This window comes from Diospyros lotus, chromosome 11 (assembly GCF_014633365.1).
Source record: "Diospyros lotus cultivar Yz01 chromosome 11, ASM1463336v1, whole genome shotgun sequence".
In the NCBI taxonomy this organism is placed as follows: domain Eukaryota; kingdom Viridiplantae; phylum Streptophyta; class Magnoliopsida; order Ericales; family Ebenaceae; genus Diospyros; species Diospyros lotus.
In genome coordinates, this window is record NC_068348.1 from 23,451,059 (window position 1) to 23,523,147 (window position 72,089).

Consider the following 72,089-nt stretch of genomic DNA (forward strand, 5'->3'; position numbering starts at 1 on the left):
AATTAATTGGAGCTGTTATCTTGTTATTTTAGGTAAAATATTTTACTTCACAGTGGGAGCGTAGGAAATGCTAGAAACGACCGTTTAAAGGCAAGCTCCTAACCCTCTCCTCATATTCTTTATTTCCTGTGAAAGTCTCCGTAGTTTCTCATATGTTATTCCCTCCCTCACCGTGACTCAGTTCCACGCATTAATAATAATAATCCACGTAGTAATCACCCTATGACTTATATTTTATTAATGGGTTTATTGTTAACGGAATGAGCTAAGCAATGATGTCTTGGTGTCTTTCATTTTGACCATCACGGAACTTCATATCACTCCGCTTTCCTTGGGAATGATGCCGAACCCGTTGGGGCTAGGTTCTTAGAAAGTGGCTATGGTCAAGATTATGGGGTTATGTTAATAATTTGTTATGAATGTGGAGATGGTTTCCTGGGTATGGGAAGAGATGAGAATGTGAATGACATAATGATGTCTATGTTGTCATGAATAAAGTATGCGAAATGATAAATATAAAGTATAAAAGTTTAGTGTTGTTTGTATGTGTGTCTAAGGATATGGGGTACAAGTCACTGATTGTCGATCGTGGGTCGTGGCAGTTGATGGCTAAATATATGGGCACTAGTCATTGGCTATAATGATAAGCGCTAGACGGGCTAGAAGAGCTGGTACTGCCAGATTCTCGCCTTGATTGTGTGCATATCATGATATGTATAATGCATGGGGTTAGGTTGCATTCACTAGTAGGACATGCTTTGTGTGTGATGGGATGTATAAGCATTTGCATGACCCGGTTGGTCTAAGAGCTAACTTGGGAATTCTAGGTAAGCTGGTGCATTTAGAGCATATCGCATGTGTGAATTCCTATGTGGGCATAGCATGGCCTGATGCTTGGTTTATGGGGGCCTTGTCATCATGTTGATGCTGCAAAAGCCATTGCATTTCCTATTTGTTGCATTGTATGGTGAGAATGTGCGGTTTTAAGTAATGAGTATGGGTGATGGGTGGCACCCACCACGGAATGTAGGCCATGGAAGTAGCCCACAGAAAGACCTTGGAGTGAGACCTACTGCAACAGTAAGACCCTAGGGTGAAACCTACGACAATAGATAATGTTGTGAGTGACAGGAAGGGACGTGTAAGGGAAATGGTATGGTAGCCTATAAAAGGCTGCTAACAAGTTTGTATGTTGGACTTGGGTGCCAGTGTGTGTTTTATGTGGGCTCCAAGGACCGTTTATGTGGAGTTCATTATATGTTTATGCATTTAGAAATAAGGCAGGTATTGGGGCATGGCATGACATGACGTTGCATTGGCATGAATTGCATAAGGTGTTATGGGAAGAGTTTTGCCTTTAACCTACAGCCTTTCTTTCTAGAGCTTGTTGAGTCTCGTGACTCATGTTTGCTTTCCATCATTCCATGTAGAGAAGAAACCTGCACTGGCAAGTACGTTCAACGAGGTTGGGTCTAGAGGTTGAGTCATGGTAGTAGGTGCAGAGTTCTCCCGAAATTAGATCTTGGGTGTCGTGTGCTTGGTAAGAGTAATACTCTCATGTTCATGAGTTAAGTGTATGTTGTGTAAGCCCAGGTGGGCTCATGTTGGGAATGCTCATGTAAGAATGATCAAGAAATGCTATATGATAAAAAGATTATGATTTCAATAAGGGTTGTGAGTGTGTTTTGGCTTGTGTTATTATTCGGTATCATTTAAGTAATGACCCTCTCATGGATCCTCTATCCGTTGTTGGGGCTCCGGGAGGCGGGCTGTTACACCTTAGTGTTTAGTCTTGCATAATTTATTGTGGCATACGATATGAATGAATGCATAGCTCCTGAATCTAGCAAGGTATGGATAGGTACATCCTGAACATGAAATGTACCTTCTATCACCTTTGGATTAGCCGTAACATTGATCCTGGTCAAATTAAATACTCTTCCTATGGCCACCGATGCTCCTCCTTCTATCAGCCTTGCCAATCCAATTCTTCCATGTTATGGGCACTGAGAAGAAATGTATCTTGGTGTATTGCAAGTGAAACACACCACCGGTCTCTTTTGGGTTCCAATGGCTGATGGAGCTTGCTTGTTAGTAGGTAGTTTCTTCCACTTTGGGAAATTTCTAATAAAATGTCTAATCTCGCCGTAATGGTGGCATCCCTTTGCTGCCTTAGCAGCCTTACAAGAATTTTTTTTCCTATGAGGTTTATGGGTAGTACGAGCATGGCTTATGCTCATTCTTGAATCAATCGTGATCCTATTCTAACTATCACCAGATGGTTCTTTCTCGTGGGTGATTTCTCCATAATTCATTAATTTCTTCTCAATATTCACTACTTTAGCAACTGCATCCTTAAAAGCAATTGTCTCTACATAGCTCATCCCTCGACGAACCTCGGGGCATAATCCTTGAATTAACCTCTCCATCTTGTCTGCATTCGTCAACATATAGATCGGAATATACTTCAATAATTTCACAAATTTATCCTCATACTGAGACACTGTTAGATGAGAAAATTGTCTCAATTCCATAAACTCTCGTTTTTTTCTGAAGCTGCCAATCATGAGGATAATATTTTTCGTTGAATGCTTTCTTAAATTGGTTTTAGCCGATTGGAAGTGATTGCTTCCTAGGCCTCGCTAATTGAGTATTCCATTCTTTCAGCATCTCGATTGTAGATCTCTACCAGAGCCTGGCCTATTTAGTTAGCATAAATGTGGCATACCTTACCCACTGATTCTCGAGGCAATTCGTATATTCTAATAGTTGGTGAATGTCTTCCAACTAGTATTATGCCACATTAGGGTTAGTCTCAAGCTGTCCCTTGAATGTTGGGGGTCGCATATCCATGAAAGCTTTAAGCCAAATGGCTGCCTTAGTATCCACATGTCGCTAACAACGTATCTCTTCCCCCACATAACGACTTTGTTCCTCTAGGGAGTGTCCCAACGTTTCCGTCGTATGCCTTTGGTTAATATTTCTGGCACTAGAAGTACTTGGTGTATGGGCATTTCGTCAAGTAACCGGTGCTATCTACACAATATCTATTGCTCCTTTCAACCTCATATCACAAAATTGTCGTAACAAATATCCATTAACTACTCAAGTTAATGCACAACCAAGGAAATTAACATTATATTTCATATAATTATTTAAGTAACAGCTTACTACCACATTGCTTAGCTAGAGTCGTATGTACATACATTATTGGTGGTACCGAAGACTTCTCTCTTCCATTAAGTTTGAACTAAGTTTTCACTATTCACTATGATTAGTAACTATATACTGGAATAGTATCTGTATGTGAATAGTACACTTGGTAAGTTCTTAGGAAAAAGATGTGGGTCACAAATGGACACTCTTAAATACCAAGTCTTTCCTTAGCCAAAACCTTTCCTAGACATGCACTTCCACACACCACACTTAAATCCAGTAACTGGATGAGTGAATAGTACCCTTTACCTAAAAAAGAGATAAATAGTTTAACTTATTTTCTAATGTAGAGAATCTACTTATATAGTGGCACTCATTCAACACACTATTTAATAGTCATAACTCTTGACACCTAAATCTCCCCTTGCAATCTCATCATCAGCTATGTCCTAGTATCCTCAACCATATTCTGCAACCAAACTTTGATAACAACCAAACTCTGATACTAATTGTGGCACCCCCGGTCCCACTTCCGGGATGCCATTGTAACCTACGGTTACAACCATGGCCACCTGTCGGATTTTTAAAGGTTGGCTATACCCCTATAGGTTAGGGCGCCCTAAGCAGGATCCAGGTTTTGCTGCCTTCGCTCACCGAGAACTCGACCCCTAAAGAAAAGTAGCAACAGAAGACACTCAAATCTTGGTTGGGCTACACACTTGATATTCTCAAAGCTGTTACAGAGACATGATGAGATCATGAGAGCAAATTTATATCAAATCCATAATTTATCAATAAATAATAAAAATTATAATTTCACCATAGGATCCATTTGCTCTACACACATAAAATACAAAACATGATAATTAGCTAAATAAACCCATAAATATCAAAAATCCTCTCATGACTCATCAATTGCATCTACCGACGATGCATCCACCATTATCGCTTTCCCTTTTCTAGAACCCGATCCATTTGTATAGTTAGTGATAAGGGGTGAATCCTAAGATTTAGTAAAGGTAATATATAAAATAGCAAATCATAAATTTATAATAAACATAAAAAAATATGGAATGAATCATGCATGCAAGTCCGTCCACCTCATTCATCTCAAACTCTTAGTGACCTCAAATAATTTTCCCCAGACCCTAACACGAGCTTTGTTAGTCCCAAATCATAGCCTCATGACTAGATACTCCCCTATTATCATATGCAAGTCATGACAAAATAATTTGCCCATAAAAAATATAAACCCTTACTAAAATAGTGTTTATTGCCTTCCTTAAAAGATTTCTTTAGTCTGTTAAAAATCATCGATGCACACCTCAAAATCCTCTAACAAAAATTAAATATAATAAGATAAAAGAATATATTACTAAAAGTTAACTTCTATCTAATTTCAGATATTTTATACTTACATGATTGCTTAACTCACATTATCTCTTTCTCTTATGGTGGTGCTGCCTATTTCAATCTCTCTTTTTCTCTCTCACACTCAATTTCTAAAACAATTTCTCAAATCTCCAATTTTGTTGCTATCTTCCAATCTCTTTCTCAAATAATCTCTCAAATCTCCAATTTTGTTGCTATCTCCCAATCTCTCTCTTAAACAATTTCTCCAATCTCCAATCCCTCTTATTTATAGGAAATTTATTTAAGATTATTTTATCTCTTTTATTAATTATTTTTATTCTTTTATTATTTATTCAGCACACTAACCTCTTTCATCAGCCCAAACTCACATAGCAAACAAACCATCCCACTAAATTGCCGTGTGGTAACGTGTGTGGGCCCGCATGGCCTTGCACTTTTAATTAATTATTTTATCTCTTTTATTAATTATTCAGCACACTAGCCTCTTTCTTCTGCCCAAACTCACATGGCAAACAAACTAGCCCACTAAATTGCCACATGGTAGCATGTGTGGGCTCGCATAGCCCTGCACCCTCCAAAAATATTTTCCAGTGGCCTCCCAAGTCTCAAACCCAAGAGCCCTCATTCTTTCACGCACGCATGATCACTCCGTCTGCAAGCCTTCTTAACATTTATTTAACATTTCATTACTCACATTCTAGGCAAAAATTATATGCCACTACATATATATAACCCTTAAAACAATAATCTAAAACCAGGCTTAGATACAATTAAGTAGCCACCTAATTAAAGTATCTGGTTGAACATGATATGATACTTAAACTTGAAACACCCTGTTACCTTTCGGATCTAACTGAGTATCCTGCCACTTTTGGCACGCTTTGTTCAAGATGTGCAAATGTCCACTTTAGCCGACAAGTTACTTTCAGTGAAATGCAGCAGCTTAAATAAGCAGCTTGTACGAGTCTAAGGGGATCGTTTGATTTGATGCTTGGCTAGAAGCCGTCAAAAGGTGGCATTCATTTGGATTTTGTAGCCATTTCATAGAACAAGTGATGAATGACAAAATAGGGAAGACAAATCAATGAGAGATGCAAATGTCTCTATCTACATGATGCTAACAATAACAGCGATTGCTCTGTGACTGTAATTAATGGTGTTTACAATTTAATCAGATCATGCGAGAGCTTGCAGCTTGCTGCTTTCAACAATTGACAATATATATCATTAAAATGATTGAGGAGTCCCATTTTGGAGTGTTAAATTACTTATTTACAACTTTGAATAGTGTTATAGCATTTCTAAGAAATAAATCTACTTCAATGAAAGATGTCAAAATAGGGGTATCATTTAATATTTTAATATTTTTTATCAAATTTTAAATTCAAATAATTAATATTTTATAATAAAAATTAAAATAGAGCAGTTGGAGTTTGCATTTCTTCCTTTTTCTCTCTCCAGTGGTTGCAAAAATGGCACCCCAAAGGATTGTTACCATTTTGCAACCCCATATGCCACCCCCATTGAAGTGGTTGATTTTTAATTTAAGGTATCATTTTGGCAGGTTATAGAAATGGCACGCCACTCCCTATTGGAGATGTTATAATTAATTATATACCCATTATGTATTATTATGCTTTGACCCAGACTCTATATACATACATATATATGATCAGTGAGATCCAGTTGTTGTGCCCACTTCGGCTCTTTCTTCAGTCATTCAAAAAGCTTGACCTTCTCATGCGAACATTACAAAAGAAGTTGCAGAATATGGAAAAGAAGGAAACAAATCTCTATATTCAATATATCATCAAAACTGTTAATTTTTTATTACCTCGTAAGTCAATTTGTAGACTGAAACCTAATTACTAAAAATAATTGAGTTAACTACAATTATCTTAACAAAATAAAAAAAAAATGACAAAATCTAAAATTAAAAAAAATCTAAATAACTAAATATCCTAATATCAAACATTAAAATTTAAAAATCATAATTGCTCATTACTCTCCTTATTTAGAAACAAAAAACTCATCTTCCAATTTTATATAGAATTGCGTTGTTAGTGGTTGACTGTTATTGTCGATACCAACTTGCTCAGAATGAGAGGAACTCACTATTACTATGACTAGATTCTGCTAGTTCTTATATAATTCCAGTAGGATAATTCTCTTTTTTAACATAATTCTTATTATGAAGTTTGGCAAGCTATTTATGTGGATTAGTTTTTAGTTTGTTATTTGCTTTATATAGTTCAACATGCTCAATGAGTTTCATTCGATGGTGGAGCAAAGTAGGAAGAATCATTCATGAGATAGAATCTATAAGAAAATTAGGCAAAAGGGAAAGGTGGTTTGGGAATTTCTCAAGAAAAATGTCATGAAATTCTTGAATTACCAGTCAGTTTTCTATCAGAGCATCCCACGGAACTTCCCAATTATAGCTAATAACAGTTTCTCCCAATACCTCATGCTCAAGCTCTTTTCGGTTAATGAGCTGATATTTCTTTTCTTCTATTACTTAATTTTGTGATCACATTCTTCCTCTAATAAGTCACTGAATTCATCAATGTTGTGTTTATGGTTTTGTTCTTCAGTGTCTTCTTTCTCATTTACTCTTTTATTGCTTCCCATAATGAAAGTTAATAGTGAACAGTTAGCAATCAAGTGACCAAAACAGAAAAACCCTACAGTTAGGAACATTATGGTTGTGACTTGGCATTTGAGGGTGGCATAATAGGCAAAAGATCGAGGACCTAGTATCAGTGGCTAGTAAGCGCATTGCAAATGAGTGTATGTTTTGTTCCATTGTATGTTAATCAGTACAACTTTTTATGTTTTCATCAACCAGCCATCATTTTGTCCCATTTTTTGTTTTCGTTTCATTGTATTTTAAAAAATGTATATTTTTTAAAATTAAAAAAAGGGCCAAAACAGCCGAGCCTGTTGTGCATCTCTACTGAAGACCTTGCAGTATCGGGGCTAATAGCCAGGGCACAAAAGCTAACGTGGTCCATTGCTTTGGTAGCTATATATACTTGACCTCATCAGGAGCTGGATGCTGTTAACTGCTAACATGGAAGGTCAAGTATAAAATAATACAATATATGAATGGCAGGGATAATGGCATGGCTTAATAGGTGCGGACTGTGGGTGATAATGGGTGAATACGGTTAATGAAATTGGAAACGTAAGGGGAGAGATGAACTTGGTTTGGGCCTTGGCTGAAGGTTGTTGTGGTTATGGACTTGGGCCCAATTGCAATTGGACACAAAGGCAGTGTGTTAGGAATTAAAATGGGTCAGAGTAATCTGGGTATTGAGGTTTGAGGTAGACAAAATTGGGTATATATGGGTCTTGGGTTTTGGTAAGGGATTGGGGGTCGACAAAAATTGGATAACAAAAAAGGCGTACGCAAGTTTGAGTTAATGTTTCTCTCAATGAAGGGAGAAGCTTACTGGACTAGCAACAAGTGATCGGTAGTAGGGCACTTCCCAACTTTGGGGAAGGTGTCAATGACAACGTTGGCAAGGTTCAGGGATTAAGGGGAAGGATGTGATCTAGCAAGGAGACTCAATCGAGGGTAATCTTGGATTATTCTTTTAAATAAATAAGTTACATCATCTTTCAAATTATTGATTTGTGGTCCATCAACAATTGGACTAGAGATAGTTAAGATTCCACCATGGTAGCTGATAATTTTAGATTTGACCAATTCTTATTTTACTTTTATTTTTGTGTATGGCCAAATCTAAAGTTGTTGGTTTACGTGTCAAAATTTTAAGTATCTAATATGAGTAGGACCAACACTAAGTGTATTTAAATATTTTCTTAATCAAAAGAGATAAGTTAATGTTGACTATAAAGCTCCTTAAGGTGGCCCAAATATTTTATTATTATTGTGGTTGTGGGTTGTAAAGGAATTCTTTAAATTTCTTTGGCCCATATTATGCTCTCATGATTATGTTTTCTTATTGATTAAATGTGGTAATGGGTGCACATTCTTGATGGAAGAACCTGGTATAAATCCATGATTTTGGTCCTTAAGCTCATCATCCCTTCTCTTTATCATACACCATCACTTAGGGTGTTTGAGAGATTGAAAGAACTAAACTAACAGAGACATCAAAACGGCAATGGCTAGAGGTAACTTTCGATTTTTTCGCATTGATCTAATTGCTATTTTGGTATTTGTAGCATGTTAGATCATCTATATATATCTAACATTGACATCGTGACACCAATTTCTTAATGACTACTCAAGTTGGGAGCTGATACCCCTGCATCAGAACTTGAAATGTTAGATTAAATTATTGTGTTCGACAATTATTTGGATGGTTACCTTATGATCCACTAGCTTAAAGACGAGAAGTTGAAGAAGCTACCTTAGAAGATTCTTAGTAAGGCTTTTCCTAATGTCATAAATGACTAGTATGCTAACCCTTGCCATGTTATAAAGCAATATATTTGTCCTTCGTCACCCAAATTTACCTTTCTATGATGTCTTTCTGTGCACAGAGGCATATGAAGAGGAGGAGGAAACAACGTAAATACATTGCAACCAAAAACCAAGAATAAGAACAAAATCATGAGCTTAATATTCCTTCCAAGGACTATCAAATTGATTTAAATATATGTATATATGTAATGCAACTCTAATTGGCTACTAATTTTATTCACAACATTAGAAGAAAGCAAATGTTTTAGCAGAACAGTGAATTTTGCAGCCTGCTATCATACCACCTTACCTGTTCTGACATTGCTGCATTCTGAGCTTAAACTTGCTCCTGGAACTAGATACAATGTCGGCAGCTAGTACATAACCAACATCTCCAAACCAATCTTGACATCTGCATCGATAAAGAGGACCTATTACCATGCCAATATACATCAGATTTTCAAACGTGAAGCTTCACGCAAAAGAGGGTGTTGGGTTGTACCTCTCATACTTAAAAGCCCCAAACTTGTTTTAGTCCAAAATCCTATTTAAGTCCATTTCCTGTTTACGGTGCTAAGGTTTTACCCCAAAACCCATATAAATAGAAATGTTGCCATCTCTCAAAAAGGGAGTATCAAGAGACCAGGGTTTTGAGGACATTGCAGTTTTCTCTCCTCTTCTTGTACAGAAACTTACTATTGATAGTGAATTTTGCTCCTCTCTTTACTATGAATGTAGACTTATGTCGAACCATGGAAATCCTTATGCACAGTTCTTTGAATCATTGTGTTTGCTTCTTCTTCCTTTTCATATATATATACATACACATATACTTGCAAACGGGAACAACAAATTGTATTAGAGCCACCAATGTTGCCATCATTGTCGACTATACTCTTTTTTATATTTTTGTCGGCGTAGGTTAGCGCCATTGTTATTGTTGTTGTTTTTTTTTAGTCGTTGTTTATCGTTTTTGCTTTAGTTGACAATTTTTCAACTTCTTTTGATAACCTTTTACTTCTGTCCATCGAATTTTTTCTCTGTCCACAATTTTACAGTTTTTGCTTCTGTCGACCGCTTCATCCTTCTTTTACGGTATATGTCTTATCTGTTTCTCAAGCAATTGTCGTCCTCCACTTTTCCTTGACTACCATCCTATTTTTTCATTACTTACAATTTATTAAAATGTTTACAACAAGGTTTGATATAAAAAAAAAAATTTATGGCTACACTAGTTTTGCCTTATGGAGAGTTAAGATGCAAGCTACTTTGGAAATGGCCTGCATAAGGCACTGGAGAGGAAACACAAGCTGCTTGACTCTATGACTACGGATGAGAAGGAAACCTTAGATGACAAATGTATGACTGCAATTCAACTCTGCTTGGTGAATAAAGTTCTCAAGGAAGTCACCAAGGAAAATTTTGTTACAGCATTTTGGGTAAAATTGGAGTCTCTATACAGGACCAAAACCTTGTCTGATAAACTTCATCACAAGCTATGGTTCTACAATTTCCAAATGAAGAAGGTACAGCGATTAAAACTTATATTGATGAATACATCTCTATTTTGTTAGATTTAGAAAATCTTAACATTGGGATTGATGAGGAGGATGCCGCCTTGAAATCGTTGTGTTCATTACAATCATCCTATAAACATTTTCAAGATGTAATGCTTTATGGCAAGGAAACCTTATTCCTTAAGGCTGTTAAAACAACGTTGCTTACTAAAGATTTGATTGACAATGAGATAATTGCTAAACATGATAATCAGGCTGAAGGTTTGATTGCCAGAGGTAAACCAAAAGAGAAGAAGCAAGAAGATAACAAGAAGAAGGGGTGGTCCAAGTCTAAACACAAGAACTTGACATGTCATTGCTGTAAGAACAAGGGCACATTATGAAAGAATGCAGGAAACTAAAAAGGAAAGAAAAGCAAAAGAAGAAAAACCCAAACACTGTCAAAATGGTGTTGTAGATGAGAATTTTGATGTTGATGTTCTTATTGCCACTAACATTGAAGGAAAGATAAAGGATGAGTGGATAATGGATGCTGGTTGTTCATACCACATATGCCCAAATAGGGATTGGTTTTCATCTTATGAATTAGTCGATGGTGGGTTGTGTTGATGGGTAACAATGCAACATGTAAGGTTATCTAGTTGGGTGCAGTTAGAATTCAGATGCATGATGGGATAGTGAGGACATTGATAGATGTTTGGGATGTTCCAAACTTGAAGAAGAATCTTATCTCTTTAGACACTCTTAATAGCAATGGGCGCAAGTAAACAATTAAAGGTGGAGTTTTGCGAGTTTCCAAAGGTGCTCTAGTGGTAATGAATGCCAAGAGATCTAGAAATTTGTATATACTACAATGATCTATTGTAATAGGTTTAGCTGTAGTTTCATCATCTATGCCAAATTTGAATGTTACCAAATTATGGCACATGAGCCTGGGTCACATGAGTGAGAAGGGCTAGACAATACTTAACAAGTGAGATCTCCTTGGAGGACAGAAAACAAGAAAGTTGGAATTCTATAAGCATTGTGTTTTTGGAAAGCTAAAGTTGATTGGTTTTAGCACAACTACTCATAGGACTAGGAGTACTCTTGACTACATTCATTCTAACTTTTGGGGTCCAACTAAAGTCAAGTCTAAGGGTGGTGCTAGATATCTTCTAATTTTCATTGATGATTTTTCTAAGAAAGTTTGGATCTATTTCCTAAAGCACAAGGATGAGGTGTTCAAGACCTTTAAGAAATGAAAGATCTTGATTGAAAAGCAAATAGGGAAACAAATTAAAAGTTTCAGAACAAATAACGAACTTGAGTTCTATGCTAGAGAGTTTAATGAGTTCTATAAAATTGAGGCGATTGTGAGACATGGATAAGTAAAGAAGATCCCCAACAAAATGGTGTGGCAGAGGGAATGAACAAGACCTTTTTAGAAAAGGCAAGGTGTATGCTCTCAAAAGTAGGATTAGCTAAAGATTTTTGGATAAAAGTTGTTTCCACTGCTTGTCACTTGGTGAATTGATCTCCTTCAATAGCCATTGACAAGACTTTTGAGGAGGTATGGCCTAGTATTCTTGCTAATTATTCTGATTTAAATTTTTTTTAAATGCCCTGCATATATGCATGTGAATGATGGAAAATTAGAGCCTAGACCTAAAAAGTGTATATCTTTGGGTTATGCTTTGGCAGTTAAGGGTTATAAATTATGGTTTCTTGATCCTAAGTCCCCAAAACGCTTAGTTAGTAGAGATGTCATTTATGATGAAATTTCTATGCTTCACCTAAGAAAGGAGTTTGGTGTTTTTGATACAGACACAAACAATTGACTGAAAATCTTGAATTTGAAGTCAATGCTTCATAACAGATCATTCATTCTACACCACATTCCACTTCACAAGCTGAATCTTCATTAAACCATAACTATACTCTAATGCAAGAGAAAAAGATGAGGGTGACAAAGAAACCAAACATATATGCTACTTATTTTGAATTGGTTACCTATGCCTTAGCGGCTGCTGAGGATATTGAGAGTACCTGCATGTGAGCCTTCCACTTATTTACAGGCTATTTCAGATGAAAATTCAAGGAAATGGTTGGTTGCTATTAAAGAAGAGATAGAATCTCTACATGAGAGTGACACTTGGAAGTTAATACCGTAGCCTAAAGGGAAAATGATAGTTGACTGCAAAAGGGTCTTCAAGAAGGAACTCTAGGACTTAAAAATACTAGATATAAGGCAAGGTTTGTTGGTAAGGGATACAGTAAGGTACAAAGTGTTAATTTCAATGATGTATTTTCTCTTGTTGTGAAACATTATTCCATTCAAGTTTTGTTATCTTTAGTTGTCTGCATGATTTCAAGTTAGAATAACTTGACGTTAAAATAGCATTCTGACATGGTGAACTAGAGGAGTAGATTTATATGCAGCAGTCTAAGGGGTTTATTGCTAAAGGTAAGGAAGATCATGTTTGCTTGTTAAAGAAGTCACTTTATGGTCCCAAACCTCCAAGGTAATGGTATAAGAGATTTGATGCTTTCATGATTAATCATAATTTTTCGAAGAACAATTATGACAATTGTGTTGATTTCAAGAAGCTGGCAAATGGACTTTTATATATTAGTTGCTATATGTGGATGATATATGCTAATTGTTGCTAGAGATATATATGAAGTTCGGAAGCTAAAAGCATAGTTCAGTCCTGAGTTTGAAATGAAAGACTTGGAAGTAACTAAGAAAATCCTTGGGATGGAGATTCAATGAGATAAAAAGTAGGTAAATTTTTTTCATCATAGAAGAAATATGTTGAGAAAGTCCTAGACTGATTTGGCATGAGAGATGCAAAACTTGTTAGTACACACCTTGCTGCTCATTTTTGGCTTTCAACAACTCTATCGCCATAGACTGACGAAGAAAGGAATTACCTGGTTCATATTCCATACTCAAATGTTGTTGGTAGTCTCATGTATGCCATGGTATATTCTTGCCCTAACATTTCACATGAAATCAGTCATATTAGTAGGTACATGGAAAACCCTTGGAGAATTCATTGGTAAGTAGTGAAATAGGTTTTGAGATATTTGAAAGGGATTGTTGACACTTGTTTGGAGTTTGGAAACGGTGATAGTAATTTGGTTGGTTAGGTTGATTTAGACTTTGCAAGTGATTTTGACAAAAAAAAGGTCATTCATAGATTATGTATTTTGTTTAGGTACTGGTGTTGTTAGTTGGAAGTCTACTTTGAAATCTACAATTGCACTTTGTATTATAGAAGCAAAATATATGGCAATAATGGAGTATGTCAAGAGGTTATTTGGCTTAGAGGTTTGTGTTGTGTGCATAGTTGGGATCAATAAGTGACTATTGTCTTTAGAGTCCTATTCACCTGACCAAGGATCAAATGTTCCATGGGAAGACAAAACACATCGAGGTTTGGTATCACTTTGTAAGAGATGTGGTTCCTCAAGGAAATATCATTGTGAAGAAAGTTGGTATTGAAGACAACCCAATTGATATGTTGACCAAGCCTCTTATGAGCAGCAAGTTCAAGCTTTGGTTGGACTTGATTGGTGTCTTTAGCACTTGAGTTTTCCCTCTGAGGGCATTTTGATGGAGGTGGAGTTATGAGTTCTCTATGTTCAATGATTCCTTATAGGGAATTCAAGGCAACGTGGAGATTTATTGGGTTGTGTCACTCATACTTGAGCCCAAAACTTATTTCAGTCCAAAATCCTATTTAAGCCCATTTCCTATTTGCAGTGCAAGGGTTTTACCCCAAATCCATATAAATAGGAAATGTTATCATCTTTGAAAAGGGGGTATTAAAAGAGTAGGGTTTTATAGCCATTGCAATTTGCTCTCCTCTTCTTGTGTAGAAACATATTGTTGATAATGGATTTTGCTCTCCTTATAGTAGACGTAGGCTTACGCCAAACTACGTAAATCCTAGTATGCAGTTCTTTGAATCATTGTGTTTGATTTTTCTTCCTTTTCATATATATACATACACATATACTTGGACACAAGAACAACAAAGAGCAGTCATCCAAAACATCTTGACAGAGGATGATGCTTGGAGATAAAAATAGCTTGCAAATGTCTAGGACCTTTAATATCTCCATCTAGGGCTTGAAATGGGGGCAAAAGCCTATAGGTAATACTGGAAATGTAGTGCCAAGAAAAAGAAGGTAGAGGTTGAAGATTGAGACTTGTAAATACTTTTTCTTTTTCATTACATGTGAATACTAGGAAATAACATTGCAAATAAACCGAACAACTTAGATTAAACAGAGCTTAAAATTTGAGGTCAATTTAACTTTTATAATTTAAAATTCGTCCAACCTAGTCTATTGGGTTCAAAAATTTATGGGTGAGTTCCCTATAAGCTCCATTGTTGACAGGTCGGGGCTTTCATTGAAATCCCATCTATTGGTTTCATTAAAAATCCCCACTGAGAAAGAGAGAGATTTATCAACACATTTTCATCCTCTCTTATTAGTGTCTCCACCATCTTTAACAAAATTTGCAAAGAACTATTCTTTACAAATAGATGGAAGTCAAACTAAAGGGGTTCAATTTTTTGCAACAAATCGATGCAATAGGGTTTGATTTACAAAGTAGTGAGAGGTGGTTCGATTTCTCTCTACAAATTAAACCCATCTATGTTTGTTATGGGTAAAAAGTCTATGAAACCAATTTGACAGAGTGATTATAGAGCTTGATGAACTCGTCACCAATTTGACACCATTAATTTTCTTTCAAACTAATCTTTGTTTCTATTTTATTGTTAATCATTAATAATTTATGTTCTAAGATCCTATTCATACTGATCTATAATCTCTTCTTATTTGTTGAAGACAGTTAATTCTTCTTTACCAATAGATTACAACATTCTTGACTACCTTCAAATTTGAGATTTTACCTTTTTTATTATTAGAAGTTAGCATCTCTTTAAAAACTCATTTTTTGACCATACCAATTATATGTTTTTGGGATTGATGCTCTACACTAGAAGCTCTTGCACTCTCTCAGGTTAATAATGACATTACTTGTATTCAAATTTGAAATCTCTCAAATGCTAAGGACTCCAATGGTAAGAGGCATCAGATGAAGTATAAAAGGAAAAGTTGGATCTTTATTAAACTAATTGATCAACTCTTAGATTTGGGCATTCAAAGAATAAAATGTCTAAGACATTTAAGCATTCATTTTAGTTGTACCATTGTTTTTCCAATTTTCATCTTTGATTTCTTGAGGATTGTTAGTCATTTGTTATTGTTATTTTTAACTTACCCATGCGTGATATCTCACATTGTTCGGAGGGATTTGACTTGCTATAAGAGTATTCTTGTTAGCATTGGTACTATATCGAGATTCTAACTCTTGAACAAAAGCTAAAGATTGTGTTGAGCTTCTAGCTCCTAGACAAAAACTACGGTTGTAGTTATTATTTCCTAATGAAACCTTCAAGTTTTAGCTTGAAAAGAGAGGGCATAGACTCTTAAAATCAAACTTCAATAAAACTATATATGTGGTGGTGTTTGATTGTGCTTTACTCATCCATCTACATCCATTAGCAAAACACACTTTAAATCAAACTCACTATATCAAAGATTTGATAGAAAAATCCATAAAGTTTTATAAAATTCAATTCACTCCCAATTTTAGGTTATTTCTTTGAACAACGCATTCTACTTGGGGCTCATACCCAATTGCCTCCAAAAGTAACTCAGAGTTTCCAACAATTGCAACAAAGCAAGTTCTTTTATTTCATCCTCATGAACACAAAGCATAAACCTAAAACATGGTTATCGAGACTCATTTAATGCCTTACGTAAGCAAAAGCCTGGTGAACACATTTAGTGTCTCACAAAAAAAAAAAAAAAAATCCTAGTGAGCACCCTTGTCCATCAAGGGACAAACACACATCATGGCTAATAATCTCGATCATCAATATGCATAGAACACCATGATTCTTGAGAATTAAAGATCCAAAGCCTTGGAAAATGGAGCTATAACTTCAAACAGACAAAGAAGGACTCAAATAGCACCAATGTCGCCTCGAAGAAAAGTCTGCCCTTACGAGAAAGAAACTCTAGGTTCAATAAAATGTTCTCAAATATAAAGTTGAGCTACACCCCAATCATTGAGGAGCTAACCCTAAATCCCCTTCTTATGGTTTGAAGTTCAATTATGAAATGCTTTACACCTCTAGATATCAAGAAAGAATGTGCAAAACATCCTTGGTTGCTTTTTAATTGGTTAACTATCGGACCCACATGAGAGCACCATTAAGGGGATATTACACATCAAAATTTGGTCCCAACACTAACAAAACCTAGTCTTAACGTTGGCTAAGTCCGATCCTTGTATTGGTAAAATTTGACTCTAACACATCAAAGTTCGGTCCTAATGCCAACAAAACCTAGTATCAAACTTGACCGGGTCCAACCCTGACAAGATTTGAATCTAACACATCAAAGCTAGTCCCAACACCAACAAAAACTAGTCTCAACCCTGGTCAGCCTTAATCCCTATACTAACAAAATAAAGCCCTAACACAACCAAAACCTAGTTTTGACTAATGGATTCTAGCCTCAACATTAGCCTAATATGATCTTAATATTAACAAAACCTAGTCCCAACACCAATAAAATCTTGTGTTCAAATTGCCATACCACCATCCCTAATATTCTAAGTGTGAAATCTCCCAGAGCAAAAAGGCTCAAAGACTAGAAATGGCAAAAAGAGGGGACAATATCATAACCAACAGTTTATCTTATTAAATTAAAACTTTTCTTAGCATCTGAACTTAGCACCCCATGTCTCTCTCCAACCTAGACTATTTCCTAAGTGAAAATAATTTCGTCAAGACTAAAGTCAAAGGTTAAAGTAACAACCAAAAGGTTTTGTGAATTAAAACAACAGGGAAGTAGGTTAACCAAAAAATACTTGCCCCTAAGGATCACCAAGTCTAGCACTTAACTTTTTAAAGGTAATACCCAGATATTCCACTTTTATCATTTGAGAGAAATTGTCTACATTTGAGAATTGTGAAAGAACAACCAAAGATCTAGTGACATGCACAAGAAATGAGAAGGGAGAAAAGAGTATGTTGTATTGATAGAAATTGTTCATAATAAAGAAGATTACAAGGTACAAAAGGAGTTAAAAAAAATTACAAAGTGTCTAAAATAAAGAAAAGAAGGAGTCCTTGGGAACAAACTTAAGGGAGTCCACATTTAAATTTGAATATTTCGCCTTCACAAGCTTGAACATGTACTCTGCCCATCATGAAACACTTTCTCGCACTCATTTGTATACTCCATGGACTATCGATACTGATCTCAAGTATTGAACTAGGATTCAGAAGACTCTATGGCTTAGTGACAAGCATTCTTTGTTGCTTTCACCTCATCCACCTTCATGGGGCACTAAGTATCCTAATTTTCAAGCTCAAACTTAAACTAATTGAATTTTATTTGGAGACGATTAAAAACTCGACCAAGGACAATGTTTACCTAGTTGGCCTTAAGCATGCCATCTTAGACTAAGGCCAATTCACTTTGGGTCTTCACCTTCTCATCACAATTTAAGTCTCCTCTTGAGCTTATGCCAAACACATCTCTAAAATGACTAACTTATACATCAAGTCCCTAATAATCTTCAATGAAGCGGCAAGGTCCTTGGAGAGTTTCGTCCCGTGTTCCCAAAGTTGGAAAGATGATGTTGCTTGAGTTTCTAGACTTTGAAGACGTTACTAAAGCTCAATTCTCTCAAAATTTGCCAAGCCAACCTTGATCTCCAATTATACTTCCCAAAGCGCCATCTTGTCCTTGTACGCATTCATGTTCTACCAACAAACACAAAATCAATCTCAAGAAAGGGTACAACTTTCAAAAGAAAAAGAAACAATAAAAAAAAGGAAAATATCTCTTAGTTAAAGATAGTTCACAGGATAGTCTTTCTTTGAGGCCTCTTTTAGAGCTATAACTAGGAGCCCTAGTAACTTCCTTGAGGTTAGGGACTTATCTTCCTCTACCATTTTTTTCATGAAAGGGAAGTGGTTCCTTTTTATCTCACCTTGAACCTCTTCTTCAACCTCAACGCAAGGGACAAGGGCAATTCCCACAATAAACTCCTAGTCGTTAAGGCAAATCAAGTTCATCAGAACAACAAGGACCAATTCTCTTCCTATTGGACCAATTACAGAAGGTCTCAAAACATTGATTCAATATGCCATTGTATAGAGGCAAATCCCATAAGGTAAGCCCTCAACATGAGGTATTCTCTATATTTTAGGAGTAGATAAACCCAAGCCTAACATGAAGAAACACATTATAGGAATCCCAAGTCTTCTTGGGGCCACTTTTCATAACATCCATAGGTTCAAAATAAGATAAGTCACCCTTATATAATAATCATTATACAAATCATTCTTGGACTCATCATGAAACAAGGATATTTGAACTAATCCTTTACGATATAGGTAATGTCGACTAATTCTCATTGGGATCCTCATCATACAGCTTAACCCAAAAGGCATAAAAAAAAAAACACCTTCAGGAGGGTGAATCAAAGATAAGAAATTCTACATTACTTTCACTAGTCCACAAGTTATCTTTAAATTTTTGTGTTGACTTAAACATTTGAGTGGATCTTTCTAGTCTAACCTAGAGACAATCATTCTTGTTTTACATGTGTAGGAATCTCAAAATCAGGTCAATTTGGTACATAATTCAAATCCTACAAAAAAATTTTACGAATTCAATTGGTGATCGATTTCGACGTTATTAGCTTTTTTTTCTCTTTGGAAAGAATGTTGCAACAATAATAATAATAATTTCTTTGGAATCTATAAATTCCCTACTTCAAGTTAATTATCAAGTGTCATGAGATTACTTGAAAAAAAAAATGTATGGTCAAAGTTGAGCGACAATAATCACCAGTTGCTCATTTAAAGCAAAGAATCCATTATTTGGATTTAAAGGCGTTGTAAAAAAACACTTATTATGATAAATTGATCATTAAAATATTTGGAAGTTAGATATCTGTAATTGTCTAAAATAGTTCAAAATAATATTAATATTAGTTTGCAATTTGTAATGATCACTCTATGACACATCAATTTGATGATTGTTACAATTTTTTTTTGCATTATTATTACAAATTGAATGAATTTCAATGATTAAAAATTTTAATTTGATTTTTCTCTAAAAATTTTAAAATATTGCACTCAATTTTATATCTTCTTAATTATTTAACTCTTTTAGATATAATTATAAATAGAAGTGATTAATATACAAAAAACTATATACGTCAACTCACCCAATTGTAATGAATGATTACGAGAAATGTTCATTCTCAAATACGTGTAAATCCATTTAAAAAGGACGAATCTTTTATAACTTGCATTAGGAGAGAGTACTAGGAACTCGTGGTGAGCCAAGCCAACCAAACTGCTCCATTCTAGCTTTTGATTCTTTATTTTTATTTTTAATTTTTAATATTTTTAGCTTAGGAAAAAATTTAAAAGTTTTACAATACTGTTGTTTTGAAAATCGAATTGACGTATCGAATAAAAAAAGAGAGAGGTTCATTGTTCAATGGTCAAATCTTTTTCATTTTTTCAATGGTAAAATAAAATAAATATATATTGATCAAAATTATGACATAAAAATTTTAAAAATAAAATTTATCACTGGACTTGATAGGTTTAAAAGTGAATTAAGTGACGTTAATTATCAATTAATTTTTTTTATAACAATATTAATCCAAATCTTTATATATATAAAAGTAGAATAGTCTTGAAAAAATAGATTTTCCCTCTAAAACTTGTATTAATAATTTTCATTTAGTAGTTATTGTATTAATAATTTATATTTAGTAATTTGCATTAATAATTTAAAATTTTCAATTGTTTTGAAATAATAAGTATTAATTACTATAAAAGTAATAATAGATTTTAAATATATGAGTTTTTCAATGCTAATTATGGATTTTTTAATACATTATTATGTGAATATTAAATATTTAATTAATCCATTAATCAATAAAAAAGAAATATTATTTATGAGGAATATGAATAGACACTTAAAGTATTAATTAAGTCACAAAAAATTGTCCATTAAATAAAATATTATCTTTGTATAATATAATAATATATAATATCTTTATATATATAAAAGTATGATAGTCTGAAAAAAAAAAAATTCCCCCAAAACTTGCATTAATAATTTGCATTTAGTAATTTGCATTAATAATTTAAATTTTCAAATTGTTTTGAAATAATAAGTACTAATTACTATAAAATTAATAATGAATTTTAAATACATGAGTTTTTTAATACTAATCATGAGTTTTTCAATACATTATTATGTGAATATTAAATATTTAATTAATTCGTTAATCAATAAAAAATAAATATTATTTATGAGGAATATGAATTGACACTTAAACTATTAATTAAATCACAAAAAATTATTCATTAAATAAAATCTTATTTTTATATAATATAATAATATATAATATCTTTATATATATAAAAATATGATAGTCTCAAAAAAAAAAATTCTCAAGACTTGTATTAATAATTTACATTTAGTACTTATTACATTAAAAATTTAAAATTTTCAATTACTTTGAAATAATAAGTATTAATTACTGTAAAATTAATAATAAATTTTCAATACATGAGTTTTTCAATACATTATTATGTGAATATTAAATATTTAATTAATCCGTTAATCAATAAAAAATAAATATTATTTATGAGGAATATGAATAGACACTTAAACTATTAATTAAATCACAGAAAATTATTCATTAAATAAAATCTTATTTTTATATAATACAATAATATATAATATCTTTATATATATAAAAGTACGATAGTTTGAAAAAAAAAAATTCCCAAAACTTGTATTAATAATTTACATTTAGTACTTATTACATTAAAAATTTATAATTTTCAATTACTTTGAAATAATAAGTATTAATTACTGTAAAATTAATAATAAATTTTCAATACATGAGTTTTTCAATACATTATTATGTGAATATTAAATATTTAATTAATTCGTCAATCAATCAAAAATAAATACTATTTATGAAGAATGTGAATAGACACTTAAAAGTATTAATTAAGTCATACAAAATTTTCTATTAAATAAAATCTTATCTTTATATAATATAATAATATATAATATCTTTATATATATAAAAGTAAGATAGTCATTGTTAATAGTTGACTTACACAGTTTCTCGCGTAAATTGTGTTAATTTATTTATTTTTCTCTAGCTATTACTGTACCTACATTCAATTTATTGAGTACAACACCAAAAAGTGAATTATTCAATTTATTGAATACAACAGGTTCTAATGCACCAAAAAATAAATTATTCGATTTAATTAATACAACAGTTCCAATGTATCAAAAAATAAATTATTCAATTTATTGAATACAACAGATAAATATTTAGAAATTAAAAAATAAAAAAATATATCTTAGATACATTAAACAGTGATGAAAAGCTTTTGAAATTTATTCAGCTTGATAAGTATGGTTAATAATGGTTTTCAACGTTAATTCTTCAAGCAGATAAATATTACCGCATGTACCCAAAAAAATGAATTATTCAATAATGATTTATTCAATTTATTGAATATTGAATACAACAGGTTTCAATACACCAAAAAATGAATTATTCAATAATGATTTATTCAATTTATTGAATATAACAGGTTGCAATGCACAAAAAAATGAATTATTCAATAATGATTTATTCAATTTATTGAATATAATAGGTTCCAAAACACCAAAAAATGAATTATTCAATTTATTGAATACAATAGTTCCAATGCATCAAAAAATAAATTATTTAATTTATTGAATACAATAGATAAATATTTAGGAATTAAAAAATAAAAATATATATATTAAACACATTAAACAATAGATAAATATGGTTAATGATGATTTCAACGTTAATTCTTAAAGTAGATAAATATTACTGAATGTGCTTACATTTAATTTATTGGATACAACAGGTTATAATGCAACAAAAAATGAATTATTCAATAATGATTGATTCAATTTATTGAATAAGCTGGTTCCAATGCATAAAAAAATGAATTATTCAATTTATTGAATACAACAATTCTAATGTATCAAAAAAATAAATTATTCAATTTATTGAATACAACATACAAATATTTAGGAATAAAAAAATATATCTTAGACACATTAAACAACAAATAAATATGGTTAATAATGGTTTAAACTTTAATTCTTCAAGTAGATAAATATGTAATTGTACGTTGCAATATCAAGAGTCACAAGATGCAGTGGGTTGAAGATGCTAGTATGTGATAAAGATGGTAAACAAACAACTTCGACCACAAATGTTGTATACAAAAAAGTTTTTCAAAATTTACTTTAATCACAATGAAATAAAATTGTTGTTTCTTCACTAATTCATATAGTATATTAAATTTGCTAATATACATTTCATATTTTGAACTATTATTTTATACATATTTTTGTTAGATATTGTATCTCGTGCATCGCACGAGTCGAGAACTAGTTTTTAAATATTTAACTTATAAATCAGAAGCTAAACAAAAAATTATTCATATATTATCATACTGATAGTAATATTCAATATCTTAAATTATTATTATATTTTTAATATTTAAAATAAAAGAAAAAAATATTTTTTTTAAAAAAATCTTAACTAAAGAAGAAGAGGAATAAGCGGCAAAGGGAATGGGAGAAAAATAAGAGAGAGAAATAGGGTTTCTTGAAAAATGATACCAACTTAAATGATAAATGATATAATATTTGATATGTATGTATATGTATGTATAGATTGTTGAAAAAAAAAGTAATAAGATGATATGTATGTATATATGTTAAATAATATCATTTACTTATTTTATTTTTAATTATTAAATTCATTTTGTTTATTGTCACAACATCGACACCAATATGTGTTCGCTCTTAGTTTACTTTCAAATTAATTACAACAATAATATCATTAAATCGTGTTTCTCATTTTTTTTTTATAAAAAAAAGATATTAACTATTAATTATTATGGAACTTATATCTATTGTTTATGTTTGAATTATTTTTTTAATAATTTTTATATTAAAAATTATATTTACAAAAAAACTCCTATGATGAACAAGATCTTCGATAGGGCATCACGTTTCCGTTTCGTACTTTTAAGAAAATATATCATTTTTCTATTTTTATTTTATATTGAAAATATTTTGTGTATTCGTTTATGTGCAACCTAAGTCAACCACCACTAGCAATCTTTTATTTTATTTTTTTGTTATTTATGCATAAAAGAGAGAAAAAAATAGAATGAGGATTTTGATGCTTTGGATATTTTTAAACATTAATAGAACATGATCAATAATCTCAAGGGAGATTCATATTATTTCTGAAATATGACAAAAATGTGTTGTTTTGTCTAAATTCAAGGTGTTTGGTGTAATTTATCTATTACGGGGTGTTTGTTAACTAAGATAAGAGAGAAAAAAATGTCAAATATGATAAATATTTCGGATGTTTGGTCTCTAACGTGTTTGTTAAACTTATTTGACCATTTCTGAAAAAACTCTCATGTAATCTTTTATCTTTTTTTTTTCAAAATAAATTTATTTGATCTCTCCAATTAGATAAATTTATCTTACATTTTTCAAATAAATCTCAATTACCTATATGCCCCTTGTAAGATAATTAATGTCATTTAATACATTTTTAAAATTTAAATTTATTAAAATAACTTATTCATTTAAGTCTTATAATTAATATTATTTAATACTTTTTTAAATTGTCATATGTTTTGTAAATTTTTAAAATTTAAATTTCTCTCTCTATATATTTTATTAACTAATACAATTCCTTTCACCAATTTTTAAATTATTTTATTTAATTTTATATTTTATTATCTATTATGAAAATATAATTTGGCCATTTTTAATTATTTAGGTGGAATTATTGTAATTCTAATAATAATTATTTTTACTTTTTAACTCTTTTTAAATTAATTTTTGAACATAAATTTAGAAAATAAAACATTTTTTTTAATTTTTTGATAATTCATATTAATAAAAATAATATTATTTTAATCATAGAGATATTTTGATAAAAAAAACTCTTTTCTTGATACTTATCATATGTATTAATAAACACATAGAGAAAAAAATATAATTATCAGTGAATTTTGAAAAATTTAAAAAATAATTTTGATAGAAATCTTGAAATACTTTCTAATTTTATCTTGATATAAAAAATATTTTAAATTTATTTTGATACCTTTTATTTTACTCATCTTAATAAGATAAGTAAATAATATTTTAAAAATTTAAAACAAAATAAAGTATACAGGTGGGAAAACCAGAGATGGGGTGAGAGAGGCTCGAACTCTCGACCTCAGGATAACTCAGAGCTATGAGACCTACGCGCTAGCCAACTGCGCCACCACCCCAATGGTGAGACTACGTTGCAAACTTTCTAATTTTAAAGGTGGTTCAAGGACCGACAGCTCGGGCTCCAGCGGTTCGTTGGAATTTGGAAACACGAACGACGCGCTCTCGCTTCCATTGCCCCCAAATTTTTCTGCCGCATGCCTCTCCTTCTACTTTCCCCCTGAATCTCATCTCCTTGTTCCCCTCTTTTAGGGTTTCCCTTCTCTCTTTCATCTCGTGCGAAGATCAATTACGCAAACGCATCTTCCCTCTAACGGTCGCACGTTTTTAATGCGAAGAAAGGTACTCTTTTCTTGTAAATCATTCTTAACGTAGTAGATTTTATTGTTTTACAAACATCATCTACTTCACGTATGTTTCTGGTTCAATTTGATGCGATTCTTTTCCCTTTTCGTGTATCTGCTTGTCTTCGATCAATTTCGTTTGTTAGGCATTGTCTATATGGAATTGTAATAATTGCTGGAATAAGTAGGTTACGACTATAAATCTAAACGCCGACTGTTGATTCTTGGTACTTAAAATGGATTTGGTTGCCATTATCCATCTAAATGTGATTTAACATGGCGTTCAATGTTTCAAGTATTGTGTGATTTGGGGCGTCTATGTAAAATGTGGCGATTAATTTTCTTTTCTTTTCTTTTTTCTCGTTGATTACTCACTAAAACCAGCGGGTTGGTTTGAGGTTCTGAAAATTTTTTGAGGTGTAAAAACCTTAATATATATTTAACGGCTTTAAACTCCTTCAGATGTCTTTATCTTTGATAGTTCTTGCTGGATTAATTGTATGGGATGATAAAGGTGAATAATTTTTGCATGTAGAAAATAGTCAGAACGTTCTCATCAAATTCCCACGAATTTTATTCCATCAAAAAGAAAAAGTAACAAAGAAGACAAGGAACAAGAACATATCAAGCATATGCTTTCTCTATGTACTGATAAATTGCTTGTGGACTCAACGAGGAACAATAGCCATTACCCTTCCACTCATCCCCACCCCCAAATTAGAGATTTTTATCTTGTCCCCTGTACATTGTTCTTGCTTCTGGGCATGAATGTTGGTTTAGTTGTGTTGCTTTACTTGGGGCCTTATTATGTTTTTAGTGAGAAGTTGTGATATCTTTACTTATCATATCAATTAAAATGTTTTTATCTACCTCTTGTTCGAATTTGACTCCCCTACGCCTCCTTAAATTTATGGATTACTTGTTTCTTTTTCATGCTTTAGCTAAGATAATCGAAATGATCGACTTTATGCATTTAAGGGCTTGTTTTTTTACTGATTTTTTCCCATATCAAGAATGAGTTAAGTTAAATTTCACGTGTCTTATCTGCATCTTTCTTATTTCAAATTTCGGAGTTTATATCTCGATTAATATCCCTAGTTGTTCTTATAAGTACAAGGCCTTGCTCAGTTACTCTCTCCCAAAGTTTTATAATGTAGCTCATTAATTTGATTCCTTTATAATTTTCACAGCTTTAAAAATCATCTTTTTCATTTTTTTTTTTGGATAGGATCATCTTTATTCTTATTAATTAGCACAAAAGTGCTCTTTATCCACTCATCCAACATCTTTTTTAATTTTAGATTCACTTTAAATATTTTTTGTTAACCAAAAAATATCATTTTCTCTAGAGATGGCAAAATGACCTGCCCTCGTCGAGATGCGCCCTAATTGGGGAGGGATCAACAAGCATTGACCGAGTCCAAGAGAGGATTTGGGATTTCTCAATTAAATTATAATCTAGGATGGGGTAGGAATGGTATTTAGCTGTCCTGCCTCACTCTGATCCAATTGCATCACGATGTATATAAAATATATATGCATTATACTTAATTAAATATATATTTAAATAAAGTTGTTTGTTTTTAACTATTAATCTTAGCCAATTAAGTCCACAACTAACCCATGTAAGCTACCCAATCAGAAAAATCAGGGGGTTTCTTTTCAAGTCTTCAACTGTTCATCGTTCATTCGTAACCATCATCATTGGCTGTGACCGTCATCCTCATCAGTTTGCTGGGCCACCATAGCTGTCAACTATTTAAGGTAAATCAAAAGTTTTACCCTTTATTTTTCTGTCAATCTGCTACTTCCTGTATCTGGCTGAGCCGCTCGACATTTCTTATGGTCCTCTCTTCTTTTTATCGATGCATTTCTTCTTCATCTTCAAGCATATCCACAAATATAACCTTATGATTTCTGAGTTTTCCTCATTAGGGTTTCTTCTTTTCATATTTATGGGTATATGTATCTGGGATTTCCTCATTAGGGCTTTCCTCAAGTTTTCCCATTTATTCGCATATGTATTTATCTGCAGTGGCTCAAATAGCATACTGTTTAGAAGATCCTTCATGATCTGCTGTGCCTTCCTTTTAAATTGAGTTCTCGTGCTCATTTTTGCATTTCGTTCATATTTTCATATGAGATGGCTTTGGGTTTAACCTTGTGGTCATGTTCCCTGATGGGGTAGAATTTGGGAGGAATATTTGTGCCTCACTGAGGATCAGTGCTGTGGCCCCATTGCCATCCCTAATTTTCTCCCAAGTATTTCCATGTTTCTATCAGGATATAATCTGACCCAACTGCTTACTAGTTTTTATCTTTTTCAATGCTTGCTTTATTTTTTTTGAACATATATGTATATAAAACATGTAATTCTTATCCTTCTCAAAAGTTATTATTTATTAAGATGTTTCAATATAACACTTGTTTATCTCCATGTTTAGTGAATAACTTTGAGAAATACTCCTTTCATCTCTCTTTGATTGCCCTCATAGTAATTTTAAATCACACCCTACAATGATCTACTTTTCTTTAGGCATTTCTTATACCAAGCACACTAAATCTTTCCAAATTTTTTCCTTTATCTTCTCTCCTAACCCAACTTGCATTGCATATGTACTAATAATATTCATAATTTCATCTCCTAGAACTACTTTAGCTACAATAATCTCAACTCCTATTCTCTTCACATCTAATATCCCTTCCTTGAAAAGTCTTATCCATAATAACTCCCGCTTCATTCTTTTCCTGATCATTCTTCAAATACCACAGATTATATCTAGATTCTATTAACATTTTAGCCTCCTCTCCAACCCATCTCGTCTATTGGAAGGAAAATAATACTAATTTTTCTCCTAACCATCACAACCACCACTTCCATAGATTCTCCTATCAAAGTCCCAATATTTCTTGATCCATTCTGAATCTATGATCTTGGACTAATTTCTTTATCTCATGGATTCATGAAAATGCTAGGACCCTTACATATTTAACAATACATCCAGGTGTCAATGCAGTAGCTCTATCTCATTTTTCACTCTACATGAGCAGAGCAGTGCCTGTATGAAGGTTACACCCAAACAATTTGTCATTTGTCTAGAATTCATATTGTTTGATCCAATGAATTTTATGCTGATTGTGGCTTCCTAACACAACCCTTCTTCCAATCCTGGCTGTAAATAGGAATTCACATGCAGTGTTTACCAACCCCTACACCTCTAAATCTTCCCAAATTTGTCTTTATCTCTTCTCATAATCCAAATTGTGGTGCATATGAAATAATAGTATTCATAGTCTCTTGTCCTAGAACACGTTTAGCTACAATAATCCTATCTCCTATCCTTGTCATATCCACTCTCTCATCCTTTAAAGTCCTAGAACAAGTTTAGCTACAATAATCCTATCTCCTATCCTTGTCATATCTTCACTACATTCCTTGCGTTATCCTTCCCTAAATACCAAAGTTGCAATCTAGAGTTCATCAACACTTTAGCCTTCTCTCAGACCTATCTAATCTCTTGGAGGCACATAATATATTTCGGTGCTGTTGGGATGTTAGATACAATCTTCATCCTTTCAGCTAAAGCAAAAGGAGGGGAGGGAGGGCTAAAATTACCTACTGCAATATTTTTGTTTCTCATAAATAACTATTCCAATTGAATCCAATGGAGGGAAAAAAAACCAAAAAGTGAGGAATTATTTTTTATCCTAGTGCCTTTGATCACCTTAGAATACTTGCTGAAAAGGGCCATGCTCCGAAGGATACTGGCCAGCATATAAATCATCGACTGCAAGTTGCTTATGGTGGAAGAGTTTTTATTCTGCCCATCTGTATAGCTGTATGTCATGGACCTTCTATAAGCTTTTGATAATTTGCTTGTTTATACATGGATAGATGTGTATATTTACACATTGAAATGGTATAATATGTATGTTAAATTCTTAACCACTATCTCATCTAAAAGCTTAAGCTAGTAGATATATAGAGGGTTAATTTATTTTTTATATCATTTTTACTCTCAACATACCCTTTCACATGTGGCCAGATTTCACTAAATAACTGATTCAAACACATGCAACTATTTAAATGCTGGGTAAGTGGTGAGATTTGAACCCAAGACCTTTGTCTGCTTTGATACCATGCTAAATTGTTAACCACCTTATCATCTAAAAGCTTAAGATGGTAGATATATAGAGGGTTGACTTATTTTTTTCTATTATATTTACTCTCAACAATATATAAGTAATCTACCAATCAATTATAAGAATCAATGCATTATATGATTTGTGTTGCAGCTGATACCTATAGATGTCATCATAAGTACTCTATTAATCCTAATAATCATACTAGCAACAAATCATGTTGATGCATATAGTTATACCTTTTTAAGTTTGAGGAAGGCATATTGCATTTCCATTTAGCACATTTCATTGTAACAAATGTAACCTTCAGAATACTTGCTATCAAGAAAATTTAAGTGGCCTCACCGTTGACTCCTCATGCATTGGATGACCATATTCTAGGGGGTGATGAAAGTAGTTGCTAAGGACGTTTCTTGCTTACTGTCTAAACTAGGTAAGCTCATTCGTGCTATGTCCTTTTAAGGGTTATTGTTCGTAGGTTTTTGTCATAGTTTGACCTTGAGTTCTTCGGTTTCTAGTCTCTTGCATTATAAGAAGCTTCAATTCTATTAAAATTCTCCACTGACTGATATAAGAATATACTACTCCACTCTGTCATTGATGTTCTCTAAGTCCACTTCTTTGTTGTTACCCTCAGTTAGACCATCTGCAATTTTGACCTCTTTAGATTTCATCCAGCATCATCAATCATATTACAAGGGTCTTCTTTGTTGCCTATTGTTACCTATGATACATGGACATGCTTATGGGTATCTAATGGGGTATCTGTCAGAATTGTCAATTTCATGACTTTTAGGATATGGGGATATATATCTGAATATAGGACACAGGTACAGGCATATGGCATGGAGAACAATAAATCTTACTACTGTACCCCTACCCTTACAAATCTTTGATTTTTAGTTCTATAACTAAAAATTAAGATTGTGGACTAATTAGAATCCATAATTGGTATATATATATATAATTGATAACTATATGTGTATATGTGTGTGTGTGTGTGTGTAAATTTAAAAATGAATTCATTTTATATTTGAAATTTAAATTGTATTGAATTTATATTTTTCTAAAAATTTATAAAAGTTACATGTTTTCTCATCTAATCAATAGAAAGGATATATATTCTATTTGGCCTATCTGCCTTTGAGAGCCCAAAATAAAAACCCATTCTGTCAGCAAATAAGGCGGCCTACCCTCCCACTTATTTCTCCCTTATTCCCGTGAGTTCATGACATTAGAGATTACTTCAGTTAGGTTTTTGAGAAACAGAGTAAAGGCAGCGGCGGTCAGAAGCTCGCTGAGAAGGCCTCGCAAGCCCAAAGTAGTCTCTAAGAAGCATTGACAGATGCGTTTGTCTAGAGTGAAGATCTTGTTGGGAGCAGGACAGTTGTGATTTGAGTCAACCAGGTAACTATGGTTCGGCAAAAGCTAGATAGCATTTTTTCTTTGAGATAAGATGGACTGAGCCATGTCGGATGGGAGATATGCTCTCCAACCGGTATTCTGTACTAGTACCGGTGTCATGTCGTGTTGACACTAGTACAATGCATAAAAATGCTGAGTCCATTTGACATAGGTTGTTTTATTAAAGGCTAGCATCTTCTGCAACTTCACCCCCTTGGATTGGATCCAACAACACAAAAGAATTCATCACCAGAAAGTATCCTGAAATCATCTATGAATCTACAATATGACCCTGGTTTAAGAAGGGAAAATAGTTACTGTATTAATAGAAAATTTCCTTTGTTTTTATTTTTTTTCCATGCTATGAAAGTTCATTATCTTATTCTATATATTAGGGTTGTGTGTAATGTGAGTTGCACAATTTGCGCCTAATCTTGATTGGAAACTCATCTTCTGACTGTGTTGCTTATCATCCCTTATAGATTAGCAATTTAGCATTTGGATAATCATGATTGTGTTTCAGGGTGGGCTTATAAGAAACAGATGTAGTTTTTTGGGCTAACTTATGAAGTGGCATTGCTTTCACCCAAATTTGTGGTTTAGCCATTGTATATGATGTAGTTGATTCTAACAGTTTTGTAAGAAGCATTATGTTTTTCCTACCGTAGAAACATAATTCTGTTGAAATTGTCAATTATAGCCCATTTTCTCTTGAAAATTTTTCATGCAGGTGCTGCAGCCCTTATTTGGATAGGATAATGGGTGTAATGTGAAAGTCTCTTGGAAGGAAAAATAGTTTTACAATGGAGCCTTCTGATCAGAGAGAGCAAATGAAAAGCAATAGTGATCTTATGACCCGCCGTTTAAAGAACCGAGAACGCCAACGTAGATACAGGGCCCGGAAGCGTCTTGAAGCCGACATGAAGAAGGGAAGTACTTTAACCAACGCAAGTCCACTGCAGGTAGAGATGCAAGGAAGCGGGGTTGTTGGGAATCATGTTAGCACTGTTCATTGCAAAAGAAATTGGAAGAAAGATGCCAGAAGTGCCCATGCAGCCATGTCTCGTGTTTCGACCTCGACCAATGAATGTCTAGGTGAAGCGGAAGCAAAGCCACTGGTACAAAGTGAAATTCCATCGGTCAACTTCATCGTCCAAAATGGCAGTGAGAGAAGTGTTACGCCTGGCCGAAGACATTGGAAAGCCGAGGCAAGAAATAAGAAAAGTTGAAAGTGAAAGTGTTTAAGAGTTCTTTCCCTTGTTATGATAAATGTTTATGGATGTTTTACAAATGGGAACTACACAACTAATTTCGGAGGAAATGTCCAAAATAGTAATCACCTTGTAAGATATCATGTATTGTTAACTCTCTGGTGCCCTCTGTAAGAGTGCCTTGGTTTTCCCTCACTTTGTGGATGCTTGAATATGAGCCCATATACTTGCAGATCCCTAAGGTCACATCTTAACCGAATCTAAGGTTTCAAGTTTAAGTGTAGTGTTCAACGATTATTTGATTGCGTTGTCTGTCAACAGTTTAGAGTCTACAGGTCTAAGGGTTGGGGTCTTTAATAGTTGGAGAGTTGATGATGTAACTTGATGTGTGTCATCAATCTGCATTGGGTTAGAAGCCAACATATTATATCCTTAATTGCTTATATTTTTCCGTCTTACCAAACAATATAGAGAAAATCAAAGGTGGTAAATGGGTAATCTTTATTTCGTGCATTCATCCATCGCACATCATAAGAGACATCGTATGTATTTGCCTCGAAGAAGTAAGAATAGTAATACTATTAATATTGTCATTTATAGACATTGGGCATGAGATATGAGGACTTAATAATAAATAATATTATCATTAATAAAGATGATTGAAAATTTTGAATTCATCTAACAAACAAATTCGCACTTTACTGGATGCTTGTTTAAAAATATAAACATTTGGGAAAGCTTTTGGAGGAGGAGTTGGAGGGAAGATGAGATGAAGGGGTAGTATTTGGCTAAACTAAATGCACACGTAAAACGTGGGTTGCCACTCACCACCCTATCATCCATCATTGTCCGTTATGATGTCCATTTCCACTCAACCTTTCTTTTCTGCGACATCGTTTTGCCCAGATTTAAAGCATAAATGTACAAGAATAATACCTACCATATTGGGAGAAGCTGGTCTCAATTCTTTTATGGTATTTCCACCACCAACTACCGAAAACAACACATCCGACAATATCTAGGAACGAATTTTGCTCACCAGTCGCTTTAAAGCGGCAATTAGTGAATGTTTAGTACCTATTTATTTGTGAAAAATTAATATAATTTTTTAAAAAATATATCTACAGAAATAAAAAATAAAATTATACATTATGCTCAAAAAGTTTTTTTTTTTTTCCTAAATTGGATAATAGAAAATAAATTTATTATTTTTTTAAATTATACTAAATTTTAGAAAATATCTTAAACATGTTCTCTACTCTTTTTCTTTATAAACTTTTCATTGTTTTTAATTTATTTATTAGAAAAAACACGCTTTTCTAATTTGGCCCCCACTTCAAATTCTGTCGACAACAATATTTTCTTTCTGTTTCCTTTTCTTTTTTTTTTTTTCCCAAATTCACAACCATCATCTTCTTTGCACATTCATGATCACCGTGACTATCAAAACATTGGAACCTTATCTGTAACATGTCCTCTCCTTTGAAGTTGATCAGTAAAACCTCATTGCTTTGTGTCTGATCTGTCCTCTCCTTTGAAGTTGATAGTTAGAATTTCATCGTTGTCGTTCGAAATTCTTCTCTTCTCTTATCTGAAAAGACGGTGGTTGTGATTCTCAAATAAAAAATAACGCGATTTTAAACATATTCTCTCATCTTTTGAATTCTAAAACTAGTTTAATATTTGACAGAATTTTTTATTTTTCTTTAATTTTCTATAAAAATAAAACATGAAAACGGAGATGAAAAATAGAAAATATTCTCTATAAGTAAACAGACTAAATTTTCCTATTTTTCTAATTGAAGAAAAAGAGTTTGATCTACAAAACAGAAGATGGTTTATGGGCATTTTAGTTCCCTAAAACGAGGATCGTTGTTGTACATAGTTTTATTATTTGCAAATGAATAACTGTGACAAAAAGACATACGAAACCAAACCAAACCTTTTTGGCTGCTTTTAGGTTTGATGACAATCTTCCACCCTAAAACCAGTTCTGAGACTTGAAAAGAAGAGAAATGGATCAAACACCCGGGACTATTTTCAAGATGGTGCCTTTGACATGCAGATTTCGCAGATAGTTCCATGCATGTGTACAAGAAGAAAGAAGATGGCACTTCCATTGATGTTTACCCTCTTTCTTAGCCAACCATGTTTGTGCATCTCCCTCCAGCTTCAAAATTCAGAATCAAAAGGGTTAGCTAGATTTCCCCAAATCATCAATGAAACACATAATAAAAGCCAAAGTCCAAGCAGATCATACAAATTAACTGATAAGAGCAAGAATCCTAGAATTCAGTGGCTTAAAGTTTATATACATTGTAAGTAGACAATAGATAGAAAACAAAACTAGGAAAAAAACTGAACTCATTCAGCTTTTTTCATATTGAGAGATATCCTCAAGGTTTTCAACCCTTGCTAGAAAAATAAGTATGTTACAGAGAGCTCACAATTGAAAACAGGGCATCTCACAGATTCAAGTCTTATCAGGTATCGGCAAGATGGGACAACAAGACCAGCCGGAGCTGTTCCTGCGTGTAGAACCGACTCCCCATCCTCACAGTCGCCTGTTGGATCATCAAATCATTCATTACTGAAACGCTAGCATGCTGCACATCAAGATCCAGCTCCTTGAGCGTCGCCATTAACCTCGCAGCCGGGTGGTTCTTCTTGCTGCACTGCATTCGGATCATCACTTCCCACCCAATTATCTTCACATCAATTTCCGCATCTATCAAACTGTCTTGATGGTGGCTTGGATGCTTCGGGTCCGGATCGAGCCGAGGCGGTGGGCATGGATTTCTTGACTCTTTGGCAGCCATTTCTTTCTTCAGACGCTCAATCTGGCTGCTCATCTCCTCTTTATCGGACTCTGCCGCTTGAACCTTGGATTTCAGCTCGTTGATGTAGGAAATGGCGTCTCCAAGGAGGGAAGCTTTGTCCATTTTGGAGACGTTTGGGACCACTGCTCTGAGAGCATAGAATCTCTGGTTAAGCTTCTCTCTTCTCTGCCTCTCAGCCTCCACATGATTCAATGGCTCTTCTCTTCCATTCGCCGGCTTTCTGCCCCGCTTTCGCTGCCTTTTCTCAGGGTCAACCACTCTCCTGCAGTCGGCGTCCCGAGCCGCCGACCCCATAAGGTCGGCCTGATTCGACTCTTCCCCGGTGGCCGTCGAACACGGCAATACCACGCCGGAACTAAACGAAAGTATTCCCTCTTCAATTGTGCTCTGCGAAGTCGACGCCCTCTTCTTCTTCTTCTCCTCCGCAATTCCAAAATGGGATTGATTCGAACTCCTCTTGCTTTCCCCAAAATTCAATATCTCACCGGACTCGGGCTTGCACAGGCGTGAATTCCCGTTGCCGGTGCTACTTCCCTCGTTAACGAATTCAGCGAAATTCAACTCTCTGGTGTATGTGCTCTGGGAATGCCCTTGGCTCTCTTGGTGAATAACAGGCGGATTTTCAAATGTGATTTGCTTTGCAGTGTTCACTGAGTCCCGGATTTCGGCCGAGGAAGGGTCGGTTATGTAGAGCGCCGACGGGTCGTTCTCGCTGTGGTCGGTCTGCATCGACCACGAAGCCGATTCGATGCCGTTGAAATTGAAGAGAACTCGGACCTTATTCATGAGATCAGAGCTCTGGAAAATGAGTTCAGAAGAACCTAACTCGACGACGCCATTGACGGAGGGGATGCAGACCATGGTCTGGATACCAAAAACCTGGCCCTGACGGGCTCGCTCGTAAGGCGAGCCGGCGAGGCTGTCGGCTCCGGCTAGCCAAATTGGGGTCGAATTGAAGAAGGCCTGGCCGGGGAGGCCACCGCCATTTGGAAACGACTGAGTCATGGAAACAAGAAAGAACCACTCGGTGTCGGTGACTTCCTCGTCGACTGTGTCGTCGGCCGACGGCGAGGAGTCGGAGATCAGAGAATTGAGCTCGCGGAGGACCTTCTTCCGGTGCTCCTGCTCCGACGGCGACGTCGTCATCTTTCGCTTAGCCTTGTCCTCCTCGCCTTTGTAGTACCCGTCGCCCCAGCCGAGGATCGAGCCGCCGGCGTGATCGACGGACGATTGCCAGAATATGGCGTAAGTCCAACTCTCCCGAGCACCCTCGATCAGGGCCTGGAGCTGTTGCTGAAGGCTCTCCTGGTTGAACACGGCGACCGGCTGCGGCGGCAGGGATTGGTGATGGATCGCCTTGGATGGCTCCGCAGCCGCCGCCGTGGTGGAGGATGAGGGTGGCGGCCAAAACGACGGCAGATCGGAGGCCATGAACGCCTCCATCATCATTGAGGCATTCTCGTCGGCCCATAGATTCATTGTCGCCAAGCGGTAGTCCGTCATTCCATACAAAGGAGAAAGTCCGTGACCGGAGGTTCTTAATTAAGACGAAGCGGAGAGGGGTAGCAGCAGGCGGAGACGAATGGTGTTTCAAATATGAAAATGGTGGCTGTGGCTGTGGAGGTCGAGAATTTGGATTTCATTTGGATTTGGGATTTATTTGGAGTGCATTTCAGCTGAATGTTCAGTTGGTTCGCAGGGCAGCCAATTTCCACGAAGGCCTCGCCGATTTAATCGGCTGCGCCTATTTATGAAGAGCCAGCGCACTGGAGCGAGTGAGGATGCTAACTTGAGCTTTTGCAAGTAGTGGTGAGTTATTCACACGTGACAGCTTGTGATTTGTCGTCATGCAACAGTTCTTCTGACGTTTGCTGCACTTTCTTTTTTTTTCTTTCTCTTCTCCATTTTTTTCCCAGAAAATCTTAAAGCCTTCTGTTCTTTCTTGTTTATATCTTAGCTTGGACCTCTGCCAGTAACCTGGGACTTGCCTCAATGAGAGCTCGCCGGATCAATTATTGGGTACCAATCAGCTTTCCCGAATATCACCTTGCACTTCTACCTTCTAGATTCCAATCACGTCCAAGTTTAGAAAATTAGTTAATTGGCTGCTTTACACATGGCCTAATTTCTAAATAAATATTCAATCTTTGATCCATTTTTTAATTTGTGAATATATTTTTTTTTATTTTTATCCAATTCTATTATTATTTTTTGTAAGTTGTTTCAAATCTATAATATTGTTACCATCACTTTGGATTATTAAGTGGCAATCAATATAATTCCACATGTATAAATAACAATTGTGGTTGATTAGTTGGTTTGAACTAAGCCATTAGAGTGAATTAGAAACTAAGTTCCTCTTTAATAGTTTGAAGATAATGGTATAAATTGATGGACACCAATGCTATTATAGACTTGAATCAACCTACAAAAGTATTGATGGGACATGCAACCATAGTATTGTAGATATTTATTTAGTAATTAGCCCCTTTACAATTTAAGAATTTTTAGTCTAATAATTCGATTCTTTCTTTGTTGCCAATCGTAGGTTACCATAAACATATTTGCATTTATTTATCCATTTGCTATTAAGATGGAGGAGGGATTTGAGTGCAAGAAAATCAAAGCTTTAGAATGAGCCTCTGTACCTTTTTCCCTGTCTGCAGTGCAGTCTGGCCTTTGCAATCTATCCCACCGGTTATGCAAGCATGGGCGACATGGTCAACCAACCTTCCCCATTCGCGAAGGCCAATAACGAACTCCTTGTTCACAAGCGAAGGGAGGGCGGGGGATCATGGTTAGCAGTCGTGGTCACCTGGGATCATAGTGAGCGATCATATTCTTATGGCCTTTGTGGGTCCCAGTCAATGTGTACCACTTCCCTAGTAATCGAAGGTGTCGCACTTATCTTGTAGAGCATTTAGATAACAATTGGGGTGGAGCCTAGTTCTTGTGTTTTCTTGCCTTCTAGTGTGACATGCAGTGGCAGAGCTAGGAGAGGGGCAATTTTTTTTTTTTTTTTTTTATGTAGTATTTTATTATATTTTTAATTAAGTAATTACTGTGTCATAACTAAAAGTTCTTTAAAAGACCACAAAAATTCAAAAGCCTAAAATGACTTTTTGGGCTTTAAGGTGTAAATTTCTCTGAAAAAGGGAGGATTCGGAACAACAAACAAACTGAGATCCATTTATGAGAATATTAATCCTAACAGGTTCAAAAATATCAAGATAGACGTTATCTACGAGAATCATAATCTTGGACTACTTAAAATTACTCTATACTCCTTTATAAATAAGCATACACTTATTTCAAAAAGTATACTTCTCTAAGACTTATTTTAATACAGTTTTCATCATCTTTAGTGTCTGACTTAAATATCGGAGTATTTGTATAATACCCGAGATTTTTTTTAAACTCAAATGCTTGAGGAAATAAGATATTTTAAAGGGTTATGAAAGTCTTGAGATAAAAGTTCAATTTCTAAGACATGGGCAAAATTATAATTATTGAAGTTTAGGTAAAAGTGTAATTTATCAAAACCCTTTCTTCAGGGACGTAAAGGCAATTTTAGGGTGGCCCAGGGACCAAGTCGTAAGGAGTCTAAGTGCAAATACTCAAAAAATTCACACCAATGTGTAATTCTTGAAACATCGTAACTAGGTCATTGGAGTAACGAACTGAACCAATTAACTATTGGAAGTATAACGAGGTTGCAGATATGAGTTTACATTCCAATACAACTTTAGATCATTTTGGATTTCAAATAACATTCCATTTTAACTTTGGATCACTTTGGATTCCAAATCTTATCTTTAGGGTCATGTGACAAGCCACCATTAGCCACTTGAAGATAAGGATAAGGCTTCATAATGACCCCCTAAGGTGGCGGATAAGACTTCATGATGACCCCATGGGGTAGCAGATAAGGTTTCATAATGACCCTTTGAGGTGGCGATACGTGATTGGCTAAAAAAACTTATAAATAGGCTATGGGTAGATTTGAACTCAAGCATTTCATTATAGCTTTTGATCAAATTGAGATCCATTTGAAAAGATTGATTGTGGAAAATTTTAGAAGATTTGAAATGATTGGAATATCTTAGAAAATTTAGAAAAGATTTGAAATGATTAAGAAATATTATAATATAATATAACATACTTGGTGGCCAAGTTTCAAGGCCTATAAATAGGAGGCACCATTTGGAGAAGTTGGAAAAGGAATGGAGAAATGAGAAAGATTGAATATTGAATTCCTTAAATATATACGATGGCCAGGGTACTTTGAGACTCAGATTTGAGAACCGTTAGAAGCCTAGCACGAGAATCAAGGTTAGGCACGAGATTTGAGGTGTTTTGAGTTTTGTTCAAGGTGAGTGTTCCTACCTAAAAGTTGGTTTATTGAGAATGTTGTTTTTTTTTTTTTGGAAAATTTATACGTGATATGTTTTGCATAAGTTGAGCATGATTTTCACAAAGGTTGCCAAATTATATGCAATTTATGTACATTTTGTCATGTTTTTATGAAATTAAGTTATGGCCTTTCATGTTATATGTTTACAAGCAAGTTTCGGGACTGGAGTTTAGTAGCTATGCACGAAGGTTCTTACCCCCCACAAGTTGGTAGAATCCTTCATGTCTTTTCATGATGCAAGTTCAAGTTATCTCATGTTTTTATGAAATCAAGTTATGGTCTTTCATGTCTGTTTATTCATGTCTATGCATCATTCATTCATGAAATTTATTTTAACCCTCATTTAGAAGATTCATTTTCTAATTTGGACTTTTGTCCCTGAAATATTCACGTTCCAGGTGAATCGAGCTATACGAAGGGAAAAGGAATGGCCAAAGCGTAGTTTAGTTTCAATTCATGAATTTTCCTAAGTCTGAAGTAGTTTTATTTACTATTTCACCTATCGAATATTGTAATACATTGGCTGTTGAGAATAATAATGCATAATCGTGTTTGAATAAATTATGATATCTTTCAAGTTTCGATTCTAGCTTCCGCAAGTGTTTAAGTTATCATTCCTTAAATTATCATATGGAATGTTGGATGTATATGGGGATTTTATATTGAGGAAATCATTTGTGATGAAAGGAAAAAAAAAAAAAAAAACCAGCATAATGACACGCCTTTGGAAGGACGGGGTGTTATAGTTTGAGTGTGGACATTTTCGTGCCCGTTGACTATTTCTTTCCTTACAGAGTCATGCAGCAAAACAACGACATTTCTCGTTATCGATGTTGAGAATTGGTTGACCATAATTCGTTGGCCCACATTGAGGAAATGAACACAAGAGGGAAGAAGAGAAGGCACACCAAGGAATGTTGTGTGATTCGATCTACGTTCCTTCATCCGGTTGGCCCCTGCAAGTACTCCTACGTTCAAGTAAAGTACTCCTACGTTCAAGTAAGTAAGGGAGTAAGGAAAAGCTATGTATTAGTAGGCTAGCAAGGAAAGCATACCTTGGGTCTAGAAAGAGCTTACTGATATAGAAGGAGGAGATGTCCCTTCGAATGCATGTGTCGTCCATCTGCAGGTGATGAGATTGAATATCCGACGCCGGTGAAGGTACCCAGGTAGCGGCAAGGTGCTGGCGGGACTCTCATTAATGTGGATGGGATCCGCCATTAATGAGGATGGGATATGAGGCGGGCGCGCGGATATCCAAAAGAGGCTGCAATGATGTTGTTTGCAGGCTGATATAGGGTTAGGATGGGATTGGTATAGGCCAAGAAATAGGTTGAGAGGGTGGAGCCAGATTGGGCCTGGACGGCCTAACCAGAATAACACCTAGTCCATAACTGTTCTCTGGTTATTTCATGGCCTTCTTGTTATGCGAGCTGAATAGTTCGTCCAGCGAGTTGAAAGCATCTCTGAGAGCTCGCTTGGTTAGGTCAATGAGTTGGAACATCGCTGGGAGCTCGCTTGGTTCCCGCGGTCTGAACTCTGGCCTCAGCGAAGTGTGACCTTATTCTAGCGAACTCGGCCTTGGGCCTATTGGACTTCAAGAGATTGGGCCAGGCTTACTGGGTTAAGTTCAACCCATAAGAAGGGGTTCGGGAAATACCCGTAACACACGTCAAATAAATTTATTGTTATATCTCGACAATAACAATTGGCGTTGTCTATGGGAAAAGTCCAAAAAGCTTAAAAATACTACAATGGCTCTCACACAATCTCAAGTCGCAGGAAGTCTAATAAAATCAATTGAAAGAAAAGACATTGTACGAAAGAAGCAAGAAGTAGACAATGCGACAAGATTCTAAATTCGGGAGGTTGCAAACCCACAAATCGGTTATATAATGTACATGTATGTGATAATCTCATGCTACTTCATTTAATACTTGCCACTTTTTCCTTTTCCAATTTTTGTTTATACATATATGAATAAAAAAAATTGAAAAAAGCTAAGAGACATTATATATATATTATAAAGCTTCTCATGGAAGCTAGGGGGAAAAAGAATCTAAGAGGCATTATATATATATATATATTATAATTTACAAAGCATCTCATGGAAGCTGGGTGGAAGACAAAGTTGTTTGGGGCCATTATGTTGTATATTAAGGTAGCCTTTGTTAAAATGAGTAAAATAAAATTATATCAAGATAAGGTTGGAATGATTTTCAAATCAAGATATGTAATGGTTAAGATAAGCTTGGAAAGCATTCCAAAATTTTTATTAAATTGTTTGTTAAATTTTTTTGGAATGCACTAGAAGATATATGCGTAATTCTTTTCTTATCTGTAAGGTTTTAGAAATGCTTATCTAGAGGGAGGAAGAGATAAACATATTTGGAAAATACCAAATAAAAACTCTGTGACTTATTTTCCATGATGAAAAGAAATGAAGGGGATGAGTCAAAGAAAATGAGAGGTGTAGCCTTCAAAGTAGAAAATGAAGAAAAAAAAGTTACAAGATTGTGATGATGATGATGATTTTGCATTACTTGTTAAAAGATTTAGTAGATTTATGAAAAAGGGAAGATTTATTCATAATAAGAACTTCAAGAATGATAAAGAACAAAAGGAAGTTACTACTAATGAAATTCATTGCTATGAATTTAAAAGCTAGGTCACGTAAGGACCGAGTGGTTTTTATTGAAGAAGAGTGTTAGAAAAGGTAAGAAGAAAACTCTAGCCACATGGTGTGAAGATGATTCATCATCAAATGATGAATCTCAAGTGGAAGAAGTGGTCAATCTATATCTAATGGCCAAGGAGGAAGATAAGGTAACTTTCCACTCAACTTATTCAATTTTTAATTTTACTCTTGATGAATTGCATTATGTATTCAATGATTTGATGGATGAACTTGATAAAGTTTGTTTGAAAAATAATGTTTTGAAAAAGAAAATAAAATCTCAAGAAGAAGAAATTAATTTCTTGAAAGATGAAAAAGAATCTTGGATTAATGAAAAGAAGATTTTGATTGATGAAAAAGAAAGTCTTTCTAAACAAAATGAGGATTTGAAAGAGTCCTTAGAAAAGCTAGTAGAAGGAAAAAAGAAATTGGAAATTATTTTGGGAGCTCAAAGTAATTTTGGTGATAAACAATGATTAGGATTTGATCCTTTTCAAAACAAGGGAAATAAGACCACTTTTGTTAAACTTTTTTTTTTATCAAAAATCTATTTTAGAGAAATCATTTCATAAACCTTCTTTTCCAACATGCCTCTATTGTGGTAGGCATGATCACTTAATTAACAAATGTTTTATAAGAAACAACCCATATAGGTTCAAACAAATTTGAGTACCTAAAAAAGAGTTCTATGTTAACATGAATGAACCCAAGAAGATTTTGGTACCAAAGGGAGCAACAAGATTGCTTTTGTGGTAGGTTGCTCTAGTTTCAAGTCAATTGAGGAGCAAGTGATTCCTCAATAGTGGGTGCTCCAAGCACATGACCGGGGATGAGCGACTTTCAACAACATCATCTACAAGCATGAAGGTAATGTAGTCTATAAAGATAACTCCAAAGGTAAGATTCTTGGTGTTGGTTCTATTTGTTTTCTAAATTTTTGTATTAGAAAATGTTTTCTTGGTAGAAAGACTTAAGCATAACTTGATTAGTATAAGTCAATTGTGTGAAAAAAAATCATAAAGTATGTTTTGATGCAAATTCATGTGAAGTTTTGTGTCTAAAAATAAATAAAATAAAATAAATAGGTAATAGGATATGAAATGTTTACATTGTGTACTTGGACCTTTCTACATCAAGTATAGAAAATTGCCTAGTTGCCTCTATCACTCAAAATTCATGGTCATGGCATAATAGACTAGAACATGCTAGCATGAGTGTCATTAACAAACTATCTAAAAATGATCTTGTTAAAGGATTGCCTAAATTAAAATATGAAACTGATCATATTTGTGATGCATGTATGAAAGATAAACAAATAATTATATCATTTGATGAGATCAATGGAGATGTAAAAGATGAGAAAGATTCTCTAAGTTTACAAGGAGGTCCAATCACTCGAGCAAAGGCAAAGAAAATGAGAGACACTCAATGGGCTAATTGAAGACATTTGAGCCAAACAAGGCTTTACTGATGCATCTACCAATTGGAAGACAACAAGTGGAAGTCAAGCCTATGTTCATTTAATCAGCATGCTAGCCCATTAGAAGATGACACGTGGTAGCCAAGCTTATGTCCATGTGTAGCTGGCAAAAAAAAAAAATAGTTGTTTAATTTGTAATTTTAATTTGTTAAATTGTATTTATAGGCATGGAAAGAGAGGGGGTCATCCATTAAGGTAGTGGTGTGTGTGTGTGTGGCTGGTGGTTATTGAGCATTTGGGTAGTTATTTCAGATTGATAGTTATTTCATATTCATTTTTCTATTTAAAAAGGTTGTAAACACTTCAAAAAAGAGGTTAATTTCGTGCTTCTTAAAGGAGAACTTTCTCACTTGGCTTTTCAAGAACTCAAGACTTATCAAGATTGTTCCAATTTTGTGGTGTCCAATTTCCAAGGCTTATCACTCCTAACTTCTTCATTTTCATATTTGTTACAAAGTAATAAAAAGAATGATATAGACACCACACTCTAGAATAAGAGAAGAAGAAGTTGGGAGTGATAAGCCTTTGAAATTGGATGCCACGAGATTGGAACAATCTTGATAAGTCTCGAGTTCTCAAAAAAGCCAAGTGGGAAAGTTCTCATTTCAAGAAGCACGAAATTAACCTCCTTTTTGAAGTGTTTACAACCCATTTTAAATAGAAAAATATGAAATAACTACCAATCTGAAATAGCTACTCATAAACCCAATAACTACCCAAATGCTCAATAACTACCAACCACACACACACGCACCACTACCTTAATGGATGGCCCCCTCTATTTCCATGCCTATAAATACAATTTAACAAATTAAAATTACAAATTAAATAACTATTTTTTTTTTGCTAGCTGCACATGGACATAAGCTTGGCTGCTACGTGTCATCTTCTAATGGGTTAGCATGCTGATTAAATGGGCATAAGCTTGACCTTCCACTTGTTGTCTCCCAATTGGTAGATGCATTAGTAAAGTCTTGTTTGGCTCGAATGTCTTCAATTAGCCCATTGAGTGTTTCTCTCATTTTCTTTGCCTTTGCTCCAGTGATTAGACCTTCTTGTAGGCTTAGAGGATCTTTTGCATCTTTTATAGCTCTGTTGATCTCATCATCATTTAAATCCAAAAATGAAGTGTCAACCTCTAGGACTCTAACTCTACTTCATGTAGATCTCTTTGGACCTATTAGGATACAAAGCCTAGGTGGTAAACAATAAGTGCTTATTATTGTAGATGACTACTCTAGGTTCACTTGGGTAATATTCCTTAGATCTAAAAGTGAAACATTCAAATCCATTGAAATATTTTGTAAAAAGTCCAAAAAGATAAAGGCATATGTATTTCAAAAATTAGAAGTGATTGTGAGGGAGAATTTGAAAATGAACAATTCAAACATTTTTGTAAAGAAAATGGTATTGGACATAATTTTTCTAGTACTAGAACACCTCAACAAAATGAGGTAGTTGAAAGGAAGAATAGGTCCCTACAAGAAATGACTAAGACCATGTTATATGACAAAAACCTTCCTATATATTTTTGGGTGGAAGCCATAAATACTTCTTGTTATATCCTAAATAGGGTTTTCATAAGACTCATTATAAAGAAAACCCCCTATGAGTTGTATAAAGGGAAAAAAATCAAATATTTCATACTTTCATGTCATTGGTAGTAAATGTTTTATCTTAAACAATGGAAAAGATTCCTTAGGTAAATTTGATACTAAGAATGATGAGGGATTTTTCTTAAGATATTCCACACAAAGTAAATCATATAGGGTCTTCAACAAAAATAAGTCTAGTAGTAGAAGAATTCATTCAAGTAATAGTTAATAATACAAATGTCAATGTTCCAATGACACATGAATAATGTGATAATGAATTAAGACGAAATTTCAAAAAACTCTCATTAGATCACAAGGAAGAAAATCCATCAAATGAGAAAATTCTTAATGAAGAAAATATATCTCATGAAAAAAAAGAACCAACATTCTCAAGAGAAAGAAAATATGTGGAAAACAATGAGATTATAGGAGATCCTTTTAAAGGAATTAAAACTGGATCATCTCTTAGGAATGAATGTCAATTTGTAACCTTCCTATCTCAAATAGAGCCTAAGAAAATTAACGAAGCCTTAAATGATGAAAAGTGGATAATTGCCATGCAAGAAGAACTAAATCAATTTGAAAGAAATGGAGTGTTACAATTAGTTCCAAAGCCTAAAGAACACCCAACCATAGGAACCAAATGGGCATTTAGGAATAAAATGGATGAAAATGCAATAGTTATAAGAAACAAAGTTAGATTAATGGCTCAAGGGTATAGCCAAGAAGAGGAGATAAACTATGATTAAACTTATGCCTCTGTAAATTAGAAACTATAAGAATATTATTGGCATTTGCATGCCATAAGAATTTAAAATTATATCAAATGGATGTAAAAAATGCCTTTTTAAATGGATATATAAATGAGGAGGTATATGTGAAACAACCTCCTGGTTTTGAGAATCCTTACTATGAGGATCATATGTTCAAACTCACAAAGGCATTATATGGTCTAAGAAAGGAAAAAAAATTTCTTCTAGAAAAAAATTTTAAGAAAGGAAAAATAGATACTACACTCTTCATCAAAATTCATAATAAATATATTATATTAGTCCAAATTTATATAGATGATATTGTTTTTGGATCTTCAAATGAATCCCTATGTGAAGAATTTGCAAAATTAATGCAAGTGGAATTTGAAATGAGCATGATGGGAAAGTTGAAATATTTTATAGGATTGCAGAATAGACAAGAAAATGAGGGGATTTTTATATCCCAACAAAAATATATTAGAGATCTTCTTAAGAGATTCAATGTTCAAGATAACAAGCCTATTACCACTCCCATGAGTAGTTCATCATATCTAAATAAGGATGACATAGGAAAAGATATTGATAACAAGTTATATAGGAGTATGATTGGATCATTGCTATATTTAACTGCAAGTAGACCGGACATTATGTTTAGTATTTGCTTATGTACTAGTTTTCAATCCAATCTTAAGGAATCCCATCTAAAGCAATCTAGAATAGTCAAATGAATTCAATCTTGTAGCCTATACCGATGCAGACTATGATGGATGTAAAATTGATAGAAAAAGTACTAGTGGTTCATGCCAATTCTTAAGAAATTCTCTAGTATCATGGTCTAGTAGGAAACAAAATATCGTTGCACTCTCTTCTACAGAGGCTAAATATGTAGCAGTTGGAGGTTGTTGTGCACAAATCTTATGGATGAAACATCAACTAGAAGAATCCTATATCCCATGCTAGAACCAAACATATTGAAGTAAAGCATCATTTCAATTAACGATCATGTACAAAAAGGGGACATCAAATTAAAATTTGTTAACTCTAATTATCAAGTAGTGGACATTTTTACAAAACCCCTAAATAAGGTCAAATTTGAATATTTTAGAAATGAACTCGGCATGATTGCATCTTGATGTGATATTTTGTGTGATATATGTCATAGAAATGTATTTTGATGCAAAATTTGATATTTTATGTATCTGCTTGAAATTTTGGATGTTGTATGCTTTTAATTTTTCAAAAGCTAAGTAGAATTAATCGATTGGTTAAGCTTATAATATCGTACGTCTCTTAAAAATGTTCGATCGATCTTTCATGACTGTTAATTGTTTACAATGGCTTAAAATCAAATTGTGAACTAAGGAAAAATAGTCGGCCGATCATTCCCTACTATCGACCATTTATGCGCAAGTTGTTGATCGCTCTTATCGTGTTGTTGACCATTTATGTTATACTTTAAACGGTCCAGGCAATCGTTAGGTTGCTCATTTGAGCAAACCCTCTTTCCTTCTCTCTTACACTCTATCTCTCTACCAATTTTCTTGTTCATTCAACCTTTTAATCCGTTACTCTTGCTTTTAATCCTTCCTATGGCACGTACCAAGCATCCTTTTATCCCAAAAACCTTACGTCTACCGAACCAACCGAAGTTTAATGCCTAGTAGGCAATTCACGCAATATGGAGTGATTTTCCACTCTTTTTGGCTCGCGTGATGTTCTTCTTGGTAGGTTCTTCGATATTTCTTTTCTTGAATCTATTCGATTTCCATACTTAGATAATTTCCAAAATTTTGACTGGATGAATTTCATCTCTCTGTATGGAGACATATATGTTGATGCTGTTAGGGCCTTTTATTGTAATGCCTCTAATGTATTTCACAACCAATCCTTTGAAACCTATATTCATTATAAAGTCTGTGGCAAATCCCTTGAAGTGAATACCTCATTAATCCATAACTCATTTGGCATCCCTTGGGTGGTATTGTCTATCAGTCTTGGGATTTTAATTTTTTCAAAGCCACAAAAGTTGTTTTTAAGGATGAGACCCTTACATACTATGTTGATTATGCCTCTCAACTTTCCATGATTAATCGACTTTTACATCTTATCTGTGTCCATATTTTAATTCCTAGGAAAGGCAACTATGATCAAGTCACCAAGGAAGACTTGTGGCTTATGTATTGTATCATCACCCGCCAACGTGTCAATCTATGCTCTATCATAGTGTGTTAATGATTGATGCATTCCAAAGCAAATATCATTGTTTACCTTATGGAATGGCCTTGAGTCATATCCTCGATTCTAAGGTTGACAATCTAGGCAATGTTAGGTGTGTGTCTATCAATCTATCCCAGTTTCTTAACCAAACCTCACTTGTTCATATGGGATATAAGGAGGATAGAGAGGGTCATTGGGTTAAATCCAAGAAGAGAAAAGAGATTTCCTTATTAGAGGATGAGGACAACCATCCTCCTTCCCTACCTACTTCTGATAAGCCACTTGCTACTGCCTCGATGCCTTCTTTATCACCATCATCGGCCTCTCCATCCCGCTACGTGGGTGAGCCCTCTCATCCACTTGATGATGTCATAGTTCATGGGATAGCTTAGCTGAAAGCCCATGTCTCCCGCCTTCACGACAAGGTTCAAGAAGAGCTGAACGTTATTCACCATCGACAAGATGAGATGATGTGGCTTCTTGAGGTTGTTCTCTCATTTGTTGTCGCCTGCACTGTCTTCTTCTCCTCAGCCTCCTCCAGAGTCTTAGTTGATTTTATCCTATGTTCACACATTTCCATACTTTTGATGTATGAACGATTTGATCTTGTGTTTTGGTGGTGATAATGTATATTTTGCTTTTACGTTTTGATCACTTGTATGGAAAATGAATGTATGGCTCTTATGTATGGATCTTATGCTTAATGAATGAATATCCTTTCTTTTGTCAATCTCGTAATTGCTTGTATCTTTTTGTATACTCACTGTTTGTCTCCAAATTCACAATAACTAATGTTTGTTTGGTGTTTTTAGTTTTGTCAGCTTAAGAGGGAGTTTGATGTTTTAAGGGGGAGTCTTTAGTTTTGTTATTTTTCTCAAAAATAAACATTTTTTATTTATGACAAAAAAGGGGGAGATCATATTGAAATTGATTTTAGGTGAGTTTTTTCATCATAAAAAATGGGGAGAATGTTATTTTTCTCTTGGTTTTGGTTTTGATGACGAAAAATATTATTTTCTTGTTTGTTTGTTTGTTTATCTTTATGCCCTAAATCTTTTTATAAGATGATTTGGCTTTAAAATGAAAATCAATTTCAAATATTGTCAATCCTTTGTTAAACATTTTGAGGGCACTTGAAAAATCAAGTTTTGATGTCATGAGATTCAATCAATTTTATTTAATCAAAATTGGTTTTAAAGTGTTAGAGAAAATAAAGCAAAATCTTTTAAAAAGCAAAGGACAGGTTGTGGACCGGTTGAAAGGAATAGTCAACTATTTTGGTCCTTGTTGTCTATCAACCTTCATAGGCTATCGACTTGTCAAATGTTAGCTCTCGCCCAAGTGCAGTCGACAACTACTGTATAAAAACTGGTTGACCATTTTTCAGCATGCCGATCATTTTCACTAACCTGTCGATTAATTCTTAGAATCTGTCGACCGTTTTTCTCATAGACTCTCTAACGTCTAGTTCTAGAAGCTCATTAAATGTTCCCAACTACCACCAACAACCATAATTTTCAAATAGGTCATCAAGCTCTATAAATACAGATCTGGTGGAGCAATTAAGATGGTTAGAGAACTTATTGCAAGGTTCAACTACTCTCAAGTGATGAAATTGTCTTTAATTTTTCTCTCTTAAGGCTTTTCTCTTTCATTGTATTTATTACCTTAAGCCTTGTATAATTTTTGAGAGAATTTGTGACAAAGAGATTCATCTCTCAGATTCTCTCTTATTGTAATCTTGTTGTATTTTCCTAGCAAGGTTGCTAGAGGGTTTACTTGAATAGTGAGAGGTTGTAATTCCTAATCTTGGGGACTGGAGGGCCCACTTGTGATTAAGTAGAAGGATTTTGTGAAGTTTTTGAAATTCTTAGTGAGAAGTTAAGGTAGTAGATTAAACTATTTGGCTAAACCACTCAAAAATTGTTTGTCTTTATTGCTCTTGATTTCTTTGCCTTAAATTTTTCAAGCATTCATTTCAACCAATCTCATTAACACTAAATCCTCTCTTTGAGGTAGAAAATTTTCTAAAGTAAACCAAAGTTTTTAAGCAACCAATTCACCTTTCCTTCTTGGGTTGTGGCACCATTGCTAGACAATTCTATCAAACACTAGGTCTTGATATTTTAGCACTTATCTCCAGTCAATTAGTGAATAAGATTCACTCAATTGCATATTCAAATACTCGATAGCTTGTTGAACACTCGATTGGATAATTCACAAAGCCATCTGAGATTAATTAAGCTAATATTCAATTGAGCCTTACCAAGCTTGTTTTGGATACTCAAGTTAGGTTAGCCCAAATATTTTCTACTCAATACCTAACACAAGTTCACTCAAGTGGTGGTTAGAAAGATGGTTAAAACGATCTTTCTTATTGCATTCACTTGAATATTTATAAAGCTTCTACTCGAGTAGAGATGAATTTTGTCTAATCATACAAAAAGGCTCACTTGATTATTTGAAACATAATTAGTTAAAGTTTTGCATTACTATTATATCATCAACATCATCATCAAAACATCATTAATATGTGAATTCAACACAAAGATATATCAAATGTTTAATAAGCCCGCTGGATGTCATTTAAATATAGTATTAGGGCACATCACTAATAGTAAGATCCAATGATAGCCTTGAAATGCATCTAAAAAGTTCATAAGCTGGTATCTTGTGGTTGCATCAATTAACATGTCTATTCTCAAGAAGGGGTAGCCATCCTTGGGACACACTTTATTTAGATTTGTGAAGTCAATGCATAATCTCCACTTGCCTTGTCATTTGAAGACAAAGACTAGGTTCATGAGCTAATCAAGGTAGTTTACTTTTCAAATATAATAAGCAACCAATAGCCTTCCCATGTCTACTTTGATAGCCTTTGCTCGATCAAGGGCAAATTGTCTCTTCTTCTTCTTAACAAGTCAATGCACAAGGTTGATAGATAACTTTCATGTGATGATGTATGGGTTGATACTTGGCATATCTTGAGTTTTCCAAGAGAACAGTCAGTGAATTCTCAAAGTAAGGCCACAATCTTTCCTCGAATGGGGTTTTGTAGTTTCGCAATGATCTTGACCATCCATTCTAGGCACTTTGGCTTTAATGACACTTACAATCAATTGATCCACAAGCTCAGTCATTTTCAACTCATCGAGGCTCTCTAAGAGATAACTAGTGGAAGCTAAGGTCTCCAATTGAGGAGTCTACCCCCCTAAGAGAGGGCATGTAGTAGTCCTGATCAATTTTTCGATCTCCCTAAACCTCAATTATATTAGTGATGTCCCTAATGCTAGATTTATATAATGTCTAATGGGATTATTAAACATTTGATGTAACTTTTGTACATGTTAATGGCAAAGTTATCCTTATTCATTAGTTTGCAATTTTTGTATGAATGAGTCCTTAGATTTCCTATTAGAGATTTTATTCTTAAGTTGTTAAGAATATGTGACAAGCTTCTCTAGCAACAAGATTTCTTAAATGTTCTTAGTCTTTGATTTTTCATATGGAGACTTTAATTAATCAATTACAGACCAGCACGTAAGTTCGTTACTTTGGTTAGTATGAAATACTAATTGGTAAAGTGTGGTGAGTCACATACCATAGAGCATGTGATGCTAGCTCCTAGTAAACTCATGAGTGGTTGGTGGTTGAACAACGCACCAAACGTGATGCCGATGACAGATCACATGGCATAGTGGATATGATCTTGTCATCAAGTTGCAATTGTGTAACTGATCCTTGGATTTGAAGTAACACAGTTGTCATGTGTGCTAGTGTGCGAGATTTGCTAATGCATCAAACCTTCCAATTACAAGAAGGGGATGTTTATCTTATGTGGTCGTGTATTACTAGTGCATGGAGGCATGTGTTTGTGGATAGAATTCATCACCCTCATTAAGTTGAGGTGAACGTTCTATGTGGTCTACTATCAGTGCGACAAAAAAGTCCTCAACCGGGGCAAAATGAATAATTAGGAATGAGTTTCCTAATGTGTTATCTAGTCATATTGATGAGATCGAACATATAGTTATTGAGTTTGTGAATTTATTACTCTATGACTCTTACTTTGTCAGGACGTTAGGTGATGAAATGATTGTATTACACGATAATCGTCAACTGTAATAGGTTCACATATAAATAAACTTCATTGCCTTTTAGATTATTATGAGTTGTTGCTAGGAGTTACTTAGGATTGTCGGAACATCTCGAGGAGATGGAGAGATTGTTGAGACGGGTTGAAGAGTTCGACTAGCATCAAAGGGGTTTGATGTTATCTGATTTCTACTAGGCGGTGAATCTAAAAAATCACACCATAAAGCGTGGCATCCGAAATCAAATTTGTGCACTTGTAATGCTGGGTCTTGATATATCATTAAGAGTGTGTTTGATTGGTATGAAAAACATGGAAAAGAAAATATTTTCCAACCAAATTCCAACTTTGGGTGTTTGATTGACAACTTTTTCTATGAAATTTGTTTTCCATCCAAGTACAAAAATGCCATATTTTCCTCAAAAGGCAAATCAATTCTTAAAGGGAGGGGGGGTTGGTTTTAATTTTCCTTGGAAGTTAGAATTTATTTTCTTTTCCACATTGAGCAATCAAACACACCCTATATAATTGGATCATCTTCAAGGTAAGTCCCAACTGCTAAGGTGTGAATGATGTAGGATTGTTCTCACTCAACACCAGGTCGCTTCCTTTCTCACCTTGAGAGAGTGCAAGACTGGTCTCAATGATCGTGATACCCTTGCTTATATCGTTCTTGGGATAGATTGACTTTGCTCCCTAGGGTAATTAGTTCAAGATTGAAGGGCGATCATCTTCGCGAGCTATATAGTTGCCCAAGACACCTCAGTTTATGAGGTCTTGGATAGCACACTTGAGCTACAAACACTCATCTATGTCATGGTCACGACCTGGTGGAATCTCTCGTACTTATCTCGATATCTCTTGCTCAACGGTGTACGCATCTTGCCCAAACCATACTCCTTCAAGTATCGAGTGGACGTAGTCAATCATGTGCAGACTTGGTGGTCGTCAGGCCTGTGTTCGAGTGCGACCTTTGTTTTCTTGTCCTTCTTCTCAGGTTGCTCAGTCTTTTTCACTCAATGAATTAATGCAATTTTGAGCTTGACTTAATATCTCTTAAGGAGGACTGGGGAGGTTTCAGACCATTTTACAGAGCTGTCATGGCCGCTCCTTGGTTAAAATCATGAACACCCAGATCTTTCTCGTAGAAACGAGGTAGATACTCTTTCTTCTAAGTGATTCTCCCAAGGTCTACTTGGTGTTCACGAGAGTTACGCCTTGAGATACCTCCAACGAGATGTAAATGGGTAAAAATTGGGTTTTAAGTACAGTTCAACTGTTATTTTAGTTTTTAATGTGTTTTAAGTACAGTTCAACATGTGCCATTAAAAGGACAATTTAAGCACACAATCAATGAAATATTAAAATATAAATTAAGTACAACTAATATAAAGCAAATTAATATAATAATAATTAATAATTATAGTTCAAATCAGATATTTTTTTATACTAAAATAGTCACATTAAAAAAATTACTACACTAATCTTTCCGCCTTTTATCTTTCGTTGTAGACAAAACGGCAGATTATGATAGAACGCTTTAAACGATTACCCAGGAAGATTCGTTTATCTAATTATTATTTTAACGTGTAACTATTATTAAATTAAAGTATTATATTATACGCGAAATATTTTATTTATAATACATATATATATATATATATATTAATACGCAACGTTCACCATCATGGCTCCACGAGGAGTTTTGCTCTCAGTTTTTTTAACTTAAAAAAAGGTCTCGAGAACACTCCACAGCACAGCCACCAAATGAACAAAATACTCGGCGAGTCGGTGGCTGCATCTTCAAATAATCGGCATTTTCATCCGACTCCTGTCCATGGTCAATTAACCACCTTACCCCCAACCCTAGTTAAGTTATATACAGACAAAACAAAGGCATCCAATTATTTATGTCTACTTTGGAGGATTATTTGAAGATTCCCGGATTTTTGATAACCTGTTTATTAATATAAATTACATACTTGTAAGTTAGTATATTTTTAAATTAAGCTAATATTAATAAAAATTACATGTTTTAAATTAAATAATGACCCTATTGTAACTGCTCCGATGGCTTTTAGCAATAATAACTTCAATGTTTAGGGTAATAATAAAATAAAAAATTAATGTTAACAATAGACCTTAAAATGCACTCACAAACGACATATAAATACAATTTTGCATTTAAGATAAAATATATTTATTAAATTTTATTAACGAATATAAATATATTACCAATAAAGTACTACTATTAAATTGCGTATAAAATGATAGACCTTAAAAAAATATTATTTGGGGGGGGGGGGGGGGGGGACGATTTGATTAATGCGTGGCGTGACAATGACATTTATATTTTATTTTGGTGGGGCACGCTTGGATGCAACTTTAGCATGTGTCGAAACGCCACCACCACCATTTTTTATTTTTATTTTTATTTTTATTTTTTCTATTATGTTATTTGCATTTGAAAGGATAAGAATCTTTCCTTATTTTATGGATTTTCCTTTACTTGAAAATCTGGAAAGAATATTAATTACATAGTAGTAAGCTTGAAAAACAACTTGGAGAAGTTGTTCTCTTCATGTCAAGATCTTCTAGTAAAAGTCATGTTAAGATGGACAAATTGTCAATTATTCGATAAAAAGCTGTCACTTATTTAAATTGGTAAATATTAAAGGTTAATATTTACGTTGGTAAATATAAAGTGTTTATTTATTGTCCCAAGTGTTTATTGTCTTTTTTGTTACGATTTTTATCGTAAGTAGTGTCATTGAAAATCCTTTTCTCCTTGGGTGCCAAAACGCAGAAAATCACATGGCAGTATCATCCTCGTGCCAATCCATACCGTATGCGTTTGATTTCTGAGTGGTATCTATTGTCCCTTTTAGCCTGGAGTGTTGGATTTCTGAGTGAATCTATTGTCTCTTTTTTTTTTTTTTTTTAACTTGGAGTGTTCAAATTTCTCTTAATTAATTTTTAGAAATTGGTGACTTTCTTCTCCTTAATGCACCCTCTATATAAATTCAGATGCGATCACAATCTATATACATTTAGACTTGAATATTTGACACGATCCATACAGGACTTATTTTTCAACTTTATTGCTGACTTTCAATAATAATTATGTCTTTCAAGTTACCGCATTGATTTGAATCCCGATACCTCATATAAAATTTTAAGTGTTTTACCACTGCACCATACTCGATAGGAATATATTGTCCCATTTTGATATGAAATATATTTTAATGTGCAGATATAATTATACAATCTGTTCATTAATTTTTGTTATATGACTAATATAATAATTATCACTAAGTATTATCGTAAAAACTCTTTTATTTGTTAGAAAATTCTCAATTTAACTTGTAACTATTATAAAAAAAAAAAAAAAAATGAGTCTACCATTCTAAGCCCATCATATTGTAGAGTTAGACGCTGCATTTATCACTCTTTTAAGAGTTTGAGTCATCTGGCAATTAAAATAAATTCAATATTTGAATCTTATATCAAAAAAACATTATTAGAATTCCTCAGTCTCTTCTCACATGATGTTGTTCACTGAATATTTTTTAATATATAATAAATAAATATAAATATTTACACTAAAAGACAAAAAATATCAAAATTCATAATTTTATATTTATTATAAAATAATATTAATCTATCACCTGAATATCTTTAGAGAGTAGTGTCCACATATGCTCTAACTAGTGGACAAGTGGGAAAGCGCAAGGGAGAATGAAAGGAAATCACGAGGGGCGGTGACTGCCAATACACCAATTTGCAATTTGAAGCAATGGCATGGCACCATCCATGCCCCCATGTGGGCCATCTGTCTAATTTCCCTTGTTTTCTATATACCACCTGAACCCAAACCCCTAATATGCTAATCTCTCTCACCCAAACTACTTAATTCCAATACTCACTCAAGTCTACGTGAAAGCATATTAACTTACTATCATCTTGATAGTATAGAGTATTATTTCTTTATAAAATATTCATAATTTCTTAAGTACATAAAAGAGTATACAAAACTTTGTATATAAATAGCATTTTAAGAAAACTGTATAAAATTATAACTATATTCAGGACATGGGCCTAAAATTCATTAATTTTATTTCAAAACAGAAATTTTAAATTTCTACTTTTACTTTGTATCATAAAAATAACTTTTGCTATCAAATAAAACACTTACATAGTTTTGGTCAAACACCACAAAACCAGCAAAAACAAAATGGAGGGCCGACGACAGTATTAAATCGTGAAGGGCCAAACAAAATGACAGAGCAAGTACAAAAGTGTGAAGGGACCACACTGAAATTGATACTGATTTTCAATCTGTCACCACATCAGCTTGGAAAAACGTTTGGAGAAATTTAATGAGTTCTTAAACCCAATTAGTACAATTTAGTAAATTTTAGTTAAATATTAGTTAAATATCGACGAATGTGGGCAGGGCTAGCTGGGATAAGACGGAAGGGCCTTGCCTTGCCCAGACAGGAAATAAACGTGAAACCGCAATTTGCCACTCAAACAGCGTCCGGATGTTCCGAATGGTCAGCCATCCAACTTGCCGGCACTTTCTCTGCCGCGGATGTGTCTCTATGTAGTAGAGCACCAGGGCAGCAGCAGCTCTCGCCGCACGCAAAACGCCGGGGCCAACAGCTAAGTCACATCCGCAACTTGGGCCATCTATCAACCAGTCCCTCGTGATAAGTGTAATAATATGAAGATGTTTTTTTTTTGGGGGGGGGGGGGGGGGTTGATTTAATCAGATTTTTTCTAGTATTATTTTGATAAATTTATTAAGTCCATGAAAAACAACTATGCACAAATGAACTAAATTACCAAAAAAAAAAAAAAAAAAATCCCGACAAAATTATTTCCTCTTGAAAGAAGGCGGTAATGATTTGTGGGTCATAGGAAGGAGTTGGAAATTGCACACATGCTTCACACCTCTACTGTCAACGTCCTTTCCGCAACCGTCCAGTGTCCACTAATTTGGCACGCCCAATTTCCAAGTCCCCATCATCAACCAATCAATCCATTTTTTTTAAATGTAAATTATTATAATATTTTTTTATTTTAATATAAATATTATTATAAAAGAAAATTCTGCTCATACAATTCCACGTAATGTGATAAATAGTTATGATACGCTGTTATATGCCTCATCAAAATGGGTGGTTGCATGCTGCCTCATGCTCAAGAGTAGGGAGTGGGGTATTTTTGGTTGCAGCAGCTGTCAATTTCTTCAGAGTAGGGGCGGGGGGGACCGTCCCAGCTGTATGGGTGTGTGTGTGTGTATTCTATCTCGCCACTTTAAACATATAATGCCGAATAGTACAAGTCCAAGTGTTTTTATTTTTCTAACCTTTGTCCCGAACGCTAGTCGCAGAAAAATCATGCAACGGCGTGTTATGATTCATGTTACAGTGACGTGTAACAGTCGCCAACCGCACTTACCATCACCTCTACCCGTCACCGTCGTTGATATATTTGGACGCTTCTCAACCGTGGATTGGACAAATTGCACGGCCATGGATGAAGCCCAAGATCGGGCTTCATCCATGGATAAAGTCTAATCGGACTTCATTGGGAGAGTAAGTCTTCATCGGATGAAGTTCGATTCGGACTTCATGAATTCAGACTTCATCCATAGATGAAGTCCGATAAAGTCCAATATGTCTGCGAACTTGGCGACAAAAAGAACCAACAGGTTGGTGGCCGGGGTGATGGTGGGCAGCTCGAGGTGAGATGGTGACGAGAGAATGCAGCGGCTGTCAGCGGTGGCAGGGGCGATGATGGTGCGACGATCAACGCAAGGTGATGACTATTGACGGTTGCTTGAGGCACTCATGGGAAGGGAAAAGAGAGGAGACGACCATGGGAAGAGAAGGAAAAACATTGCAAGTGAAGGCATTTTTGTCATTTTGGCATCTTTCGATCATCCTTCCGGTCAATCATTGTGTACAAGTAGCATTTTTCTTGTTATGGTGTTACTTTAGTTTGTTATTTTGTTGATTGAAGGGTAAAATTAACAAACTTAAATAATTTTTAAGGAATTCAATAAGAACATCTAAAAACTTAACAAAATATCTTGATGAGGTTGCCTCGTGCAAGTCCAAGTCTCATTGAATGGGTGTAAAAGACATTTGTCAGTTGGATTCCTGGGGAGTTCCACCCGCCATGATATGTGGTGGGGTTTGTGTGTGGTTGACGTGGTGCTTCGCCCATCTTATATATGGTGTAGTGGGATTTGTATAAGCACTTACCCCTTGTAGTTGTTTCAAGCTTTGCCTGTCATTTGGTGAGGTTTTGTCTAATTAATGTGTACAAGAACAATTTGCATGGGCTTATGAGAATTAGTCAGGACAAAAGTTCGGATACCTATGTTAAAAAAAGGTTTGAATTCCAACATAGACAGATTGACATAAAATAGTGAAAACCCTAGCTAGCTGCAGAAGTCCTCATCATGTGAATTCTTGTAGAGCCTCGCTGGAGAATTCGAAAACCTTTGCCAACCTTTCCAGAACTTTTTATCATTAATTGATCTTGTAGGACTAGTCGTCGTTTTAAGCACTAGTAGCTTGGAGAAGACTATCTAGAGATTCATTGCCAAGGCAGGGCTTTTGCTGAAACCTTTCTCACAACGTCGTACAAGCACAGCTTCACGACCTTTCAAAGCCAAACTAGTAGTAGTAGGCAACAACTTTGCTGGAGTCTTCCCAACTTCAAATTATTGTCAACAAAGCCATCGTTGCCTTTTTACGTTGTCATTATTTTCCCAAAGAGAGTGGAATTAGTAGTAAAAAATTGATTATTTTATGAATAAAATTAAATTCTCAACTTCAAATAGAAATTTTAAAACTTGAAAGGCTATAAAAATTCATAACTTGTTTAAACATCTGTAAATTACCTTTAGAAATGTGCACTAAAAAGGGGTGAATTGGGTGTTTTCAAAAAATTTTAATGATTTTTTATTTTTATCCATAAACACTGATTTTGAGTGAATTTATATCCAATCAAAAAATTTTATTGAGAATAATGATTAAAAGTGATAAACCTTTTTTTATTTCAAATTTTCATATTCTATGAGAAATATTATTTATGCTTGAAATGTAAAGATTAAACTTAAGTCATGATGTGAAAATATACCGCAAGTGAAAATCAAATGCAAAGGGAAACAAGAATCAAACACAATACACAATATTTTTAGATAAAAGACCTACATCTACTACCTTAATTCCTCGTCAATGATTTTAAAACACTCTATTAAATGGATAGTTTTTCAAGGAATCAAGTATAATCTATACATAGATTTTACAAACTTATTTGGAATATCAAATTTTACAAAATTACTTGAAACTTCAACTCTTAATGACTAAGTTGAAACCTTTGTTTTTATAAGTGCAACAGTAATCTCTGTTTTTATGGAGAAAGCAGCAACTCTACATACCTTTTATGGGACTGGGTAGAACTCTTATAACTACTTGTTGAAAGAAATACGGAATATAGCTCACAAAAAAAAAAAAATATATCCCACAAAGAATAAGAAACAAGACTTATGACGGTTTATACAAGTAGAGTGTAAAGAATAGGAATTGAATCACTCTATTCTCTTAATGTTTGCTAGTTTTGAAACAATCCACGTGTGTCACAACTAGACAAAGACTTGAGCTTAATCAACAGGCTTTGCAAGAACAACTCAAATGTCCGTAGAAGCAATAACTTTAGCTTAAGTCGATTGGTACTACGAAAAAATTAATTTTTACGATGATTTTTTAAAATCGTTGCAAAATTCATTAAAACATTTAATTTTTTGACGATTTTCGAAAAATCATCACTAAATTTAGAAAATAATTAAATAATTAAAAAATAAAATCAAATTTAGCGACAGTTTCTGAGAAATCGTCGTTAAATTAAAAATAATTAAATAATTAAAATACATTTGCAGCAGTTTTTCAAAATCACCACAAAATTGATTAAAAAATTAAATTTAGCGGTGGTTTTTGATAAACTGCCGTTAAATTAAAAAATAATTAAATAATTTAAAATTAAAATTAAATTAACATTTGCAGCAATTTTGAAAAACAGTCGCAAAATTCATTAAAATTTTGAATTTTACTTAAGAAAATAATTAAAAATTAAATTAATAAAAAGAAATATAAAATCTTAAAAAGAAATTTAAAATTTAATTTAAATTAATTAAAAATTTTAATTTAAAAAAAAAAAAAGAAATTTAACAAAATTTTAATATATAAAATTTTAATAATTTTAAAAAATATATAAAATATTTTTTTATTTTTTAATCAATTAATTTATTTAATTGAATTGAATTAATTTATTCCTTTATTCTTTTAAAAAATAAAAAATTAATTAATGTTTTTAATTTATATTAAAAAATATAAAATATAATTCTAAAAAATAGTGATCGGACTAGTATATAATTTATATGTGCAGATATATAATAAAGGGGCTTGGCAGATCAGACGGCTTCACGGGCGGACCTGAATAGGGAAGGTCCTGAGTTCAAAACCAGGGAAGAGGAGGCTAGAAATTTTGCCACGTGGCGCGAGGACATGCGACCATTTGGCTCGCAGGTCCAGGCGCACTCGCTAGCCTGAGCGTGGGTTTAGGCGGCTGGGCGCAAGGGGCTGGCCTGGCCACCCACTAGGAGAAATTAAAATTTTAATTTTTGCGAGGCCGAAAATTTAATTTCCAACCTCGCCACCTGACGCGAGGACATGCGGCCATGTAGCGCGCTCGCGAGCCCAGACGTGAGTCTGGGCGACTGGGCGTGGCGGCCGGACTGGCCACCCACTAGGATAAATTAAAATTTTGATTTTTTTTTTAATTTTTGCGACGGTTTTAAAAATCGCCGCTAAATCACTAATTTTGTGTCGATTTAAAAACTGTAGCAAAAAATCTAATTTGCGGCAATTACTCCAATGATTGCTGAAAACCGCCGCTAAATGCTCCATGACGACTAATTTAGTGACGATTTTCAAAACCGTCACGAAATGTCATTTTTTTTGTAGTGTGGGAATCAATAACATGATCTCCTACAGATCATGGCCTTATATAAAAGCTTTGAGTTCTTGAATATCTGTTACCTGTACATCTCAACAACTTTTTTCTATTTGAATGATAACAATCAAATTCGTCATACAAAATATGCACATATTAAGGATAAACATTTTGCACAACATATATAAGTATATTTTTTTTTCTATTTTAAAGAGAAAGCAATCAGACTGCATAAAATAATAAAATAAAGCTTAAATGATTGAAACTATCTTCTATGATTTGTGTAACAGCTAGTTAACGGCAATATTTTTCAATTTCGTCATAGATATACTTGAGTGAAAAATATTGATAATCGATTGGATTTGCAAATACTCGAGTTAATTCTTTAATGTAATCGATTGAGTATAAGTTTCACTCGAGTACATGAATCATTCGGTCAATTACTCTATGGAGTATAGAGACTCACTCTTTGTTCAAGAAAATTCACTCGATTAAGCCATACTATATACTTAATTGCATGAATAACACTACTTGAATACGAGATATCTTACAATCAATTAGCAAATATGTTTTAAAAGGAACACTCGATTGACTATTTTTGGTATTCAATTGGTCATGTCATCACTCGAGTATTACACACTTGATAGTCGATTTGAAAGATAAGACACAGAGTCCTACTTTCTGTTCTTTTCAAAGTATTCAACTATGGTATTAAGTCTACTCGATTGGGAAGAAGGATATTTGATTGACAACAAATTCCAATCAAATTTTATCAAGGTACTGAGACTTGACACTATGCAACTTATTTATCACTCGATTGAAGATTTCTTTTAATTGATTGAAGGCGAAAAGACAAAGACTTGATATTTTAGCTTATTGATTCACTTGATTACTTAAAGAGTTTACTCAATTAGAGACTGAGATAGTTAAAAGCATCTTTTAGTTACTCGATTAAAGTTTGACAAGGGACATACGAGATTTACAAGAAAATACTCGATTTAATTTTTCAATGCTTATTGAAATACTCGATTCCAGTAAGCCTGAATTATTTTTCTGCACGATAACTAACACGTGAGCACTCGAGTGATGGTTTGAAAGTTTGCTAAGATTAACTTTTGCATTTTATTCAATTGATTGACAGAAGACTCTACTTGACTAGATTATTTAAATTCATAATTTAGTCACAGGGACTCACTTGATTATTTGATACATTATTAATTAAAATCTTGCAAAAATATCATATCATCATCAAAATATCATTAATGTATTAACTCAACAATCTCCCATTTTTTGATGATTACAAAACGTTAATTATTATCCTCAATATTTCTCCCATTTTGTTCATAATTAAAAAAGATTATTTGGCCTTTTTTCCATGAAAAATTCCATCTAGGGGGAGATGATTTTTGTTTTCAATGCAAGTTGGAAAATGTTTTCTTTTCCAACTAAATGCTATCAAACACACCCTAAGAGTCTAGATGGAATTCATCCTCTTGGTTCAGTTGGATCAGTCTCAAGGAATCTTGTTATATTATGTTCTCTCAAGCTTATTATATTTTGTATTCTTATTTAGAATATTGGAAAAGGATATGTTAAGCCTATCTTGATAGAATATATATTGAGGTTGCCTTAGTCAAGGAATCTTAATAGGTTTATCTTTCAGTATGATTTATCTATTAATGTTCTCATATATATGTTAGCTTGTTTATTAATATATCTTTTATGTTTTCTTAATGGTCATCTTAAAGATAATGCATGAGTGTTTTGAGAAGCTCATGATATAATAAGTGTTTTATGTGGCAGCATTACTCAATGTTTAAGAGTAATGTATTCTATATTTCATATTTGATATTTAAGTGCTAGACATCAAGATTGTTATGTAAATGATTGTATACTCAAGTGATAATATTTGAGTTTTGATTTAAAATATTTATATTGTCTTATCCTTCATGATAAGGTTGTGCTAATATCCTTAATACATCTTGTTTATAATTAATCTTGTTTCTGTTTTTCAATATGCTTATTTGTGATCAAGCTTGTTTTGTTTCTTATTTAACAATATGATTGTCAAGAGGTTGCACTAGGATTTCACGGGATATGTTAGGTATCCTAATGCATTAGTGTCATGGATAAATGTTATATATATATTCTCATGACACTTAGAGTAAGCTTAAGGCTTGGAAATATCTCAAGTACTCTATTTATGCAAAAGCATTACTCAAGTCTAAAAGCAAATGGGTTGCACTAGCAAATGGGCTACACAAGCAAATGGGTTGGGCTTTTCATTTCTTGAGCAAATGGGCTTAGGCCCATTTCTCCTCCAAAGAAATGACTAATGGGCTTATGACCTGATTTCTATTTTGGGCTACCAATAAGTGGTGATAAGGTTATACTTCAATCATGGGTCAAGGCCTATAAGGATTAGACCTATCTGAAAAAATTGTCACTACCTTGGGCCTTATTGGGAAACACAAAAACAACAGTTTACTTGCATAGCCTTTGGTTCATTCAATTTTCTAACATTTTTACCTAATCATTTTCTTGCATTTCAAGGACTTTATCACCCGTTTCTCAACTGGTTCTTCAATTTATCTAAGAACTTATATATTTCAGAATTTTAAACCAGATAGCTCTTTTGCAAAAAGAAAGCAACTACAATTAATTCAAAAGAGTGCTAAACATATTGCAACTCAAAATAAATTGAGAGTTCTTAGGAATAAAGGATTACATCATTTGAAACATTTCCTAAACTCTAAAAATGTAACGACCCATTATCGGGATTGGGCCGCTCAGGTGATATTACGACGGGGCTTGAATATTCATTTAAGTTCAGTATTAAATTTTAGAAAAATATATATGATTATGTAGGTGGCATGTGTAAAATTAAGCATAGGAAACTATATATATGGTCAAGTATTGAATAGTCAAAGTTTAAGGAATAAGCAAAGGAGGTTGAAAGATGGGAAAACTCAAAGGCAAAGGAGGAGGCAAGTGAAGTGGGATCATAAAAAAGTCAAAATTGGACTTAGTGGGTTGTGGGGCTATCCAATTTTCAAGGTAAATATATATATGTAAAAATTAGATTTTTATTGTATTTATACATATATGGATAAGTATTGTATGTATGGGTTATGTAGTGCATGGAAGTAAAAATTGGAAAGAGAAGGAGAAGAAGAAGAAGAAGAAGAAAGAGTTGTTGGTTTCAAGAGAAAAGAGAGCAGAGGTTATTTAATTTTCTTCTCTTCTCGTATCTTTCCTCATCCTTAATCATAGAGACCTCGTGGCACTACAAAAAAATTGATATGCTATTTTGCGTCAGTTTTTCAAAATTGTTACAAAATTCATTAAAACATTCAATTTTACGACAATTTTTAAATAATCGCCTCTAAATTAAGAAAATAATTAAATAATTAAAAAGTTAAATGAAATTTCGCGACTATTTTTGAGAAATTGCTACTAAATTAAAAAAAATTAAATAATTAAAATTAAAATAACATTTGCTACTATTTTTCAAAATCATAGCAAAATTCACTAAAAAATTGAATTTACCGGTGGTTTTTGAGAAACCGTTGCTAAATTAAAAAAATAATTAAATAATTTAAAATTATAATTAAATTAACATTTGAGGTGATTTTTAAATTCATTAAAAAATTAAATTTAGCAGCAATTTTTGAGAAGCTGCCACTAAATTTAATAAATAATTAAATAACTCAAAATTAAAATTAAATTAACATTTGCAGGGATTTTTAAATTTATTAAAAAATTGAATTTAGGGGCAGTTTTTGAGAAGCCACTACTAAATTTAAAAAATAATTAAATAATTTAAAATTAAAATTAAATTAACATTTGCGGTGTTTTTTAAAATTGTCGCAAAATTCATTAAAAAATTAAATTTTGCTTAAGAAAATAATTAAAAATTAAATTAATAAGAAAATTAAAATTTAATTTAAATTAATTGAAAAATTCATTAAAAAATTAATTTAAAGAAAATAAAAAGAAATTAACAAAATTTTAATATATAAAATTTTAATAATTTTTAAAAAATATATAAAATCTTCTTTTTATTCTTAAATCAATTAATTTATTTAATTTAATTCAATTAATTTATTTTTAATCTATTCCATTATTATTTTAAAAAATAATCAATTAATTAATATTTTTTAATTTATATTAAAAAATATAAAATATAATTCTAAAAATTAGTAGTTGGATTAGTATATAATTTACATGTGTGCATATATAACAAGGAGACTTCGCAGATTAGATGATTTGCTTGCCCGCGCTTGTAGAGGAGGTCTCGAGTTTGAAACTAGATGAGAGGAAGGCTGAGAAGTTAATTTTTAGCATTGTTAAGTGGCGCGAACCAGCGCTTGTGCGTCGGCACGAGCAGGGCTAGGCCCAGGCAACCTGGCCGCCCATGCTTGCGTGCACGCCTGACAATTAAATTTTTTTTTAAATTTTTGTAGCTGTTCTGAAACCACCACTAAAATTAATTTTTTTTAAATTTTTGCGATGTCTAAAATTAAAAATTCAATTTTTTTTTAATTTTTGTGGCGGTTCGTAAATCATTGCTAAATGTTTTAAAAATTGCCGCTAAATCATAAACTGCTGCAAGAAATATAATTAGCAGCGGTTGCTGAAAACTGTCATTAAATACTGATTTTTTTGTAATGTGGAAGGTAAAGGGTGCTAGTTGGAGCTTTGTTTGTCCTTTCTTTTGTTGCTGTCCCATTTCTCTATTTTGGTGTTGGTGAGCAAGTTCACTTCTTTATGGCAGCCTTCTTCAAGTAAGATCCTAAGGTGAAGCATAGTAAGGTAAGTTCTAACTCCTTTCTTAGTTCTAAATCCTTGAGTCATGAAATCTTGGTGTTTTATTCATGAAAAACTCCTTATTTTGGAAAAGAGTTCTTAAAAAATGTCTATGTAGGAAGCCTTGTAATTCTTTCTTGATTCTTGGTTGATCTTGTTGAGACCTTTTGGAAATTCAAATAGGGTCTCTTCCATCCTATAATTTGTAAGGAATGATGCTTGTTTTTTTATTAGGGTTAAGATCATGCAAGATTTGTTGTGGCTTGCATGGGTTGTGGGTTGCTTGAATATGATGTTTTGGGTTACAGGACACATAGTTGATCAACAATTTGTTCAGAGGCTATCGACGATTTTAGGAAAGATGTCAATTGTTCTTACCTGCCCAATGACACAAAATCATGTTGATGCTAAATGGTTTCCTTTTTAATTATAAATCATGGTTGGATGTTTTTGAGGAGAAAATGTGCATGCATGGCATAATATTGAACTATCATATACCCATAGGTGAGTTGATGCTTGAGGCATATTTTATGCATATGGTATATATATATATATACATATATGTTTTATGTGTGGATATCCAGGCCTTGGGTTGAGTTAAATGGGCCTTAATGGGTGTATGCAGCATGCGTGTATAGACCTTGGGTTGAGTTAAATGGGCCCCAAGGACCGTGGATTGTATGGTATGTGTGCACAGGGCCTTGGGTTGAGCAAGTTGTGATTGGGACCTAAAAGTCATAGGTGTGCACCTATGTGTATGATTATATTCTTATATGTGGCGGGGGCATATAAGCATATGTGCATGTGTTGGTCTGTTGTTATGCGTGACATGGACGTGTGAGCATATATGCATGTATTCATGTTTGTGTTCATAATAAGGTAAGCTTGGCTAGGTGAATATAATTTCATCAATGAGTTTATCTATTATTGAATTATATTACCTCACATCATTCTATGTTATACTTGCTAAGTCTTGTGGTTCATTCTTATTTTGCATCATTTCAGGTAAGAATAAAGTTAGAGATGAGAATGAGCTTAGCGGAGCCTGAGCCCTTGGGTAGATATGTGTATAGAGCTCTCCAAACCAAAAGATCTTTGGGGATGGTGTTGTGTGAAAAGGCAATCTGTTTAATTTTGTATTATGGGCTTATAGATGTAATTCTTTTGTGTTGTATGAGTGCTTAAGCCCTAATGTGATGTATTAGAGTGATGACGTAAGTATTGTATATCTTTTGTCTTCAAATGTTCAATGGAAGCTAATGGGTGTGAATGTTTATATTTGAATTTTAATATGTTCTATTCTTTTTGGGAACCCCTCTTAGATTCCTTGGTCCTGGGATCTCTGAGGGTAGGGTCACTACAAAAAACATATTCTTCATTCTTCATTGTTGGTCTCCTCCTTCCTCTTTTTCTTTATTAGAATCGAGAACTACTGTGAGCTACTTCTTTTGAGTCCTTGTCCTTTGTCTCCCAAATCTAACAAGAATCATCTATTGGTTGTTCTCTACTTTCCTTAGCCTCTTGTCCATGCCTTCTACCTTCTTTGTAATCTCCTATTGTATCTCCTCCATCTTTGTTATTTGATCTTAGAAGATATTATGAATGGAGGTTGATTTTTCAAGATTCATTGGATCTTCAGATGGATCTGGAGGAAGTCTTGTTGCATGAATGGTGACATCCGAAGAGCTTTTTGAAGATTGTTTGAAAGATGATGGAGGAGGATTTGATTATATAATTGTATAGTAATGGCACCACAACCCAAGAGAGAGTGAATTAGATTATTTTAAAAATTTGATTGAACTTGAAATCCTTTTTACTGAAAAATGAGAATTTAATGCAAATGAGGGTGATTTGGGGGATTGCTTAGCACAATAAATGAAATCAAGAATAAAAGCAGTAGAGACACACACAAGATTTATAGTGGTTCAGTCAAATGGTCTAATCCACTCCCTTAACTCCTCAATAAGGATTTAAACACTTCACTATAATCTCCTACTTGATCACAAATAGGCCCTTTAGTCCCCAAGATTAGGAAATACAACCTCTTACAAATAATGTAGGCCCTCTAGCAATCTTGCTATGAAAATACAACAAAATTACAAAATGAGATAATATGAGAGATAAATCCCTTAGTTACAAATTCTCTTAAAATGATACAAGACTAAAATAAATAAATACAATGAAGCAACAAAGCCTTAAAGGGAGAAAATTAGAAAACAATTAAGCACTTGAAAGTTTTGAGCACTTGGATACTTTTCAATAAATTCTCTAACCCCATAAATGCTCCATCAAGTCTGAATTTATATCGGAAGACGAACCATTTGAAAATTTTGATTGTTGGTGGGTAGTTGGCACATTTAATGACCTGCCAGAACTAGTTGTTAGAAGTTTCTACGACAAACACGGTCGACATATTCATAAAATTGATTGACGAGTTAGTTCAAAAATTTGAAAAACGATCGACATTCTTGAAAAAATGGTCAATCGGTCTTGATGCAGTGGTTGTCGATTGCTCACGACCGAGAGCCTAATTTTGACCTATCAACTAGCTATAGAAGTAGATCGATAAAAGGGACCAAAATAGTTGACCATTCTTTTGAATCATAAAATTTTGTTTTTCCAATCTCCAACAAGATATATTAAGAGAAATGATTTTTATTTTAACGAAGTGTTTGAAATTGATTTTAAGGCATGGATATAAAATTAATTTTTTACATCATCAAAACTAAAACCAAGAGCACAATAACATTTGAAGGACCAGTTTGTTCAAAAATTTGATTCAAGAAGACTAGAGGAGGATTTGAGGGTATTTTCGATATACCATTTTCACAAAAGATTTTCATATGTTCAAGAGAAAATTTAGAATAAGTGTCAAACTTAGAGAAAGGAATGGACTTTTCATTTTGGAGAGATCCATGTGTTTGGCTGAGAATAAGACATATAATCATGCCATATGGAAGTTTGCCAGTAAACTTTGGGATGACTGAATTATACATCTTATTGAAGATGAATGTTGGAAGATTGAAGTAAGTGTTGGAAATGACGCACCACATAATTTTGAGGTCATAGGTTCCCCTCGGACATTAATAGAGAATGAAGTGGTAGAGAAAGCGATATTCAGGGCACAAAAGATTATGGGATCCCATGGGGCTACTTGAGTCAAACTTTTCTAACCATTTGGTTTAAAATTGCCATATTTCATCTGGGTTGACAAGAATGGATTCAAGGAAGGTTTCACATGGGATTAAGTCAAGGACATTACAAAGTTGAGAAAAAGTAAAAATGTAGTTTTGTCCTTGAAACCTAGAACTTATCTTCATAATATTGTTAAGAAATTTGTATTTTGATTTATGGAGAAAATAATTTTTAAAAATATATTTTCAATAAATTTGATTTACTAATAATGTCCAAAACATTTTACATAATTTTTTTTAAATTGGAGAACTTTGGGTATATATAAATACATATATCTTTCAAAATAGCTAAGTATGATTTTCTCTTAGTATAGTATAATGCTTGTGAGAAAAATTCTTTGAAAATCGGCTAAGTATGAAAAAGGTTTTTGATCAAGTATATACTCACATTAGTTAAATATTTATAAAGTTTTTGAAGGCAAAGTATTTGAGTACACTATAAAGCTTTTGAAAATTTCTTTCTAATTGAGTATTAAGGTGATTAAATCAACTATTATAAAAACCTAGTCGAGTATGTTCTTACAAAAGCTATGCTTCTTAAAGCTCAATCGAATATGGTACTTTGTATAATTGAGTATTATTTTTTCACCACTCGAGTAAACTTTTAAGTTAATCGAGTATCTTTAATAACTATGAAATCTAATCATTTTTTCAATTGATTAATGCTTAGTGTGCTTTTCAAAACAGTCGATTATATGTTTTAGTAAATTCTTCTACTCGAGTATTTTATATAATTTATATGTTATTTAAAATTCAGTCAAGTAAATGAGTTATTTTTAATCAAGTATCTTTTTGTATCAAAATTCTTAGTATCTTTTTAATCGAGTATAGTCTTCTCATCAATCAACTAATATGTTTTTGATAATCGAGTATCTATATATATAGGTTAGTCGACTTAATATACTTCATAGAAAAGATGTATTTTCATATTTGGTTTTAAAAGTATATTAATTTCAGCCTTCATTGCTTGCATAAAGAATCTTTAATGTTTCTATTAGCATACTTACTTCTCAAATGCATACATCTTTTCATTTAGACCTGAAGGTCAAATTTTTTAAAAGCAAACATAATCTTATTTTGAATCAGCACAACAGTTTTTCTTTTTCTCATCCAAAAATGTAGCAGTCATTTTTTATCAAAATTCTTCTCAATTCAAATTGATTCTTATAAACAAACACACGGTACAATGTAGTCTCATTTTATCTCAATCTTCATTAAGCATCCTTGCATCAGTTTTCATTACACATACAAATGTCTTTAATCTTTCCAGTTTAAGTTTTCTTTGAAAGTATATAGATTTTTTAATATCTTTTCTAGCATGTAAGTTTTTCAAATATATATATAAACATATATTTTCTATGAGAATTGAAAGTTATTCAAACAAAATCTTTTTGTGGGCAACATTACTAGTTTTTTAATTCTTATCCAAAAATGATATTTTTCATTCATACATATTTATACTATATATGAAGTATATGTTTGAATTAACCTATATGAAAATGTTTTAATCCATATAATTTCTTTTCGAGTTGCTGTAACATTTTTATTTTACAAAAGGTATATTTTAATTTTGATTTAATGCATAATTTTTTTTAAATATCTCAAAAATATTCAAAACATCCAATTCATCCCATCATCTTGGATGATCTTTCAAATATGTTTCTTTCTTCCCTAAGGATGGATTCTTAGGGAGATTGGAGTAGAATTCAGCAATCGCCTCAAGGAAACAAGGATGAGTACTGAGACTAAAAAGAGTGAACCAACCTATGTTTGTTAACCAAATTTTAAGATTTGTACCAAACCCTAACGAATCTAGGTCTAGCCAGTCTAAGTGACTTCCTAATATGATTCCCCTATACAACATAGCATAGTACAAGGCTTCTTGAAAGAAATCCCCACATCTGCTAGAGTTTTCAGAGGAAGAACTAGGTTACTTCCTATTACGTCTAGTTGATTTGGATGATGATGGAGAAGAAGTTGAAATGTTCTTTCGATTGGGAGCCATGAGGATTAAATCAATATCACAAAATGATGACAAATAGAGAATATAAACAAGATTCTAGAAATGAGGATTAAATCAATATCACAAAATAATGACAAATAAAGAATATATATAAAATTCTAGAAATGACACAAAGACGAACAAGCATGAGAAATTTAACGTTACCTTTGAAGACGATTTTGCAATTAAGAAATTCAAAAACCCTAAAGAAAGAGAATGTGGGAAAAGCAAGAGAATAGTTGGAGAGACTATTTATAGACACTCCCTTGTAGTCTATTAATCTTTCGCATGAGTTCGCATGTTTTGAAGAATATTCAAATGTATTTTCTTTGCTTGATTATTATTTGTCTTTTTGATTAATTTTGGTTAAAAAGTATTTTGGTGGATATTTCACCATTCGAGTGGTGACAGACGTAGACTCGATTTTATTTTTTTTCCTTCAAGAACCAATTGACTAAATTTATATGCCAATTGAATGCTATGATGATTGACTCGATTACTAGCAATTGAATGCTATGAGATTTGGCTCTTCCTCAGTCTTGTTGAATATTATTCAAATATTGGAAATCTTTGTTTAACGTTTAATTTCCAAATAAAAAATTTATTCTTAGATTTTACCTTTCATTTTTATTTCGCTTCTTTTATATACTTCTTAGATAGATTTTATGTTTCTAGGTTTTCCCTGATCATCTGGCAATCACTTACCACCCTCAAATATCTAATTTTGATTTTAACACATAGTCAATCTGAATTTTCAATTCACTAGAGTGTCATATAAGTGTTTATAGTTATCCTTCGATAAACACTTATTTTGTATACCTAATTGAGTAATAATTTGTATTACTCATCTAACTTTCTTAGATCTAAAGATTACTTCTAAACAAGAATGATATAGCAGATGAGCATTGTAATTGATAATAAATAATTTAAACGATAAGCATATGCTGAAAACAAATGAATAATAATAAA

General features: G+C 33.5%; 2 protein-coding genes and 1 non-coding gene across 5 annotated transcripts; 1 reads left to right on the forward strand and 2 right to left on the reverse strand.

Annotated features, from left to right (window-relative positions):
- Positions 1-24,890: 24,890 nt before the first annotated feature.
- Positions 24,891-24,974, reverse strand: TRNAM-CAU (transfer RNA methionine (anticodon CAU)). Its single transcript is given in 2 exon segments — positions 24,891-24,926; positions 24,937-24,974. It is a non-coding gene; the product is annotated as a tRNA-Met (tRNA).
- An 87-nt stretch (positions 24,975-25,061) lies between these two features.
- On the forward strand, positions 25,062-32,253 carry LOC127813266 (uncharacterized). 2 transcript variants are annotated; one of them, XM_052354156.1, is made up of 3 exons: positions 25,062-25,257; positions 26,902-27,023; positions 31,537-32,253. In XM_052354156.1, exon 3 carries the CDS (start codon positions 31,610-31,612, stop codon positions 32,033-32,035), a length of 426 nt encoding a protein of 141 aa, XP_052210116.1. In that variant the 5' UTR covers positions 25,062-25,257; positions 26,902-27,023; positions 31,537-31,609; the 3' UTR covers positions 32,036-32,253. The 2 variants fall into 2 exon arrangements, with proteins under 2 accessions (XP_052210116.1, XP_052210115.1); XM_052354155.1 differs by lacking the exon at positions 26,902-27,023 and having other exon boundaries at positions 25,065-25,257.
- Positions 32,254-33,241: 988 nt separating this feature from the next.
- Positions 33,242-36,556, reverse strand: LOC127813265 (transcription factor MYC2-like). Of its 2 annotated transcripts, XR_008026097.1 has the most exons (3): positions 34,465-36,556; positions 33,960-34,187; positions 33,242-33,608 (listed from the first exon to the last, which is right to left on the reverse strand). XR_008026097.1 is itself a non-coding variant. In XM_052354154.1 (2 exons), the coding sequence occupies exon 1, from the start codon at positions 36,358-36,360 to the stop codon at positions 34,501-34,503; it is 1,860 nt and encodes a 619-aa protein (XP_052210114.1). In that variant the 5' UTR covers positions 36,361-36,556; the 3' UTR covers positions 33,820-34,187; positions 34,465-34,500. The 2 variants fall into 2 exon arrangements, 1 of the variants encoding a protein (XP_052210114.1); XM_052354154.1 differs by lacking the exon at positions 33,242-33,608 and having other exon boundaries at positions 33,820-34,187.
- Between the last annotated feature and the right edge of the window lie 35,533 nt (positions 36,557-72,089).

Excerpts from the sequence above, each read along its gene's own strand:
- LOC127813265 (XM_052354154.1), bottom strand. The coding sequence starts at position 36,360 with ATGACGGACTACCGCTTGGCGACAATGAATCTATGGGCCGACGAGAAT.
- LOC127813266 (XM_052354156.1), top strand. The coding sequence starts at position 31,610 with ATGGAGCCTTCTGATCAGAGAGAGCAAATGAAAAGCAATAGTGATCTT.